The following is a 61,294-nucleotide window of genomic DNA, read 5'->3' on the forward strand; positions in this document are numbered from 1 at the left end:
CACACACACACAGACACACACACGTTCCCTCATCACCACGAACACACACACATGTTCCCTCATCGCCACAAATACACACAGACACACACATGTTCCCTCATCACCACGAACACACACGTGTTCCCTCATCACCACGAACACACACACATGTTCCCTCATCACCACGAACACACACGTGTTCCCTCATCACCACGAACACACACACATGTTCCCTCATCACCACGAACACACACCCACACACACACACACACACACACACGTACACACACACAGACACACACATGTTCCCTCATCACCACGAACACACACACACACACACACACACACACACACACGGACACACACACAGACACACACACACGTTCCCTCATTACCACGAACACACACATGTTCCCTCATCACCACAAACACACACACAATATCCGCACTTCGAGCTCCAAAATACCAAGACGGAGACGCAGGAAATGCTGGACTTGAGGCTCATGTTTTGGGGTAATTTCTTCTTTCCTTGCTCGTTGGCTTCTCTCGCTCAGGTTTCAAAGGGTTAACTCTGAAAATAAAGCTTCATGTACACCTGAAGGGCACACTCCAGCCGGCTGAACAGGCCGAGCGTCTCCTCAGCTCAATTTGTGATCAGTTTGTGGCGCTCGAGTTTCACCGACTGCAGACGCAGTGAAAACACGCTGAGATGCTTCATCACCAGCTCAGAGATGGAAATCGTTCGTCTCGTGTGCAAATGTAAAACACTCCACGGACAGTAATGCCGCTGAAGGACGAGTGGACGAGTGCTGCTCGTGTTTTATTGACGCGCTGAGAGTGCTCACGCACACACACACCTGTGGACTGCAGGTGTGTCAGGCCGGACTCATGACCAAACGCTCAGCCATGTGTTGATGAGTTTGATGTTTGTGTCAGGAGACACTTTATTTTTAGTTTGGAAAAAGTGAGACGAAACCTCACTGATCCTGAAACGGAGCGTCTCCGTCATCGGAAAGAAGAACCGTGAGAGAGAAAAGACGACATCTGAAGAAGCTCTGCAGAGATCTTTTCTGTCACATTTTGCTGAGTGTAACATCGACCGTCTCTTCCTGTTCTTGTCTTAATGAATATTCATCAAAAATTATTTCTGAAATGAACGACAACTTCGACGCTTTATTATTTCAATCTTGGAAGCGTTTCCAGGCGCGTTCGTTTTTTGTTCCCTCTCTAAGAAACTCCACAGATCTCATTTCCTTTGGTGTGCTGAACTTCCTGCTGTGTCTAATATTAATCTGACTGTGAGGAATGAAGCGGCACGCGCTGATGTCAGCGCGCTGTGTAATCCTCTGGGACATTCACTTCTGTCCACATGCTCCCGAGTCTTTTCTGGGACAAACTGCAGTTTCATCTACGCACGTCGGATTAAAGGTGGACCTGTTACGTGTGATCTGGCGTTTCATGGATCCGTCTCTGGACCGCACGGCTTCCTGTGAGAGATGTTTCCACAGATTCTCTCTTGCTCACTGGTCTTTTTCCATGTTTCCGAAAGAAATAGTTTGCTCAGGACTCAAAGGGTTAAATGCTTGTGTTAAGTGATGTGGATCCGTGTTTCAAAGGGTTAACGGTGGAGGATTTGTGCTGTTTTGTGGGTATGATGTCTCTTTATGTGGCGTTTTGTCTTTGCTGACGTTCGTCTGAGAGTCTCGCCGTGTGTTTATCGATGCTGTGATTTTATGTGAGGCTCGTGAGTGTGAATGCTTCATTTTAGGCAATAAAGTTTTTTAAATCTTGAATCAGAACCAAAAATTAGACAGCTGATCTTTTCCTTTCGCTGTCTCTGGTAGTTTTCTCTGCTGTCCAATCAACACCTGTCCTCCGTCCATTCGCACCTGCTGCTCTGGTCTGATCTGTTTGCAGTCACTCTGAGTTTTTCTCTGACGCTCAGGTGACTGTGCAGCTGTGTCTCTGTCCCTCTGTCCCTCTGTCCTCTGTCCCTCTGTTCCTCTGTCTCTCCGTCTCGTCGTCTCTCTGGCTCTGCTCTTCCTGGAATCTGCCCTGGCACTCGGACAAATGAAGCCTGTCTCTCGGTACGGCTCTGTGTCCATCTCTGGGCTTTCATCATGCGTCCCCTCATTCTGTCTTTTGATTTGCGGTCCCTCTTTGAAGAAAAGATGGACTGTGATTGGCTGCGTCTTAGCTGAGGAGGTGCAGAGCTTTTCTTCTGCTCCTTTATCCTCGAGATCTGCGGGTGTTTCTGTGATTGCTCTCTGCATCTTTCTGAGAGATCGTTACGTGACTCCCTCACTCTGGACCTCACGTCTTTATTTTCTGCTTCTCTTTGGGGACGTCTGTCACATTTTGCCATCGCTGCCAGCTGCTTTGACTCAACCGTTCTCAGGAAGGATTTGGATGAACACAAAGCAGAGCAGACTGTACTTTTGTCCAAAGATACTTTGACTGAATCCAAAATCATCAGTTTGCAGAAACGTGTCACTTGTCTTCTGCCTGTCTGCTTTTATTAAAGGAACTTTGTTCTAAAACAGTAAATCACCATTTTAATTACATTATTATGATGTGAAAGTTCTGAAGTGTGTGAAGTGTTTCTCAGGTGCCATTGTTCAGAAAGCTCTTTATTTTGAAGCCCTGATAGTCCCAAAAATCCCCATTGGACTGAAAGGCCATTTGTTCAAATGCTCAGTAATCTGAAACTCATCAGAAATAAAAACTCTGCATCATCATTAATGAGCCTTCTCCTTTGGATCTGCAGCACGGCGTCTCTCACATCATGACGTCAGCGTCTCCGTCACCATGGTAACTGGTGAAAGCACTGCAGGGTGTGTGTGCATCACAGGAAAGCAGGTGTGTTAAAGCACAATGGAGCAGAGTGGCTCCATTAACCATTTCCTGTTCACACTGTCTCATTCATACATGTTGACATGACGGCAGTCGATGGAAAGGTGAGAAAACTATTAAACACACACGAAAGAGCTCACAGTGTTTTCAGTCTGCAATAACTCTGATGTTTCTTTTTTTAAATCCCTTTTTTTTTCTATTTTCAACGTGTAAATAATCATCATCTCTTTAAAAAGTTGTCTTTATTTTTAGTTAATTTGTTGTTTTCTATGTATTTTCTCACTGTTAGTGTGCACGCAGAATTTATTTTAGATTTCAGAGAAACATTTCACAGAAATTCAAAGAAACATACACTAACATACATGTTATGCTCTAGGTATCTGCCATAATTGTTATTGTTGTCCTCCTACTCGCACTCGTTGAATCCCCATATTTTACCCTCCGTGACCTTTGACCCTGAGCTATCAGCCTACCTGCACACTACACCTCACACACCACAATGGACTGAAACCTGTGCAGTTTAAATATCACAACGTGGAATTGATCATAATATGCAATTTATCACAATGTATAATTGGTGTCAGTTGCACAGTTGTGCTGTAGTTATGAAAATTTCCCTGTTGTTGGACTAATAAAGGATTATCTTATCTTACTTGATCTTATCTTAATCACACTTTGCTAACGGACAGATCTGACCTCGGACAGATCTGTTCAAACCCACCTGGACCTCCACACATATTATCTCAGTGCAAACTCTGATATTCTGTAGCAGCTCATTTTCAGTAAATTTCAGCCTATTTTTCCCTAAAACTCTGCAGCTGCACGTTCAGTTTGATCAGACTGAAAGCAGAGTGTTGGGCCATATCGGAGGCGTCCTCGCTGCCTCCATCTGTCCTGTGGTGTTGAGTGTTTCAGGAAATGAGGCAGAGACCATTAAAATCCTCTTCAGAGGAGGGAGTGTTTTTGGGCATCAGAGTTCACTGGCCAGTTCAGCTATTAGCTACAGTACGAGAAGACGAGTCACACAGGAAAAAACGCAAACTTTAACACACACACACACACACACACACAAACCAGGCTGCTCTTAAAACCTGTTTTTCCTCCGAAAAGTAATGCACCAAAATTTGTTCATATTCATGAAATCACCAGCCTGTAATCCATGCAGAACCAGTTTATTTTGGGAGGCTGCGATCACGAAACAGCGCACTGATGCGAGGACAGTCCACAGGGAAGTGGCCCTGAGCAGTTTGTAGAGAGGCCGGTCAGGATGGATCACAAAACCATAGACTTTCACACAGAGGCGTATCTTTGGAACCGTGTGAACTTTGAGTCCTTTTAAGATTCGTCCTTGCCATGTTTCTTTTCCTAAAGCTGGCCAGAGTGCCTTTATGTTAATTACGTAACTTTACATTAAGGATGTAAAGTCATTTGTGAAGGGCGAGGAAACTTTGCACAAACCAGCCCGTTATCATTCAGAAGTTGTCAAAGTTGTCTGCTTTTGCAGAGATTACAGAGTAAGATCCCAACACACCATGGCTGGTCAGAACTGTTCATGGTGTTATTCTCCCTCTAATCCGAACTATCCGCACCCGCACCAGCATACGTGTTTGCTGACATACCGGCATTGGTTGCCATGTGCTATTGTTGACAGTAACAGCATCCTGGAATGTCAACAGCAAACTCAGAAGGGTACCTAAAACGTAATATGTAGACGCAGGAGGATACCTAGAGCGTAATATGCAGACACAGAAAGATACCTAGAGCGTAACATGTAGACGCAGAGGTCCACTGACAAGGAAGCAACATGTATGGATGAGAATGTTTTGATGTGTTGTCGTTAATGGAAAAAGTAATGTTATTACTAGAAAGCATTAATACCCAACACAAATTTCACTGTTTAAGTTTCCATGAATTTATGGATGCAGAAATTCTTACCAGCCTGGTGAGAGCGAGCACAAGAGACGTGGGGGCAAGTTTCAGCAAGGAGCAGCGATGACTCAATTCAACAACTAAAAAACCACCAAAACATACGGTGAAGGAGCACACACTCACGTACACATGCACGCTCACACACACGCACGCACGCACGCACGCACGCACGCACGCACGCACGCACACACACACACACACACACACATACACACACACACACACACACACACAGAGGAGTGACCTAGAGGCCAGATGAGAGCTGTGAAGGAAGAACTGGTGCTGTGTTGCATTAACCTGTAACACCCTGTCAAAGCAGGCCAGTCAAACTGTCAGTGATATCACACTCACACACACACACACACACACACACACACACACACAGAGTGGTGTGTCAGTGTGATTAAGCCTTGACTTGTAATCAGTTTAATTAGGCGTCTGAAAAGGCCAGTGTGAGGTTTACTGGTCAGATAACGGAGCAGGAAAGGCTGGCTGTTGTCTGCTCATTTAAACCAAACACAGATACATTCAGATTTAAACGCTGCAGGAGAACAATTACGGAGTCCAGTGTGATGGCTCCGGCTCAGCAGTCGCTCCTGGATTCAGACTCAATCAAACATAACGAGCCCAGAAGATACAGATCCAAAACGTCTCTGTCTCTTCCTGGCAGTAAACCTGCTGAGTGTCTTTTTATTAAAGACACTATGTGGAGTTTGCTGATAAACATTCATGGTTTCCCACCAACATCATCATGCTGAAAACTTTTAACACTCCATCCACACAGGAGGCGAACTCCAGACTCCTGCACGAAAGTCAGTTGTTTGTGGGACCTATCTTCCCCACCTGCCCTACAAGTAGAGCATTTTTACCTGATGCTGTCCCTCAGCCTTTCATGCACACACAACCGGTTCTGCCCAACCACATTCTCAAGTGACGCCGCCCATGCCCACTGACCATCAACCAGCCTATAATAACACCATCAGTTCTGTCCGAACCAGTTCCCACCTGACATTGTTCAACCGCATTATGGTTGGATGCAGGTGGCTTTTGGCGTCACGCTCTTACGCTGAAATTTAAATGAAGAGTTCAGGATGAGATCAGGCTGACATACTACCAAACACCCACATTTACTTTTTTACAATTCTGGCATCGGTTGCCATGTGCTGTTGTTGTCTAAACATAACCACGTGTGCGGCGGCATCCCACCATGCGCTTGTACTGACATCATGGTAGCAGCATCAAAAGGCAACAGCAGACACAGAAGGATACCTAGAGCGTAACATGTAGGCGCAGAAGGATACCTAGAGCGTAACATGTAGGCGCAGAAGGATACCTAGAGCGTAACATGTAGACGCAGAAGGATACCTAGAGCATAACATGTAGACGGGGGATTTTCATCTGAGTGCACAACAGCAAAAGACAAGGGCTTTGTTTTGTTTTTTGGGATGTTCCTTTTATACATTGCTTCGTGGTCACAGAGTCACACACACACACACACACCCTCCGCCTATTCAGCCACACACACACACACACACACACAAACTATGTTCACACCACTGGACATTTTATTCATATTCAGTGCGCCAAAAAGCTTCTTCAAACAGAAGTGAGTTGATCTGCAGTCACATTAGCTAGACTCGTAATTTCACAAACCCTTTGTGTCTCTGCGTGGACAAAGACACACACACACACACACACACAAACACACACACATACAGAGCACACAAACACACACACACACATGCACACACACACACACACACACACACACACACACACACACACACACATAATTTCCCAAATCCATGCCCAACTGATTCTGTGTGATTTTTTTCACCATTGACATGCTAATTTATTCATAACTGTCTCATTACAATTGGAGCCTCTAATGGGAGCCCTGTGAAATAGGTGTGTGTGTGTGTGTGTGTGTGTGTGTGTGTGTGTGATGGGTCCAGGTCAGTGGAGATGATTGAGGTTTGAGTTTGATTGAATATGAGTTGTGGGCTTATCTCCTCGACATTCTGTTTGCTGCATCTTTAGAAGAAAAGAGCAGCTCTGTCTGGGCTGCTGAGTGTGTGTGAAGTGGCTGATCAGGGTGTGTGTGACTAAAAGAAGGAAAAAAAGCCCTCCAGCAGATGATTATCATTAGGAAAATAATAACAGGCCAATAACACAGCAATCAGCAGTAGATCAGGCAGGCGTGGCTCTCAAAGAGCTGCAGCGAACATATAAACCATAAAAAACAATCGGAGGCGGCAGTGACACGCTGGAGAAACCGAAGCATTATTGAATATAACAGGTTTTCAACAGAGAGGTGACTGAAGGAGGTTCCAGCCTGCTCTCCTTCTGTGGGCCTCACAAACTGTCACTTTTAAGATCCCATCGCTGCCTTTCATGACTGTATGATAATCCACTGGGCGGCTTCAGATGAGAACGTGTTGAACATTTATACCATCAGACAAATATAATATTTCTTTTTAAAATAATGCATAAACAATTTCTTTGGACGCCGTCATCCGCCCGGCTCTGAGGGCGGGATCTGTCATCAGGTGGAAGCTGTCATCATGGCGATAATAGGCATCATCAGGCTGGGGAGCATGTGGCCCCCTGAGGGGGCGGGACTTCTGGTGGGCGGACAGAAACCTCATTTACAAAAATAGACCTCTCTGTGTCCTGAAAGCGAACCACAACGATTATTTTCATTTTCCTCTCACCTGCTCACTTTCATGTCAGAAAATTCGTCAACAATCTAACACCCAAATATATTTAGTGTACATCAATAAATGACAAAGAAATATTCATTTATAAGAATATGAAGACAATATGGCTAAAGCAAACAATGTCCTGTATTTTATTAAAGTTAGTGCTTATATGTGCTTATATATAGTGCTTTTGTATGATGTTTTTTTATAAAGGTAATCATTTTTATGCTCTCTCAAACCTAATCACCAGGAAAAATGATTGGCACTGTCAGCCGGTTCTTTTCGGAGGTCGTCTTAAAGAGCCACTCGATCGGTGATTTCACCATCAGACACCAACATCAAAGGCCTCCTTTCCTAAGATACGCCGATGGGTGGCGAAGGGAACCTTTCATGTTATGTTAGCCATCGGTTGGGCGGATGGCACCTGCTGTGGGTGCCATCGTCAGGTTAACATTATACCGGTTACGACACACGAGGTTCCTTGTAGGTTGAGTGGGAGGGGCGTTAGATGGATCCAACAAACCCCAGACTTTCCCCCAGGAGCCTGGTGTTGCCTTCCTGTATGGATGAAGAGCCAAACTATTATGTTTTTTTTAACCTCTGCATGTGCTTTTGTTTACATCCTTGTGTTGGCTGGAGCATCCCTGAAGGTCGGCAGCAGATGCAGGTGGATACCTGGAGTGTAACATGTGGACACGGAGGTCCTTCCACAGAGCGCCGATATGTGACGACATGAAAACATGTTGGCACTGTATGTTTCTGCAAACCATGACTACATTACATTAATAAATCATTATGTGAAGCAGACAGATAATTGACTTCTGATGGTTTCTAATTGAAAACCGCTCAACACAACAGAGGAGCTGAAATGTGTCAGTCACACCTGTTTGTCATCACATACTGAATGTGCCCACTGTTCATTCTTACTGAGAGTGTGCCACAGGGATCACTTCTGGGCTCTTTGCCATTTGTAATGGCAAATTAGTCATTTATTTTGTAATTTAGTTAAGAGAGAATGAAGCAGGTAAACGATGACCTCAAATAGTCAGTAATTCAATTCTAAATATCATCAGAGGTGAATATTTGAGGCTGACTAAAATAGGAAACGGTCTGACAGAGTGACCATATCACTGCAGATAAATCCGCCTGTCTCATGCTCCGTTTTACCCTCAGCGAGAACGAGACCCCGAGATACTTGAAATCCTTCACTTAAGGCAGTCCATCATTTTCCAGCAAAAAATCATGGCCTCAGATTTAAAGGTGCCGACTCTCATCCTGACCGCTCACACTCAGCAGCAAACCTCCCCAGTGCATGCTGGAGCTTCACGGTGCGATGAAGCAACAGAATCACATCATCCGCAAAAAGTTGAGATGCAATTCTGAGATCCCCAAATCAGACCAAATGGAAACCTGGGAGCATTTTGTCCTCTGCAAGAAGTGTCAGGGATGAAGGGCTCCCATTCCCCAGATACTCACAGACAGATTTAGGAGGTCTCGTGTCACCGCAGCACAGAGATTTTGAATAAGCACTGCTGACTAACACTGCTGTGCTGATTTTACTCTCACTGTGATTGTTTCCTAGTTATTGTCACTGTGGTTTTGAATTTGTTGCTTGTATTTTTACTGATGGCTGTAGAAAATATGCCACATTGCTGAGGGTGGCAGAGCAGATGTTACACATTGCATAACTGCACATCTTTGATAGTCTAATTTATTTATTGTTTTATCGTTTTTTTAATGTATTATTTTCTTGTTCTTTTATTTTCGGAGGCAGTTGTACTGATACGTTTTAGCATGTTTCTCCTGTTGTAGTGGTGGTCTGTTGCGCTCCCTCGCTGTCTCTGCCTGCTGCTTTATTTATTGTTGTATGTTGTACTGTGTTTGTCTCATGTCTTGTTGTTGTATGTTGACCATGGCAGCAAATGAGTTTCCCCTTTGGGGATTAATAAAGTTAATCCGATCCTTCCTCCCTCTGATTCTGTGAGGTATGAGATACAACATATAAACTTTGTCAAATGTGGACATGTATTGTACCACTCATCTGGAGAACCATGTCTGAAAAAATCAATGTATGGAATACTTCAGGGAGACGTGCAGTGACTATGCCATAAGTCTGCGAATAAAGAGACGGAAATTCACACAAAAGCAGCTTAAGTGTGCACACAATGTGATTTTCATCCTCAGTATGTTGTCCTGCATGACAACAGGCCATCTAAATTACACCAAGAGATGAAGAAATCAGTAATCTATAAGGTATGGGAGAAGACAAGGAGAGCACGATGGACGTGGACAGACAGAAACAGTAATCATGTGTCTTTGAGCCGAGTGTAGTGAAACTGGACAGGTGATTTCAGTACCATTCTGCCTCATCAAGGCTGCTGAAGGATCGATAAGGCTTTCCCCTGGGATGTAATGAACATCATCTTCGAGCCAGTGATTCTGAAATGTCTCATCAGAGCAGTGCTGACTCACAGGCAGGTCGTATCGCTCTAAATCTGAAGCAGGAAATGGTTTGCCACCCACAGACTCACTTAGCTTCAACAGATGAAAGCCTGAGCAGTCAGTCCAAGTTCGTTTTGTACATCAGCACCCCTTTTTCCCACATTTTTCCATTAATGCATTTCACTTAAGTCTTTGTCTCCCTCTGGTTTCTGCCCAACCAACCATGAGTCACTGAGAAGCAGCTACACAGGTTCAATCAGTGAAATCAGCTGTTTAGTGCTTTGTTTAAATAGAAATCTTACACAAGATTCTCACAGAGCTGCTCACTGGACACTTCTGAGACACCACGAGAGGAGCTGCACCGAGACCGTCCCAGAAGAGGGAACTGTCTGATTTTTGAGCCCTCCAGTTTGTTTGGTTGTGCCTTGTTTGCTCCATTCTCAAAGGTTCATGTAACTGATGGGTGGGACTGTCCACTTGGTCATATTTTCTCCGTCTCTACATAAACTGCCACTTCATTCGTCTCAGGGAACTCTCTCCATACGCTTTGGTTGGTTCCTCTAACATATTTTCCACCGTATATTAGTTAATTAAACTGAACTGTTGTTATCTCCGTCTTAATTTGCCATGATACTCCATGCCTGTCATGACTTTTAATCCGTCTTTTTGTCTATCAAATAAAGTCTGTCGTGCCAGCATGGCTGTCTGCTAAAGCTCAGCAACCTGACGCAAACCGTTGTTTACTTGTGTGAAGTCTCAGGCTTGGGTGAAGCTCTGGTTGAGGTGGAATTCGCAGTTTGCAGGATGAAGGTGGAGGTGCACTGCATTAGTGAAAAAAACATTCTTAAATGATTACGTTTACATGCACAAAATATTTCCTTTTTTGCCCTTATTCTGAAAAAATATTGATACTAAGCTGTTTACATGGTTAATGAAAATACATTTTCCACCAACATTACCTTTGACATACATCTCTGCATACTCTAAAAACATGTCGCGCCCTAACATGTTTATCACAACCAAATATGAAAAAGTGGAGCATCTAGCGTCAACCGAAATTCTTTAAAAACAAAGTGACTGCATGGCGTTTGTTTCCTCCTCTTTAGAAGCCCAGGCGGGTGGAGTTTAAGGTTTGGACAGTTAGTGACTTTTGAACTTGTTGTGTTCTGCCTCACGCGGGGCACCAAAGTGTTGTGTTAACATGTTAATCAGGGAGCTTTGAAGATGCTGGAAAGTTGATTTCGTTACCTTTGGACAAACCAGAGCAGCTCTTTTCCTCCTTTTTCTAGTATTTATGCTAAAATGAGCTAACCAGCTTCATTTGCTGGCTGTAGGTTCATATTTACCGAAAGACATGAGAGTGGCTGTTAAATCCTGGCCGCCGTCCGCTAAATGAATCTGGTTCAGTAACAAGGTAAATGGGCTCTATTCCTGTACGTCCTCAGTGAAACAGGATTTGTTTCTGAGGTTTCCCTTGCTGATCGCTCACCTTGGCTCGTCTCCATTTCAACACAAATCACAAACCCTCACAGGTACGCCATTGACAGACACATTATTTGTGTGATGTATTTGCATATAAATAGACCATCTGTCTCCTTATCTCAGCTCTTTAGAAGTGCTGATCATGAGGAGTTAAACAGAACGTAGCCTTGTGTGACTTCTGTGATAAATACACGGCAGACAGTTTAAATAGGCCATATCGATCAGAAAAAGACCACGAAGGCTTACAAACTGAAATCTATTACCAAAGTGTGCCAGTTCTCCACTCTCCCTGAGGTCCGCCCCTCTCCTGTTTTACACAGCAGATCAATAATGTTGATTAGTGCTTTTAAAAGTTTATGCTGCAACATGTTTTATTTGCAGCGAGCGTTTAGTGGAGCTTATTTTGGAGCTCATCTCATCCTGTATGTTTGCACCACCAGAGGGAATGTATTGATGCATCTTTTTTTAATGCAGTTATGTGTTCATTCATTAACTCCCATATATTCAACTTTTAAGAGTCCTCTTTCAGGGAACTGTCAGCTGTAGAGTTTTGTTACAGCTTAACTTTGCACAGTGTGAATTTGCTCATTTAATTCTCCTTCTCTACCACACTGCATTCTCAAAACCAAACTTCTACCTATTTGCACACTTGTTTTTGTGTAGACAGTACCTTATGTATTTGTGTATTTAAATACATTTTAGCATTTAGTATTTCATTTTAGTATATCTTAAGTTCTTACATGTTGAAAACACAATGGTCAAAGCATCAAAATACACAAATCTCACAGTGAAGCCAAACAAAGACTTACAAAAACTTGATTCGGGCAGAACTATTCAAGCAAAACTCACACATTTTAACAGTTTTACATGCAAGATATAACAAAACAAAGCAGATCAATGCATATTACACTGTAAACCCAAATGTTCAAAGTACTTAAATAAATTAAGTTATGCATACTCAAAGTTTAAAAAAAAGTTCTATTAACTTAATTATGTCAAGTTCATTTAACATGTTGTTCCGTTTTGAGTAATTTTAACTAATATGTTTTGATGAGTAACTTAAAAACATAGCTTACATACAACTTAATACACTGTACTGTAAATCCGAATGCTCAAAATAATTAATTGGTATTAGTATAGTTAACTTAAAATTTTCTCAAAAGTTCTACTTATAAATGTTGATTGCCAGTAGCATTGTCCGTCTTTTCAGTTTATTAAACTTGTAATTTTTGATGAATATGAACTTTTTGCAGATTTGTGTAACCTACTTAAAATAATTAACTCATAGTTACTTATAAGCATATCTGTTTTTATTTTTTTTTGTTCTTGGTAGGACCTGTTTCAGTTCCGTTTTTCTCCTTTTTTTTTGGTTGTACATTTACACTCATATTGTACGGCTTGTATCTGTTGTGATATTGTTTGTAATAAGAAAACCAATAAAAAGAGAATTCCAAAAAAATAAAAGCGTATCTATTAAACATGAATAAATCAAACCAAGAATCAATTAAGAATAAATCCGTTGCATCAGATAGATTTGTACTGTGTAGGTTACACACGCGCACCTTCCACCGGAAGTGTTCACACGATTTTATTTTGTAGTATTTGCGTGCACTTCCTCTTCAGACAGCGAGGCGGAGGACTCAGGAGGAGAGCGGGATCAACAGACCAGCCAACCAGGCGGCAACATTAGCACTCAGCTCTGCGCCATTGGATTAAATGTAAGTAGTCGACATAAAACTCGCTTTAATGTTTGTTTCAGACGGTTCAACGTGTTTTTAAAACGGACTAAGTGACTCACGTTAGCCATGTAAAATTGTTAACCGGTTAGCAGCAAGCTGACATGCAAAGTCATCTGGTCAGTTAACGTTAGCTGTGTTGCATGGCGAAGGTTCTGTAGTTGTAAAGACTGGTGATGCCAAACATGCAGTGACTGCTCATAATTAAAACTCTTCATCTTCGTTGAAGCTGCGTCAGTGTGTGAAAGCAGAAAGCTAACTCTAGCACCATGTGCTGTGTCTAGCTAAAAGTTAAAAAAGTTAAATTAGCTGGTTAAATAAAATTGTCTTTTTTCTATGTGTTTACTAAGATTAGAATTCATGAATGTTACCAGCCACATTTTCTGCAGTTCAAATGAGTGGTTTTGGTTCACTGCACAGATAGGTGATACGTTTTTTTTTTGTTTGTTTTTTTTTTTTACCTGTTGGCAAATTCTGGTTCAACTGCCAGGCTGTGTGCGTGTGTGGTAATCTGTATTGAAGCTGCATCAGTGTGTGAAAGCAGAAAGCTAGCTCACCATGTGTTGTGTCTAGCTAAAAGTTATTCTCTGCAGCAGAAAACTGTAGCACCACGTGTTGTGTTTAGCTAAAAGTTCAATTAGCTGGTTAAATAAAATTGTTTTTTTCTTTGTGGTTAGTACAGATAGACTATTGTGACGTCCAGCCCACCAGTCAAAGAGCTCATGGAGCTCTGGCCTGCTCTTCGTATGCAGTCTGAGGTAATGTTGATTAACTCATTCATCTGTTTTCATCTGTACCAGACAGTACTGTATATCACATTGTGTGCAGTGTTATCCATGCATTCATCCTAGATTAAATAATGTCTTTCCTCTTTCTTTCTGCTTTCTGTACTGTCCTTTCCACAATGCAGGTGTATTTCAACGCATTACTAACCAGAACCTTCCCAATACTTTCTATGCCGAACTTGATCTTCACACTCCTCGTTTAATGGCCTTGTTTAGGCAGAAAGCTTTCAGAACGGGCAAAACTGCAGACGCGTTGGCTGACATTTTTAAAGTCCATGATACACAGGTGATTATACATTTCACAGGTGCAGTCTTTGTGTAATGTTGAGAATTTAAAGGTTTAAATAAGTGTTTGAATTTGACAAATGCATCAGATAAGTCAGCAGGTTATTAGTGGAAGATATTATTGTGGTAGCTAATAAAATGCGTTGACTGGTATTGGGTTTGATTAGTAAACTTGTCACAGTATTTACACTATTTTAATCTTCTTAGGAAGTACATGATGTCCACACAAGGCGTATCACTATTCTCCATGCCCTTCCTGTGTATCTGCGTGAGGAAGTGTCAGGATTTTTCAGAACATGTGTGGTAAGTCCCGGTTAAGAAATATCAAGCCTATTGTACTGTAAATTAACCTACTCATATTTTCATTTCATTTACTTATGTATAAGGAAAACACACATTAACATTTATGTAAATGGTCCAGTGTTCAAACTGCAAACATTTGGCAAGATGTTTAGAAACCTTAACCCTCTTTCAAAATCCATCCTTTGAGAACCTTGAGGACATTTTGTCCACTCAAAACAACTGCTCTAAAAATGTATGAGATAGATTTTTTTTTTTCACAGCTCTTTCAGTCAACCTCTGTTCTTTCCAAAAATACTAAATATTATATTTTTTCTTTGGTTTTTAATATTTTTATTGTCCCTTTCATTTTTTCAGGATGCTATGGATGAGCCAGACCTGGGGGATGCGTCAGTGGTCCTCCTTACAACCGTGAGTGACGATGCCACAAGCCCAGTTCACTACCACCCAGCGAAAATCTCCGTCATCCTAGAGGGTGATGTGGTGGTCGACCTCCCCAGGCTCGCTGATGCCTTTCTGGTAATGTTCGGCCTGATTTATGCTCTACATCTCGCCTATCCGAAGGGACTGACCAACACGTTTGAGTTCACACAGAAAATCTTGCTTGGTCTGGATAACTCTAAACTGTCACCAAAGCTACAGACTCTCAAAAATGACCTCATGTTACATGTGTAACTCTAGATCTGAAAAGGAGTTGTGGATTCTGAGGGCTCACCCTGTTGGAGCATAGTCCACAACAAGAATATTTCATGGTCCACGGTGACTATTTTTCAACTGTTGATGTTCAAGTTGCTGCTCCACAGTGTTCAACTGGTTTTCAGCCAAATGGCTGGCACAAGTTATTAATGTAATTTACATTTTATTGTTGTTGAACCGATATGCTAAGTGTTTACAATATGAAATTTTGTTTTTACAAGGTGTAGTTTGGGGAATGGTTTTGTAAACTGTCAACATTGCTGCACTGCAAGTTTACAACCAGATGGCCCAAATTGTGCCTTTGTAATTGTGTCTTTCAAATATTATGTTTCATTTTATGCTACAAGGCACAGATGTGGATAAATAATTCTTCTAAACTCAAAGGGTAATGTTTGTATTAACAGTTTCCTGATTTTGAATATTTTCCACTACTACTTTTAAGTTAATAGTACTTAATATGTTTAAGGCAATCAGTTGCCACAAATAATTTAAGTGTGAAAGTAAATGATTTCGAGTTTAAGCAAGTCAATGTTTTTGAGTCATGTGTAATCAGAAAATTGAAAGAAAAAACTAATAAATGTTAAGTTCATTGAACATGAAATCCTGAGTTTTCATACTTGAAATTATTAAGTTATCTTGAGTTATTGCAATGAGAAAGATGAATGAATTATTTGAGTACCATTTACTGACAATTTTTGAGTTGGCCTAATCAGTAATTACAATTTATGAGTAATTTAAAAGTATATGTAATATCAACTCCAAATATTTAAGCTCTGATATACTCAAATGTTTGAGTTTGTGAACTCAAAAAAAATGTGGCAACTGATTGCCTCACTTTTTTTGAGTTCTGCTAACTTATTCGGGTTTACAGTGTATCATGTGACAAGTTCACTTCTCTTTTGTTTATTTCTCTTCTGTCATTGTACAGGTTGGTGGGTTCATTCATTTTATTTCAAAGTGAAACCTTTTTCTTGTTAACTGTGCATTTAAAATAAACTTCACTCAACCAGCATCAAGATGTTTTCTGAGTGGTATTTTTTTTTCTCATGCAAGTTTCGTCCATGACATTTCCTCAGCGTACAATGTCTCAGTTTGGACTGAAGGAGTTGAAGACAAAATTATCACAGGTCACCTTTTACTTATTGAAGTTTGCTTCTTTAAGACTTTTTCTGGGAGGAACCCAAAACTTGTGATCCTCTGATCTCTGCTAATTAAAGTCTTTAAAGTGTCAGTGGCGTGTTGGTCCCCTTGGCCCCAGGCCCGGATCTGCATCCCTGCCGTCCCCTGTCCAAACACAGCAGGCACAGTGATGTAAAGTAAAGTCTTCCTCCATCCACTGATGATCGAAGCTCAACATCCCAGTTTGCATGTCTGGCTGTGATTGGATGAGCAGTTAACAGGGCTGACAGTCATTTTCTTAATCTTATTTGTTCAGGGAATATTGGCTCCTGTTTCACTCCACAAAGAGCTCCTCATTTATTAGACAGCTCAGCCTCTGGAGGTGTGATGGCTTTAATTAAACCATTCAGTGATGAGACCATCTGAAAGTCCCAGGTGACACCATTTAATCTGATTCATCTGCTCTCATTTTCAACTACCGTCAGATAATATTACTCTTATACATGACGTTAACTTTGAGCTTATACTCGACTGGATGATGTTGTGGTCTGTTGTTGCTGTGTGGTACCTGCTCTTCAGTCCAGTCGCCAGTCACATCACTGCACACCTCAAATATCTTGCTTTTATACATTTCATACATGTCATATTAACATTTGTAATGTAAGGCAGTATGTGAGCGGACGCAGTCACAGTGAGGTGGCGAGATGGCTGCTTAGCTGCAGACCACTGTTCAACACCAGCAAAACAGTAGTTTTTAGGCAAATCACGGCTGATTTTTCAGCCACCAAACAGGAGTGTGTTTCAGTGACATATTACTGTTTTTTATGTGGGGATTGTGCCCCCCAAAGTAGGTATTTTTTTCTGATCATAACACAAAGTGATTTTGTAGATAAACCTATACTGCACAAGCTGTGGTCTGCAGAAACGCACCAACATGCATCAGCCTGTTTTCATTTCAAAGTCATCAAATGCTGCCACTTTTTTCAGTGCTTCTGGGGTAAGATCCTGAAACAAAAAAGCCACCTTTCACGGCTGTATGATACGCCTCTAGAACAACACGTTCTCATCCCGACTCGTCACATGGTGCTGCTCTGTCAGTGACCTTCTGCGGCTACTTATGGCGTTTTAGGTATCCTCCTGCATCAGCTGTTTACGCAAATGCACATGGTGGGACGAAGCAGCGCCTCATGTTTACACATGAACACAAGGCAAGCAACGCCGACCGTCACCACTCGGATTAGGCAACAAAGTCACGGACAGATATGTTTAGGCAAAAGAGGCACATGGTGAGGTTTAGAAAAAATAACAAAACACTAACACATCCACACTAGACAACCAAAATATCAAGACAGACGGAGAAAACAGACGGATGGATGGGGACATCAGGCTGCAGACGCACACAGTAAATACATCTATTCAGTGTTGGTTTGAGTCTTTTCATGGGATTTTTTGAAAGTAAGAAAAATCAAGAATATCACAAGACCAGTAAATGACTTTTTCCGACTGAATAAACTTTGAAAATTGCTTTTATTTACGGGATTTTTCTCTGTGAAATTGTTGAAATTAATTAGCATAATTATCTTTATTATTTCCCCCACATTGATGTCATTTCTTCTCTCTGCAGTTGGAAACTGGACTAATATTCCTTTCACCAAATTTAGATGTGTTTGTGAAACAGTGTGAGAAAAATAGCAAGAATCTGAATTAAAATGAATATCATTATTTGTTCTGCTCTGTCCGTTGCAGCGCAGCAGCGTGGGGTAAATGCTTCACGAGGACCCAGCAGGAACAGCTCAATGCATTCAAACACATTATTAAAGGGAGCGACGGGGGGGCAGACTGAGAGGCTGCAGGTGGAGATAAAGAGGAGACGGACGAGAGTCCAGGACACAAAGAACAAAAGCGAGTTACAGAAAACACCAAAAATAAAGACATGCAAGCAGAGACAGAGCTCGCTGCCTGTTGATGCTCAGAGCGTTTCTCATGCCTGAATCGATCCAGGTTACTTTCAGCGGCGTATCATGCTGCCGCAGCAGGTGGCATCTGTTGGCGTATTATAAGACTTTGAAGGGTTCTGTCCAACCACGATCTCAGCTGACGATGTCCAGCGGTGTATCATGCAGACATGACAGGTGGGTTTTGGTGTCGCTATCCTACACCAGAATCTAAAAAGCATTCAACCAACAACTTTGGTTTGCAGAGAGGGGAAACAGATGTGCATGTGTATTTGTCCCTGCTGGTAAAAATAATTTGAAACCTGGATCAGCATCACTTTTCTTGTGCTGCGGCCAGACACCCTTCACAAGTATTTGAACCTTTGAAACATGAACAAATTGGTTTGATTTCTTTCAAAAACACTTTCAGACAACCTGAAAACAGACTTAAAAATAGAGAGAAAGAAAAGATAAATGGACAATTATCAAGCAATTTGGGAAAAATATTAAGAAACCTATTTTTATAATTATAAGTTTAAAAGTGGCCTTCAGAAAAACATATATTTTTTATAATTATTTTTAGTTTTGAATGTTTCGCTTTTTTTGGCAAATTTCAGGTAATTTTCTTATAACTTTTTAAAATTATTATTTTCTCACCAATTTTTGAGTAATTTCAGAGTTTCAGAGTTTTAAATTAGCAGAGGATTTTTTTTATTATCTTTTATTTTGATGAACTGCATACTCATAGACCTATAGAGCGATGCATCAGGAGACCCAGAGAGATCCAAATCCAGGTCCCAGGTGTCCTTGCTCATCAGGAGCAGCTGCAGTTCTTGCTCAGCTGCTGCTGATCAGCCTGCTGGAGGCTTTTTAGGGAGGCTGCTTTCCTGCTCAGTTGATGGTGTGTCTCCAGAGAGTCGACACCTTCAGTCGGCTCTCTATGGGTTTTGTTTTTGAAATTCTGAGTTGAGTGTGTGCTGGAAGTGTAATTCTTCTTTTGGCGAGTCATTTAGTTTCCCCCTTTCAGTGACTCCTACGTTAGTTTTGGGACCAGGTCTTTGCTTTGTGGATCATTTTAGAGTCTGTGGGTGGCTGTGGGGAGTTTTTGGATTTTGCTTTCACCCTCTTCTACATGTGCAATGTTAGTTTCCTAAAGTTTGACCCACATCTTTCAGGTTTTACATAACAAAAGGAAGAGCTATGCATGACTGAAACAGGAGCTGGTGTCTAAAAATTCACCCGATGAGAGAAAATGAAGTGTTTAACGTTCATAATGTTTTGGGGGGGGGGCACAGTCGAGTTTGCCCCCCCAAATGTTGACTCATAAACTTGACTCTGTGTTGTCCTTATTTTGCTGCTGACCACAGTCAGACAGTCAGATGGGTTTGGTGTGACCGGCTGAGCGGGAGGCAGCCGTTATCAGAGAGTGAATTAGCATTTTTAACTTAACAGTCACTCAGCTAATTCTCTGCTCGGCTGATCAAACTGAAAAGTTGTTGTTTGTGATTTAACGACATGTATGCACAGCGGTCCCCACTCTGTCCCAAATCTATCTGACAGTTTGAATCTGTGGATGCAGTCACACATCACTGCGAGCCTCCCACGATCCATCCAGCTGCAATAAAACATCATCAATGAAGCTGAGCTGATCAATATCAAATTGAGCATAGCGTTAGTTCAGGCAGGCCACGGAGTCAAGCACTGTTACTGTTGATATCAGCTGATATCGTGAAATCCCTGATCAGCTGATTCGTCTCTAAGCATTTCACTTAACTCACTCACACCGCCTTATTTAAGCTGCCACTCGCTGCCTGCTCTTCACTGTTCCCTCTGCATGCCGCCTTTGCATGCTCCTCCTCCCCGCCTCCTCCTCTGTGCCCTTCTGACTGCTTCAGTGTCGTAGTTGTCATTGATGCCTGCTCTGTGGGGGTTTTTGTTTTTGTTTTGCTGCTGCTCTCCCTAACTCAGGCTTTCCTCGTATGCACAGGAAGGGCAGGAATGCATGCGGTTCCTGCTTAACGCTTTCCACGTAAGCACGCGGAAGGGCAGGGGGACCCCAGCTCAGACCCATACCGCAAAATATCAATAACTGCAAAATTATAAATATCTCTAATTGCGAATAAAGCTAAATGTAAAAGCTGCTAAGAAGTGTGTTTCTTGACTAAGTGGTCCTGACTGAACTTAAATTTGTCCACATAATCAAACTTTGAAAGTTATGTTGCTCCAAAAACATTTTTTAAATGGATCTGGAGAAACACAAACATAACAAGCAACGTGGCAGGAAATGCACTGCAAACTCCAAAAGTATTAGCAAAGTATTATTAAAGGGTACAAAGAAATGATCTGAAAATTAACTGGGGGCAATTTAAAAAAACAAAATGGCCAGAAAACAAGATTTAGACCTCTCATAATTAAATATTTAAAATTACGTTGCAAAAAAAACTCACTCTCTTGAGTTTTTCTTTTTTTTTTGTGTATTGTTTTTGTTTGGCTTTTTAAAATTGTTGTTTTTTTTAAAGTAATTTTCTTGTAACTTTTTACATTTTTTTACTTCTCATTTCTAGAATTGCCAAAAATACCAGAAATGTCCAAAAATCTTGAAAAAAATTTTGAAAAAAGCCAAAGCTATATACTGCACGTCTCTGCACTGCACGGCTCTATACTGCACGGCTCTATACTGCATGTCTCTGCACTGCACAGCTCTATACTGCACGGCTCTATACTGCATGTCTCTGCACTGCACAGCTCTATACTGCACGGCTCTATACTGCATGTCTCTGCACTGCACGGCTCTATACTGCACAGCTCTATACTGCAGTGCTCTATACTGCACGTCTCTGCACTGCACGGCTCTATACTGCACTGCTCTATACTGCACGGCTCTATACTGCACGGCTCTTACTGCACTGCTCTATACTGCGCTGCTCTATACCACTCGGCTCTATACCGCGCTGCTCTATACCGCACGGCTCTATACCGCACGGCTCTATACCGCACGGCTCTATACTGCACTGCTCTATACTGCACGGCTCTGCACTGCTCTGCAGGCACACTAACAGCCTGAGCAGGTGCATTCAGATGCTGTGACACCTGCTCATTTACTGTCATTTCACTTCCACTTCCAGCTGACCGTGTGTTTTCAGAGCTCAGAGTGGCAACCAGCAGTTAGTGTCTGAAACGTGCTGCTCTCAGCCTCTAATGTTGCTGTTTAAAACAACATTTATTTTTATTTAAGAAGGAGGCAAATTGCTGCAGTCTGGGACTGGATGTGTGCGCCTGTATGGGAACATTTATTAAGTGTCTTTATGAGATTCAATCAGAATTTTCCAACACAGAAACATGAAACATGCCTGGCACTGAAAACACATTAAACACTTAAAAAAAGAAAAAAAAAACACTTCAAAATATTCGCACGTCACATGATCATCTTTCACTGTAAATGGTTGTTTTTGAATATACAGCACGTCGAGGTGCACACCGCACACACACAAACACACTTCACTAGCTGTCAGTTCACGCCAAAGCGGCAACAAGAAGCACCAACACGGATCATAATTTACACGCCTCTGATCGCCTGTGCATCCACCAGCAAACAGCAGCTGCTTCAGTGACTCATTCTTTAAAGGACAGAAAGTGTTTGTGGCGTTGGAAGGAGGTTTTGATCACTCACAGCAGCAGATGTCAGCGCAGCGGCGCTCTCTGCGAGAGCAGTCAGATCAAACACACGACGCTGTGGTCGAAACTGAACCTGAAACTCTCCTCTGATGGAAAAACAACCTGTTCTCACCCCCAACCGGTCAAACGGCGACTCTTGCTGATTGGCCCTCGACGTCACACACTGATGTATAGAGGCGCCCATTGGCAGCGCTATGAGACGCACTGGACAGTGGCAAATATTCGAACTTTTAACCCTTTAAATGCCAGCTTTTCGTCATGAAACCACTATGTTTTTAGATGGAAAAAACATCATAAGTATTATTTTCAACATGCTAAGTAGATTATTTTTTGCTGCTGACAGTCTGGGATATGTCAGTGATCAGCAGCAACATTGATTGTTACAGGTATAGCATGTATTTTCTCCATATGCCAAATATGGTAAGAACTGGTCATGAACACAGTCGAAATGATCAAAAAATGAAGAATGAAAATCGGGTAAAAAGCACCAAACTGTCCCTCAGGGTTAAGAATCAGCACAGGGCCAAAGTGGAGCTGGATGGGTTAAATAAACTCCAAAAACTGACATTACTAATTTAATTTCATAACATGAAGTGTTGGAAGTTGGAATGTGCAGCATACTTGGCTCATGGCGTGGCGTGACGTGAGTAGTTAAGCCCATCCACGCTGTTTAAGTAACAGAGATGGTAACAGAGATGTGAGTGCTCTCGGGGTGGATGCCCCCCTGGAGGAAATTTCTTAAAATATCATTTTTGAACATGGATTAACATAATCTTACTGCTACAAAAGTCCTGTATGTAGGACATTAAGTGTTTTTTGCTCTTTTTTAAAATATGTTAATGTTATTTGACATGCTCTAAAACTAAAAGGAAAACTGTCACTGTCAGTTCGATTTAAATCCCGCTCTCGCTGTTTCAGTGAGCTCAGTTACGACATCACAGGTAACTCAGGTCCATTCAGATAACTGTCAGCATCTTTTCACTTTTATTAGTGATGCACAAACTGTGGGATTCTGGGCTGACAGGCCTTCCAAAATTTAAAATAAAAATTAAGCCGGTAGTAATTTAGCAGGTAGCCAGTTTTTTGTGATTTATTCTCGTATTTGTGTCAGTAAAATCATCTTTGCTGCTGAGGCCTTTTTACTGTATATTAAATAACGTACGACATCTATTTTATGTTTCTGTGAAAGCATTCAGGTTTTCTCTCTGAAACAAGTCCAGTTTCTCCTTTAAGGCCAGAAATAGACGGCAGGTCGCTGCTACGTTGTTGCCTGCTCTGGATTACAGTGATCTGCTGTACATTAATGCATCTGCACATGTTGCAAATTACGGCAACTGAGCAATCCTCAATTTTCAGGCGGCGCACCAGATTCAGACTCCTGCAGCTGCATCTCACTGCAGTGAAGCCGTCGTCGTCTGCCAGGAGCGTGGCGAGGCAGGACCCTGACCCCGAGCCCAACACCCACCCAGAACACGGCTGACCTCCTGCTCACAACATGGACACGACTCGTTTTATCTTTTCAAGGACCAGAAGCAAAACTCAAGCCAACTTTTTTCAGAGGAACTCATGTCCTCTGAAATGAGAAACTTTAGGAGCACAAACTCTGATTGGTGAATTGTAGAAATGTCGTTTTTGAACTGTCACTTTCTGATGGTAGGTTGTAATTTTTAATCACACTGTGCTCAGTTCACGCATAGATCTAATTTAGGTAAAGAAATACTCCCACCAGACAACACGCTCTCAACCAAACTCATCAGCAGCTGCCGCTTTGTCAGTGGACCCAATCTGATGCATTCAGGACCCTCCTGTGTCACTTTTAGACATTTGGAGATGACATGCCAATTGATGCACTCTACATGCGTGTTCAAAATAAAATGCAGTTCTCACAGGAAATGTGCAGTTTCTGTTTTTTCCATGCATACACTCTTTTTCAAGGTTAGGTTTATTTCCTGAAGTTTGGGCCACAGCAGTCAGTGGGTTTTTTTTTTGTTTGTTTTTTTTTAAATTGTTTGGCTGAACGTTACTGGTTACCTCTGTGTTGGATGCCAAGATCAGCTGACAAACGGCAGTTTTTGGAAGGTTGGGAGTGAGAACAGGTGCACCAGAAGTAGCTCATGGACGTACTAAAAGACCTGGATACAGCATGGAGACGGGCCCCCGTTTTTTCCTTTGAGAGCTGCTCAGTAGCACATGAAGCAAAAAAAAGGATTGTATTTGGGCCGTATGAAGGTCCCTGGATCTCCTGTTTTTTTAGGCCCATCAGGCGGCAAAGACGGCCGTTAATTCTGCCAGCTGAACGTCTCACCTCCAGCTGAGGACTGGATGGCAGCTGACTCCTTCAGTTTAATAGCAATAAAAACAAGGTTTTTGATGACTGGTCCAGAACATCTCAACCCTTCAGATATAGTCCACCCTCAGTCCGCGTACCAACAACCATAAATCTGTGCCAAGAGTTTGACAGCCAGCTAGTCTTTGGACAACATGCTCAAAAACAGTCAGAGCCTGTTTTATCAGTTACATAACATCTCTGAGAGGACACAACTTTACCGAGACTGTAAGACTCTTACATGCTTTTCTATCATCACATGACTGTAATTCACTTTTTACCCGTAAACTTCACAATTACAACTTATACAGAACTCAGTAGCCAAATTATTCACCAAATCCAGAAAGTTCAGTCACATCAGTCTGATTTCAGCAGCGCTACACTTTACAACACATTTCAAAATAAAAAAGCCTACCCTTAATATTATTATGTGATGGTGTTTTATTGTAGACTGACTGTCATTATATTTTATAGTGGAGTGGAGTTTGATCTTTTATTGTTGTCCTACCTCTTTTCTATGAGATCATCTCCTTTATTAGCGTCTTATTTTATTTCTCTAAAAGTGCAATATAAATATAGATTATCACTATCATTACTATTATTATTATCATTATTGTATTCTATGCTCAAAAAGTACATCAACTGATTTACGGATGTCTCTTTCCCAAAATAAGACAATGGGAAAAAGTCTCTCTGGGCCCCATGGCATCACGTGATAAACCTTGGGTTTAATTCCACTTTTGGTCAAAATGTAAAGATTGCTGCCAGGGGCTCGGAGTCACCTCTGAACCCTTAAACCAACGAAACACGTGTGGACTGAACGGGCAGACGGACACTGGAGCTACAGACAAGAATGAAACCTGGTGAACGCAGAGATCAACAGACAAACATTTAGCAAACAGCTCCTCGTCCTCACAGGGACATATTTTGGCTCACGAGGCTTTGAGTCATTTTTCAGCTAAAATTGCATCCGTTCATCTCCAGAAGAGTCGGAGCGGTTCAGACGGGGACGTCCCATTCCTGGAGAGTCAAACCCCTCGGCACCAAGCATCCTCCGAAATGTTCTCTGATAAGACATTTGTATCTCTGGGGACATTGCGCCTCCTTATCAAGAGGCGGCAGACAAAAAGACGAGCATAATTCGTCCTCTCTCCGTGGATCGATACCTGTCACCACAAAGACGAAAGATCGATGGATGATGAGCATTCCAGCAGCAGAGAAAGAAGCGCTCACAGCGGACATGCGAGTGAGGGACACATGCTGTCAACAAGACACTCTGTCCTCTCAGGGACGTGGTTATTAAAGCTTTCCTCTGCGGTTTAACTTCCTCCAACACCTCAGCTAAGCTCTATACTGTGAGCAAACACTGAGGCACTGTTGTTTGCCAGGTTGAGGAAGATGGACTCCGGAGTGACGGGAGCGTCTGGGACAATCATTCAGCTGGAGCGACGCTGCAGTGTCCTCTCTCTATCCACACAAAGGACGTGTCCCGGCCTCAGAGCTGCAGCAGTCCCAGCATTTGCAGACCTCCCAGGAAGAGGTGGAGCTGTACATCACACAGCGTCCCTCCTCACAGAGCCACTTCCTGTCTGTTGGAGCTGCCGTTGGCTGCCGGAGCGATGACGGCGGCGGTGGGCGTGGTCTTCTTAATGGAGGTGAGGCGGATGTGGGAGGTGCTGTGCAGGTAGCTGGCCTGGCGCTCCGGGCGGGGACCTCTGCCACATCGCAGCTGACTGAGGAGGAGAAGAACAAGTTCACTAAGCTTGACACGTTTGAAAGTCATTACACATTTTACAGCAACGATTTTTCTGCATCTGGTTACAGAGAGACAAAGAACACGAGATGCACCGTCTGCATTACACACTTTAGCAAAGTAGAATTAAAACAGTTGTTGCACACAGAGATGAACGGTGCGGAACAAACTTACTTTTTCATCTCTTCATTCATTCAGAAACAGAAACTAAAACTTTTTATTTCAATAGTTTGACAGCCTGTTCTGAGATCACGGCGCAAAACGACACCTTTCGCATCTGCATGATACGCCACCGGGCAACACCAGGTATGAATGCAGACATGTAGATGCAGAAGGATACCGAGAGCGTAACATGTAGACGCAGAAGTCGACTGACGTATGATGCAGTATAAGCACCATATTGCATGTGGCTGATGGAAGAAATACAAAGAAGGAGGAGCAGGAGGAGGAGCCATGGTCATATGAGCAGCCTTCCGGCAGGATGTGACCACGCTGACCTTCTGTATTACTGATAACTCGTCACAGTCTCCGCCCTCTGCTGAGCTGTACCGCCACAATAAAAGTCCCCCGTTGAGTTTTCTTTATGACAAAAGGATTTTTACAGCCGGTGTTTCAAACCACAACAACTCCTGCAGATCTTTGGGACCGGAGTGCGGAAGGCTTTTCCCTCCTCATAAAACATTTACGATTCCTTCTTTGTAAAGATTTGAAGTGTCTGCAGGGTCCCTTTAATCTGACGGCCACTGCACGAGGTCACCACGACAAAACAAGAGTTTAAAAGTATCCAAACATATACAGCTCACGGCGATTCTGGAACAATGGTTGACTTTTTTCTAATTCTTTTATTTAATTATTATTTTAATAATTGAATAAATAAGAGTATACCTTATGTTTTTACAGTCTGCTCTCCTTTACTGAGATATCAGAGCCGGCAGCAGAATTACATCCAGTGTGTCAGGTTTCGGGTGATTTCGTGGCACCTGGTAGTCAGGACTGCAACCAGCTGAAACTCTGCTGGCTAGAGTTCCTTCAGTGTTCATTGTTCGGAGGGTTTACTGGGAGCTGAATTATCCACAGAGGCCTCTTCCTCTCCAAAACAAACTGACCAGCTGATCAGAACCGGGAGAAATGCTGGATAAAGCATTTTCACGTTAAAATATGTGTTTTTTTGACACTGGACACTGTAGAGGGGCTGCTAACTACAGCGGCCGACACAAAAACCCGATTTTCCTGATCTGGACTCGGTGTTCGGTTTGTCCGTTCTGGGCTGAAGGTCTGTGTGAAAAGTAAAGTTAAAGAATTACTGAACAAAATGGCACAAATAGAAATTCAGCTGTCACCTACATTAATAATTTCTTGTTTTGTGTCATTTCATAAATGATAAATCACAGGTTTCAGTGTTGAAGATTTGACAGTTCTTCGAGTCTTTTATGAAAGCAAACTGAATACTTGTTAATTTTGGATTGTTGGTCTGTCAAGGAGGACATTTAAAGACACCACCTGGAAAGAGTTTGACAGACATTTTTCACCATTTTCTCATAAACTAGACAAAGCAATTAGCCAAATTAACTGAAAACATAATCTGAAGATTACTTTATAATGAAAATGACCGTTTTTTGCAGCCCTGATGGAGAGCAGAGTCGGCATCACGGCAGCTCTCAATGATGTTAAAAACTGAATCTAGTAGTGTGTGTGTGTGTGTGTGTGTGCGTGTGGACTGATCTGGTTTTTCCCATGGATCCAGGGATAAATGATAGTTAAGCAGCTCCCCGGGTACAGAAGGTGAAGGTTTAACATTCCTGTGCTCATTGGAAACCCTCACACGTGGATTTATAACAGTTGAGTTTAAAATTTCTGTAGAGAAATGAGAAATAAATCCAAAGGCAGGTGAATGATGGCGCCCGCTTCATGCTGCAGCCCCGTTATAATTGCTTCCCGAAGGCACATCCTATTTTTCCTGCCGATTCGGTGCTGCCTCGGAGGTGTCAGGATTTACCTGCAAATCTGAGCCAAATGAAAGCACGCGGCCGTCCCTGAGTTACCGCTGCTCTCGCTCTTTGGGAGGATTGTGCCAGAGTTTAGAGGAGGTTTCCATCTTGCCAAGGTAGAATAATGATGTTTAGTGGAAGTGGGAGCGCTCAAAAAGAGATTTAGAAAATGACAAAACCATGATTACTCCATATTGTGTCCAGGTTAAAGAGTCAGTTTACGTAGAAAATCAAAGAATTCTCTCGTCTGCTTTTTTTTCTCCTAAATCTATTTCTGAGATGCACAAACGTTCAGCCTGCTGAAGTTTTGATTCATCTACAATTTACCACGATCTGCACGCAGGCAGCAAAACATCAGCAGCCTCCTGCCAACACTGAGCAGCAGCTCGTCTGCAGGAGAGCGCTTTGATTTCTGTGTCTGTTTATTTGCATTTTATAGAAACAAAGAAATAAAGGACTGTGATCATTTTCTGTGTGTTTTTCAGCGTTTTCACAGTAAGAGCAGTTAATATGAGCTATGACACAATGTTGAGCTGCATGCTGAAATACGGATGCTGCTCAGTAAGAAAATCAAAATATTCGAGCGATTTAAACTGGCAGTATTTAAAAATGTGGGATAATATTCAATATTCTGCCTCAATGGTGAAAATACATAGGAGATTCCAATTTTTTCATTTGTTCCCTAGCTTTTTTTAAAAAGGTTTTCTAAATCTACCAATTTCTTGTAATTTGTCATTTTTTCCTTATTTCTGGAAGAAACTGCACCAATGTGCTGAGTGTTTAAAAGGTCTGAAAACTTGTGAAAGGCGTCTGAAAACTGGAGCAACATCATTTTCTCGTGCTGCTTGTGCCGACCTGTTGAAGTGTCTGCGGAAGCTCTCGCTCAGCAGGTAGAGGGCGAAGGGGTTAACGCAGGATGAAGAGAAGCTGAGGACTCGGGCCAGCAGGGTGATGACGAGGTGAGCCAGCGACAGGTCCATCTGGTGGTAGTGGAAGGAGCGGTACATGTAGAGCACGTGGTTTGGGAACCAGCACAGAGCGAAGAGCCCCACGAACACCAACACGATCTTTGCCAGACGCTTTCTCGTCTCCATCTAAAGGAGCGCAAAAAAAAAAAGAGAAACAATCAGCTGGGATGGAGGACAGACAGAGAAAGAGAGAATCTGCAGCTGTGACTGAGAGCTCAGCTGCATCACTCCAGGTCCTGATACTGGGGGGGGGCACTGGGAGCCGCTCACACCAGTACTGACGCCAGTAATGAGAGCAGCTGATGTGCTGCTATTCATCTGCATAATAAACTGCACGCACACAACATGAAAGGTCTGGTGGTCATTAGTGGGAGAAAAAAGCCATTTAGTTGGTAATGTGATTTATTTTAATGAATGGATAAATGAATATTTAATCCTTCTCAGTTGTTCTCAGTATAAACAGAGCACGGGTTGGTTCTTCAGAGCAGACCTTTTCTTCACACTGTTGGTGTGAACGTGCATGTCCTGCACGTGCTGAAGGTTAAAACCCTCTGAGTCCAGAGTCATTTCTGACCATTTCTAGTCCTGCCTGGATTTGTTGTCTGATAAAGCTCATATAACATTAACCCTGTAACGCACAGTCAGGCTGTAAACCTGACTGTTTTCAGGACAGCTGAGCTCTCAGCAGAAAGAGTCAGTGTCTCCTCTCCGAGCTCTTTCAGATGTCGGAGCTGCTCACTCGATCTCTGAAGGCTTTCGTACCATGACTCAGTTTTTCTTGTATGAAATTGCGGCATGTCACAATGTTGTCAAATGACCATGGATTTTTATTTTTCAAAGGAAAGCCTTTTCCGTTTCCAGTAGGTCTGTTCTCGTCCAAACGCGGCCTTAGATGCAGCAAACCCGCTCAGAGAGGATGTGGCAGTGAACGAAAGTTCAGCCGTGGTAGAAATCATGCAGGCACAAATCATTCAACACTAAAACGATGAGCTACTAACAGCTTTTTTTTCTTCACTGCAGCTTTAAAAGCATCACACACGATGTGGACAGAGTAACTGCTGCAAACACTAATGAACATGCTGCTTAAAAGCATCATTTGACAGTCGCTCCTTTGGGTGGGAAAATGTAATAATGCCTGAGAGGACACAAGTTTGATCCCACTGGGAGCTGGACGCTAAAAGCTTCCTGATGATGAAATGGAGGGAAACAGTGACCGAGACGCTCACGGGAAGAAAATGGATCTGGAATCATGTTTAAACATCCGACACATTACGTATAGAGCAATGTACACGGAGTTTGACCTTGTCAGACGGATGCTCCGAGATTGCCAGAGACATCTGAAAAAGGTCAATTATGTCACTCACATGCACTCTGCACCGGTGGCACTTGGATTCAGCTCAACAACAAAAATGTCAGCGGCGTTTTTCAGAGTGCTTCTCCGTGTTCTGCCTCCAGACCTCCTGACCTTCTGACGCTGGACTGGACCAGAGTTTCCAGCTCACCAAGAACAGAAGACAAAATAATGTTTTCCACTTTGCTCTTGTCTTTGACCATAACTCTAAATCTGCGAGAGTTGCATAAGATAAACCCTGAGGGGCTATTTAGACCTTCTCACCCCAAACTCAGAGAGAAATACAGCAGTGCATCAGCCGCTCTCCCTCAGGTGCACGCAGGTTTTTCCTTTCGACTCTCAGCTGCGTCTCTTTGCTGTTTCTGTGAACAGCTGAACTCCACATCGCCGCAGTGAACTGCTGGGAATGCAAAAGTTTGTCGGTCGCTTTCAGCAGGTGCAGCGTGACTTTGGTGTCGAGGACGATGGGGATCTGTGTCTGCACTGCACTGCACGAAATCAACGACGCACACCAGTTCATCATATTCTGTGCTGTTTTGGGTCTCTGAAGACTCCCATTAACTGCTTTTACACCTCCAAGTTAAAATCTAATTCATCCTCAACCGTGAAGCAAATTCATACGCACATCAAAAACAAAGGCTGTTCCAGTAACATCGATCCCCAGCTTCTGTGTTCATGCCAAAAGACAGATGAAGATCAGGAAGAACCAACGATCTCCCTCTCATCTCGTCACGTACTGACACTCGGTCAGCGGCCAGACACCTCAAACTACGACTCTGGGTACCCCTCAGAGTCAGTTTTGGAAGCTCCGGTACGGCGTATCAATCTATGCTGCTCACAAGCATCGTGTCAGCCTGTTCTCTTTCTGAACTGGTCAAATAGCGCCGCTCTATCAATGCTCTCGGCGTACGAGCGTGACGCTAAAGGCCAACTTCCAACCTCGACATTGCACCGCTCTGTCATTTTACAGAAGTTCATCCCGACCAGAGCGGGGTGAGTCCCACTGATCCACAGTCAGATTTTGTGCTGCTGGGTAGAGATGTGGAGTTTGACCCTCAGAGCGCTCACCTGAGGTGCCGCCATTGAAACATAATTTGCACAAAAGATTAGCAGAGTCTGATGACGGAGAATTAGATCTGCTGGAGCTTCCCCTCCACAATCAACACACGGTTCACTAATTAGACTGAGCTGAGTGAAGACCAGGTCTGGGCTCCAGCTCGTAATCGTACGGTTAAAGACCACTCGGCGGCGTCTCACCCTGCCTGACTCGCCCCGCCTGGCTTGCTCCGCGTGGCTCGCCCCGCCTGACTCGCCCTGCCTGACTCGCCCCGCCTGGCTTGCTCCGCGTGGCTCGCCCCGCCTGACTCGCCCCGCCTGGCTCGCCCCGCGTGGCTCGCCCCGCCTGACTCGCCCCGCGTGACTCGCCCCTCAAAGACCACTGATAATAAATAAAAAGTTAGCCAGAAGCAGACTGTGCTGATGGCTGAGCGGGATCATCTCTGCTCTCCTGTCTGGCTGCGGCTGATTTGTGTTTGCTCTGATTCGCTGCCAGCAGTCAGGCAGAGTTTGGCGTTTTTCCCAAGATCCTCTCAGGCACCTGCAGCTCGGGGCCACAACTCACCTGGAGGGGACGATTATGTGAATGTGTGCGTAGAAATGTGCACGTATTGTCAGAGGGATGAACAGACTTTTGCATTCGGATTATGTGTATATGCAACTTTGTGTGTGAATGTGTGTGTGTGTGTGTGTGTGTGTGCGAACCTGTGCATGTGTGTATTCAGTCCACACACACACACACACACACACGCAGAGCTGCAGCTGGTTGTTGTGTGTGTATTCAGATCTCTGTAACAGAGTTTCCCCTCAGCTCCCTGATGATAAATCTTCAGTAGTTTCCAGCAGAGCCGCTAACCACCGCCTTTGTCTCCGGGAAGGAAACTGCAAAGCCACCTGGGAGTTGCGTGCTGCCAGCTGCCATTAGAGGCCCGTCTGAGACAGATCGACACCTGAGGTGACTGCTGTGCAGCGAGCCGTCAACCTGTCATATTTCCATTACACTTCAAGTGCTGAAAAATGCTGAAATCCATAGCCAACGTTTCCTCATGGGTGCTCTTGTTATCCTGTCAGCCCTGCGGAGGATGAAATCTCCCATCATGCACTGCCACTGAACATTTTTCTGCATCTCTCGTGCAAGTAAAATGTCTTTGTCATCCATTTATTTGAACTTTTCCAGGACGTTTACATCTATGACTACATCTGTTATCTGTCTCCTCCGGCTGCACAGACCGATTTTATGTCTTTACGTCTGTAAACCAATCACAGTGGACTGCAGTGGAGCCACGCCCCCTTTTTTAACAAACATGGCCGACCCCAACAGGATGAGGACACAGGTCTCACTCAGAATGGGAAAGGACAAAATTTGTCCTCAAACATGAGCTGTTATATTACTGACACATGTCAAAAAGTCATATGACAAATTTAAAGCTTTTATTTTGAATGTCACCAAAAAATGAACCAGGGAAATACCACTCTGATTTGATTTCTTTCAAATTTAATGATCTCCTTAAAATCAAATATTATTGATTATTTTTTCAACATACTGTTTTCAGAAGATACTTTTGAGTTTTAGGATATTTTGAGTCCTGATGACAAATACAATGCAATATATGTATGTATATATATGTACATATATCTACATAAACAGTGCAAATCTGTAATGGCAGCCTGCCTTATGATAGAGTAGACAGTGAAGGGAGTTCATGCTCTTCCAGGTTGCTGTGTGTCGTCCCGTCTGAATATTTTGGCGCTCCAGGACTGAATCATGAGGAGGATAATGATGCACAGCTGGCGAAGTGATCAAAAACAACATATTGTCTCATTTGTCTGTCTGAAGATGAGCAGAAACTTCCCTGAAGGTGACGGAGCTGCAGCTCCTCAGCAGTCTTTGATGTTTGAGGATAAACGCTCTGATCGACATCTGAAGGCAGCGTCTGCAGCGTGAGGAGCAGCAGGTGACAGGAGCTGCTTCCTGAATAAACACTGTGCTGCTTCTACCAAAAATAAAGCAAATCTGGAGATAAAACAAGATGAAAGACTGGATCAGTTCATCAAGGTACTTGGTCATAAACTTAAGTTCAGGACGCATTCAGATGATGGCGTGAAATCAATAAAGTTATTCCAGGTCATCCTGCGGGGAACACGAGCGACGAGCCACGTTTCATCACAGTCCATCCAACAGTTTGTGAGGGAATGAGCGTAAAGAAGAAAACAGACCCGAAGCATAACGAACAGGCTACACTGGGAACCGTTCCCCGACACCACCATCAGTTCCAACATATGCATGAGACTGTTATCATCTCTATCAACATCATCATAGAGAGCAATTACTAATTCCACACCTAATATGACATGCATCTGTTTCTATTATTGCTGTGCCCCCCCCACCCTCTCTCCCCCTCTCTCTCTCTATTTCCTTTTTTGCCATGATTGTATTTCATTTGCTATTTACGACATCTATTGCTTGTCTGTCCGTCCTGGAAGAGGGATCCCTCACTATCCTCTACCGCTCTTCCTGAGGTTTCTTCCTCTTTTTTTTTTCCCCGTTACAGGGGTTCTTTTTGGGGAGTTTTTCCTCGGGTGATGTGAGGGTCTGAGGGCAGAGGGATGTCGTACACTGTAAAGCCCTCTGAGGCAAACCATGTTTTGTGATAATGGGCTCTATAAATAAAACTGACTTGACTTGACTTGACTTCCTCCACAACGTCATGCTAAACTGTCCAAACCCCCATCAGCCCCAGCTGCTCCTTTTTCTGATTTGTTTTGTTTTTTTTTACCACAAATCAGGCAGCAAACACCGAGGCTGAAGAATGAAGCAAAACCTGCAGTTCCTCTGAAGTCCTCTCGAGGCCGGCTCAGAGAGCAAGCCAGTCACACCTTCACGTTCAAACTTTACGCGTTACGAGTCTCCGTAGCTAATCTCAGATTCCTGACAGCTGAACGTGGGAGATCTTTTATGTAACTCATGCAGTTAATTCGGGGCCGGGCAGCTTCGGCGAGAGTCCGTCTGCTGGTCGTTGAACTCGTTCTCATCTCGAGGTGGTCACATGATCGGACGACAGCTGCAGTGTTTCTCAGATGATGAGCGGTCATGTTCCGAGTGTCCGTTGATTAGTTTCACACTAAATGTTGAAGAGCAAATCCAGCAGCTGCGCTCAGTGAGAGGAAATGACGAGTGGCGAGATGTTTCCTCTGCGTCCCAGCAAACAACCTCGCAATGAAAACACCTCACAGGTGCAGGACGGACTCGACGAACCGCCGCAACACCTGAGACAGATTTATTTGCACAAACCTGTGATGGAAACCCACCTGGTGACTGTCGTTTCCCAAAGTTTCAACTCTTTGAGAAAAATGAAAAATGAACAGAGAAACTGAACTGTTCCTTCTGTTGATTCATCTTATTGATGCGAGTAGAAATACTCCAAATACTGCTCCGTATTTACTACAGCATGTACTGTTCTGAGTGGAAAGGAGGGAAACTAGAGCACACACACACACACACACACACATACACACACACACACACACACGATGAATAACCGTGAGCTCTGGTCATCGTTTGTCTATCAGCCGCAGACAGACAAGAACGCGGGAGTCGAGTTTTTCACGTAGCTTTTGTTGTCGTTGTTGCTCAACACGATGCACGTTTTAATGTCGACCGTTTGTGTTCAGGCGCAGAGGCTGATGGGAGACGGTGTGTTACATCTCAGACTCTCAGTTCATGGTTATTTCTTGTTTACTGAAGTTAGCTCAGATAGTCAAAGCGACTTGGCCCAGCACTGGCCCAAACTGAGCAAACCAGAAGAAATAAGTCGGGGCGTGTCCACTTATCTGACTCGGCTGAGACTCGGGATGAATGAGATGCCAAATAAACCAGTAAATCGATTCCGGCGGCCGTTTCTCGGACGAGACAGGTCCCGGTCTACAACGCCCGACAGGTCCCAGGTTTGGTCACCATCAGCGGGTCAGAACACGGCTGCGTCCCACACAGAGGAGGCCGTGTCTGAAACGGCCAAATCTGGGCCAGATTTGGCAGAAGTAGACGGGCTAAAGCCGGCTCAGGTTTGGCCCTATGGGGCAGAAACACAACAACAACATTGAGTTTTTATTTTTTAACCAACATTCATCCTATAAAATATTCATTCATTGTCAGAATTTTAAACCTTTAAATACCAGGTTTTTGTCATGAGGCCATTATGGTTTTAGATAATAAAAAAACAAAAAAAAAAAAACAAAAACACAAACAGAGAATGATGTTGAGTCTCCTCCTCAGTGTGTGAGTGTAGCTGAGTGTGTGAGTGTAGCTGCTGACATTGACAGTCTGGGATATGTCAGTGTGTGAGTGTAGCTGCTGACAGTCTGGGATATGTCAGTGTGTGAGTGTAGCTGCTGACAGTCTGGGATATGTCAATGTGTGAGTGTAGCTGCTGACAGTCTGGGATATGTCAGTGTGTGAGTGTAGCTGCTGACAGTCTGGGATATGTCAATGTGTGAGTGTAGCTGCTGACAGTCTGGGATATGTCAGTGTGTGAGTGTAGCTGCTGACAGTCTGGGATATGTCAGTGATCAGCAGCTACATTGACTGTGACAGGTCACCTCGTGGAAATAGCATGTATTTCCTCCATCTGCCAAATATGGTCAAAATGACCTCATCAGGTGGAAAATAGTCAAAATGACAAATTCAGAGTCAAAAGCCCAGAATGACACCCAGAAATAATACAAGTCCTGTTTTTCTGGTCTGATGGCTGTGGGATCAAAAATGTCAGTTTGAATGGGTTTCAATGTAGCATTTTTGGACCTGAACAGTCTGAATGTAACTATTTAGTTTCCACAGTGTATTTTAGACTTATTGTAGGAGCTGAGCTGCAAATTCACTGATTACACTCAGATACACAATCTGGACTACATTTAGGACACATGCATCAACACCCCTGCAACAGCACCCCACAGGGTTAAAAAGATCGACACAGTCACTAATATATATTCTGCTGCAAAAATTACCAGAAATGAGCAGTGAGCGTGTTTTTCATCCGTTGTAAAACACACAAAAACACAAACACACACTGAAAGTGTGCTTGTAAATGTGGCGGCGGTGAGCTCGGCGTGCGGTGCAGCAACAGAACGGTAAAGTGGGAACAAAGCTGAGCTTCAAGCTCTGCTGTCGGGACTCTTCAGCTCACAGAGTCCGAGCTGCTTCCTCAAATGGTCTCACAGAAACTGAACTGTTAAATTCAAACAACTGCCAGTGCAGCTCTGAGGAAAAGGTCAGAGCTTTAAAATGTGCAGTTGATGTCATTTGCACACTTGGATAATGTCAGGAGCTGGCAGTTGTTTGTGAGTGGCCCTCGGCGGACAGATTCTGAGGCTGCGGCAGCGTCATTAAAGATGATGCAGTGAGCTGTTAGAGGTGCGGTGACATATTCACCTGCAGGAGGATGATGTCAGTAAACTGTCACGCCATTGATGTTTTCATAATGAAGGACGCCGCGGGGACGGGACGAGACAAAGATGCAATATCTAAGACGCTCGGGGGACAGATCATTCAGTCTCAAAGAAGTTAAGAGCTGGTGAAGCAGTCTGTTACAGCCTCGGGCCACCACTGTCCCCGACTCAGGACTCAACTTTTCCGCTATCGTTCAAGAAAATGTGCGTTGAAAAATAAAACTCGGCGATCCCGGAGCTGCAGGCATATTTATGACTGTGTCTCAGGTCATTTATCAAGTCGAGTCTGATTTTTTTTATAAATGTTGACCAAAGAACTTAAATATCTCCACAAAGTCAACACACAAAAAATTCACTTATCCTTTTGCTTTTATTGGTCTTTTTTGCAGACTGACAATCATATTTCTGTTTCCTTTTTTCTTTGTCGGTTTTTAAGGAATGTACCAAGTGAGCGATTTATTACAGAAAACTGTGACAGAGCTGCAGGCGAGATCTGGACCTGGACCTTTTTTTTTTCTTTTTCATCAAAAACAAAAATCTGTTTGTGAAGTATGATTGAGATCAGGGGTGGAGCTCCAGACACTCCTACGTCGTCAAACACTGACGCTTTTACAGGCATGAGATCCCGACACCAAAAGCCACGTTTCACGGCTGTATGACACGCCGTCGGCAGAGTCCGTTGAGAACGCAAAGCTGCAAAGAGAAAGAGAACACTGTTCATTCTTAAAAGACGAGTGAGTTTCATCCTTCAGGCTTTTCAAAGTAGTCGCAGTGAACCTCGTTTTTTTTTACCTCATCTTATACTTATGCATTCAAAATCAAGACATCTAAGTCCAACTACAGTGTTTATATACAATTCATTCTCATATTTTTAAGTATTTAGCAGCCTATAAAGAGGTTTTTGTGTCATATCAGCTCGTGTGTTAAATGATGAGTCTGCCGGTTGTTATTGATATTCATCAATAATATTTTTAAAAGCTTGATTTTTAAATAATATTGATAATCCATAATTAAACTACTGAGCACTTTGAAGAATCTAAAAACATAGTAGCATCATGACAAAAAAGGGTTAAAATTCTGAGAGTTCATGAATATTTGATCATTATGATGAGGACTGTCGTCATCAGCAGGTCTTGTGTTGCAGCTGTCGTCCCTCCTCCTGCAGCTCAGCCCAGGTGTGCTGCATCACCTGACGAGGAGCACCGGGTCTGTGCAGGAGGTGCATAAAGCTGCAGAGCACAGAGGCCCCAGATGAAGCCTGCTGCTCCTGCTGCTCCTGCTGCTCCTGCAGGGTAGAGGGCTGCCCACAGGGTGGAGTGTCAGCTTGAATTCATCTCCAGTCACGAAAAAGCCCAAAGCCATAGCAGTTGGTGTGTGCGTGAAGGCTGTGCAGGTGTGAGGTGTCCCGTCTTTGTGCAGCCTCCATCAGCAGAGGACGTGCACAATGTTGGCAGTGATGAAGATGATGATATGAGCTGGCAGGTGAAGCAGCGGAGTGTCGCAGCCCATTGAGCTGGTGTGTTTGGTCCGAGAAGAGAGAGGAGTGTGTGAGCAGCCTGAGAGTCCACACTGATCCGCAGGATCATCAATCACACAGCAGCACGGTGCAGGCTGAACACATTTCATATTATGAGGGGACCTGAACCCTCTGAAGGGAAAGTGTGACCCAGCAAAGTGTTAAAGTGACCCAAAGTTTTCTCTGCTGAGAGCTGACGCACCTCTGAAACCTGCCCAGTACAAACACTCACCTATGGGCCACATGAACCCCCCGTCCAAATACTTCAGTCCACTTTGTCCCACCTGCTATGGATCAGAACAGCAGTCGGAGCAGAGGCTGCACCGTGAGGCCAGATCCACAGAGCTGGGCTCTCTCTGACCATGTGCCGCCTAATTCTGCCCTCAAACAATATTAGAAACTGTTAAAGAGTCAATTTGTTTCTTCAAATCAGGCCAGAAATGATGATGAAAAAATGATGGCTGTTACTAATCATTCTCTGCTAGTTATTTTTCTATATTTCTTTTCTTATTCTTCATTTGGTTTTTACTTGATTTTTATACCTCATTAACCCTTCGGGCCGCTATGACATTAGATCACTCTGCACGCAAAAATCTGGACGGGATGCAGACAGCTAACCTAACTGCGCGGCTTCATTCTGTAATGCTGCGACATTTCTCAGATTTCCCAATCTGAGAAATGTCTTATAATCTGAGAAATGTCCTAAAATGCGAGAAACATCCTGAAATGTGAGGAAGGTGAAGCTAATGAGAGTTTTGCGTGTCCTCGGTCAGGAGGCGCGTCCTGTCTGCAGCTGCATGGACTCATCAGTCTGTTTGGCTCTTGTGTTGAAAAGCTCTGGGCGCTCACGCGCTGACTCACATCAAATCAGCTGCACTTCTGCCTCCCTGTTTTTCACTGTCGGTTGTGTTTTTCTGTTTGTTGGAGTTATTTTTGTTTGGACGACGCTGCGGCTCTTATTGGATTCCTGTAATGAGCTCTTGATTGATTTTAAACTCACGGACGATGATGGTTTTTATGTGTTCTTCTGTCAGACTCGGTGAATCGGTGACTCGGCAGCAACGCACCGACTAAACTGTCGAGTTGTTCATTTTGTGCAGCAGAATTTCTGGAGGAAAGTTTTACACTGTAGGATCGTCCATCTCATTTGTCTTTGTGTGAATCTTCAATCTTTTCTCCTGAATAAAATGAAAAAGACTAAATTATTTTTAGTCAACTTACTGCAAGGATTGTAACCTTCCACTTCCATTTTTCCCAATTTACTCAAGTGATTCCTGAAATTCTTGAATTTACTGCAAAGAGGTACAGCAGCTTTTAAAAATAATGACATGCAGGGCAAATTCCCCCACAGCAGCCCTCAACGTCAGAGGATGTTTTAGACCAAAGAAGCGCCAAAAAAAAAAGTGACTGTGAAGCCCGTTAAAGTGATGGAGTGATCGCGCGGCCGCGTGCTTCAGACAGACGGACGCCCTGAAGCGTAATGAGATGAGTCACGTGACAGGAAGTGATGTTGGAGGTTAAACGCAGCTAAACTAGAGCAGAGATCTTTAACTGAGAGCTCAAACAAACATCTACGCAGCGGATCCTCAGGACGCGTCCACAAAGCAGAGCGCTGACCTGAGCGCAGTTTTAGTGGAGCAGCGGAGGAGCCGAGAGTTTACGACAGTGATCATCAACTGGCGGCCCGCGGGCCAAATCCGGCCCGCCGAACCGTCCAATCCGGCCCGCGACTGGATTCCAAAATTGTGAGGATCGAAGAGAAAATATCACGTGGTCCTCACTGTTAAAGCAACTGAAAACAGCAACAACTGAGACTCTTAACTATCAGTAATCCCCACCGTTTATGACTCTATTTAGGCTACATTCTGAAATGAGGACAGACTCGCTGCACCTTTTAACATTTATGTTTCACACAGTCCTTTTTTTAACAGAACTTTTCCTCAAGCCCTTACTTAACATTTGGTTTTCATTTCAAAGTCTCAGCAACAAGCTTCAAACTAGTAGACTTCTCAGGACAAAAAGGAGGAAAAACCAGCTGGCAAACTTAAAATAGCATGGTAAATAAATACTAACCTGGTACCAGAACAAAAGGTCACATCAAATAAAACGTTAAGTGGGCTATAGCGATTTCAGACCACAAGGCCGAAATGGGCTACTCACACTGCTCAAAGGCTCAAGTTACATTTCCCCTCTGACACCAACTTTTTCACATCAGGCTTGGCCGCTGTCAGACTTCTGCACAAACAGTCCTCCAAAGACTGGTTTGACAGTCGGTTCCTCTCGTGTGTTTTTATCGAGTTCATCTTGGTGTAGGTTGAACCGAACGTGGCGAGCACATACATAGCCAGCGTCTTCAATGTGCCATCGTCCTCGGGACAAGACACCCAAAATGCGCTCCGGCTTTCAGCACCACGGAGAGCAGCCTTCATGCCGCCTGCGGCCTGGATTTCAGCCAGCTCGCTCTGAATGGCCGCCTCGTCCAACGGCATCATTTTCAGCGCGTTTGTGGAGAATTCTCCGCTTCGGCTGATGGTGAACGGGTCAAGCACGAATCCAATGACTGGCAGGCCGCCAGTTGATGATCACTGTTGTAGGACCTCATATGAAGCGTTCTGTGAGAATATGTTCATCAGAGTGTGCACGGCTGTATGAAACAGGAATATTGGTGGAATATTTTTTCCCTCTGCCATATAAATAGCTCCATAGGAATATTGTTTTTATCAGAATGAGGACAAAACATGAATATTGTGTGCATTTAAACACGTTCACTGGTGAAAGAGACGGAACGTTTCTGGATGAGAAGGAGAGACACACACACACACACACACACACACACACACACAGACTGTCAGTCAGAGTGTGTTTCCATGTCTCTCTGAGCGTCCTGATGATGATCCTCCGCTCTCAGCATCAGCAGCTGATTCACTGTTTGTTGGTCAGCGACTCTCCATTAACCCCGAGTATGCCGAGGTCACCTCCTCCCCTCAGACCCGCAGAGCCACGCGGGCTGCAGCAGAGCGCCACTTCCTGTCGCTGGGACCACCGTTAACCTTCACTGTTGATGGGTTTTTAGGATGCAGCCTGCAGTTTGTGACCTCTGCACACAGTCAAATCACAACTACTAAACTCTACCTTCACCTGCTGCAGCCACTCCTGCTGCCATTCCCACCAGTCTGTTCGTGTTTGTCTCTCAAGTCATTTTAAACAAGTTCATTTAAGAGTCATTTTCAATAAGTCCGAGTCAGGTGGCAAAAAAATTACTACTTCTACTTATGAAAGTTACTCGTCATTTCCAGGTCTCAAGTCACAAGCAATGTGAAGCTCTTTTTTTAGTGTTTGTCAACTGACTCATCGTTTCAAACAGGTCAGAATCTTGCGTAACTTGTACCAAGTGGATCTCGAGTCTTACGCCAGCTCGACGTAAGTTTGAGTCGTGAATAAGAAGAAGAGGTGTGAGAAAAAACATCAGCCCTCACCCTCTGTTAAAGGCTTTCATATAAACAAATGAGCGGAAATGTGTTCTCCTCCTTTCGTAGAAGGCTTTCAGTGTGAAAAATCTGCAGTTTGATGTCCCCTAATTTAAACCTTCCAAATCTGTATCGACATCAGATTCTCGAATTACATTTGGACGCATTTACAAGCGCAATTACAAGCATCGAAACGTTTGAAACCTGAGCATATCGGTTTGATTTCTGTTAAAAGCATGTCTACAAAGGCAACGAGCAACTTAACAAGAAAAGTCCCACAAAATCGAAAAATTAACAAGACAATGAATGTAAAAATGATAGAAAATAAATAAATAAATCAATTTATAAAAATAAAAAGGGGACAGAAAAAAAGGACACAGAGAGAGAAATATTAGAAAAGAATTATTCGGAATAAAAATACATAATTGCACAATAATATATTTAAAGATAATTACACTTGCATTAGGCACTTTTTCCAGTTCATCTCCTTGCTGTTTTTTGGCCGTTTTGATTTTTTTGTTGTTTTTTTTTTACCGAAGTCCTTTTATTTTTTGGGGTGCTAATTTGGGGTAATTTCTTGTGAAGTTGCTCATTGCTTTACATGTATTTGTAAGAAATAAAGCCGATGTGTTGAGGTTTCAAAGGGTTAAAAAGCAGCTGACTGAGTAAACAGAGAATAAAAAGGTGGAGCAGCAGTCTGACTGTGGACTGTCTGTTATTCACACCTGATTATGACGGAGGTGATCCCCGCAGCCACAGCAGAAACTCCCAGCTGGGACGCGCCGTCCACCTGATGCTGCTGCCGAGTCTTTAGTGATCCGTCCACCTGATGCTGCTGCCGAGTCTTTAGTGATCCGTCCACCTGATGCTGCTGCCGAGTCTTTAGTGATCCGTCCACCTGATGCTGCTGCCGAGTCTTTAGTGATCCGTCCACCTGATGCTGCTGCCGAGTCTTTAGTGATTCACTCTGACCTCGTCTCGTCTGTGAGGATCGAGCTGCTGGGAGGTGATTACTCCCTCCGGAGCAGCAGAGTGAAGCTGAGGCTGCAGAGAGCTTCACGTCTGAGTCCGTCCACACTAAACCAGAAACTGTTCCAAGAGCCGGAAATCTCAGACAAAACTTTGGTGGTTTCACTTCATCTGTTTCTTACTTATTTTCTGAATTATTGCTTATTCGACATAAAAATCAAGCGTGAATGACAGAACTATGTCACACGTTTGGACGCCGCTCTGTCCACTGAGCCACCAGGCGGCCTGGAAAAGTCTTTAACAAACATTCATGCGTTCATATGATAACACTGTGAGAATGATCCTTGTGTACACGGATCCATAAAAACAACCGAAAAACGCTGTAGTCTGCACTCCAGCCCAGCAGGTGGCGGTGTAACTTTGTAACGGCGCACCATAGAAGAAGACCAGGCGCATAAAGGCGCTCTTCTTCAGAGCGGCGAGTATGAACCTGAGTCAAACAGCAGACCGCTATTTCGAAGTGGCGTCGCCATCCTCACGCGACGCAGTTTCCACGGCGACAAAAGGGGCGACGTTTTCTACAGATTACACTCTGGACCCCGGTTTCAAAAGTTTGTGTTTTCAGGCCCACAAAACGAAAGACCAAACCGCAACAAAAGCTTAACGATTCATGAATGAACCATTGCCATGGAAACGGCTGCTACGGCTACGTTCACATTACACAGCCTAATGCTCAGTCCTAATTATTTTCCCAGATCCAATTTTTCTGCTCACGTTATGTCAGTGACTCACATCTGCAACATTTTCTCACCGAAGTTTGATTTTCTACAAATTAACTGATGTGACCTGATGTGACCTGATGTGACCTGATTTGTGCCGTCACTGACAGCCACTGCTGATTGGCTGGAGTGGAAGCTGCAGAGCGGCACTTTTTCAGGTCATTCATTGCTTCACTCATCGCTTCACTCATTCATTCGTTCATTGGCTCACCTGTCTCTTGGTGTGCTCGCTGACTTCCCCCGGCATGTCATGGGCGCTCCTGATGAGCGTGCGGGCGATGTGGTAATAATACACGGAGATGATGGTCAGAGGGATCAGGAAGTACACCAGGAAGATCATCACAGAGTGGATCTTTGGATGCATCTGATTGGACAGCGGGTACGGTACGCAGTTCACGAAGGTGACGTTAGTGATGTCCCTGTGACCCTGAGAGGAGGAGGAGAGAGGAGGAGAGATTTTAGCACGAGTAAAGGAGAACAAAGTTTTGGGGCCTGAACACAAACTGTTAACCCTAACCCCTAACCCTGGTTCCAGAGTGTAATCTTCAGGAAACGCTGCCCCTTCTGTCGCCATGGAAACCGGCGACGATCCTCTGAGAACGGTGACCTCACGGCCGCACTTCACACAGGGGCGTGGTCTTCTTCTATGGTGTAACAGAGTTACACCGCCACCTGCTGGCCTGGCGTGCAGACTACAGCGAGGATCGAGAGTTTTTTAAAGAACTCGAAGGAGAGACTTTTTAATTTTCGGTTGGGTCGTTCTCGTCTAAACGTGTCCTCAGATGTTTTGAGGTGTCAGTCTTTTTTGTGTGTTAACCCTTTAACACCTGGGTCAGCATGCGTTGTCTGCATTCAGAAGCTTTTCTTGAGGTCATTTTGTTTTTTTCTCTTTTTTTTTTCTTTTGGCTTATTTTCTCATAATTTTCTTGTTACTTTTTTGATGATTTCTTTCTATGTTTTAGGGTCCTTTCTTGTCAGGTTGCTTGTCGCACTCCATCCATGTTATTGAAAGAAATCAAGCCAATTTGCTCAGGCACCCATGGGTTAATTCATTCTTCTGTAAACTTGAAAATAAAGACACAATGTAAGAGTTTTGTGAGAATAAGTCTCATGTTGTAGATATATTTATAGTAGATCTGAAACATTGTCAAGATTCAAAAAGGTTCAACAGAGAAAAAAAATACAGACAAATCACACGAGACAGAAACGTGTGAAGATATGCAGATGACATGACTTTAACTGTTTGGCTCTGAAGGTTCGGATGGATGATCAAAGATCGGGTGTTCCTGTTGCTGAGCTGCAGCGGTGTCTGCTGTGTTCTCGTGTTCTCGTTATTTTTACCTGCATGGAGACGACCTGAGAGAAAATGGCCTCGGGGACAGCCAGCAGGACGGACAGCAGCCAGATGGAGACAGCCTTCAGACACGTCCAGAAGACAGCGCTGGACGTCTGGATGTCCATTGGGTTCACGATAGCCTTGTACCTAAGGAATAAATCACGATCATCATTGTTGTTGAAAACAAACATCCTCAAAAACCACAAACACACACTGTGAGCTGAAACGCCTCGCTGCCGCTCCGGAGGCCACGGCCGCTCCGCCACTGCAGGTCACCTCCCATGGTGCTTTGCTGTGGTTAGCAGCAGTAATATTAACCCTCATCATCTGCTACCTGTGACCTTTGACCTTCAGAGCGCGCAGGACAAATACAAGTCCTGTCCGTGTGATGCGCACGCACCCACACACACACACGCACACACACGAGGATCTGTGAATAAACAGATGAAATTGGACCTGTAAAGGCTGCCACATTAATAACAGAGCAGAAAGCATTATGAAATGAGCCCTCTGAGATTTTCTGGACTGAACACAAACATAAATCATCTCCTAATGATATCAATTTTCTCTGACAGCGTCCGTGGCTGCCGGCTCTTTGTTAGCTAATGAGAAAGTGTGCGGCAGTGGAGCGGAGGACAAAAAGACAAACAATAGCACTCTGTCACTCTCACCGTAATTATTCTTTACGTGTAATCACTGAGCTGCATTTTAACCTCCTCATTAGACAGACGGCGCTGACTCTGGGTTCACTCACACCACACAGCGACAGCCGTCTGCTCGGCCGCTGTTGCTGCACACACGGAGGCTATAAAGAGAAAATCCCACCGGACGTGAGATACCTGAGTTCAGCCAGAAAAATCTGGGCTGTGGAAAGTCGTCTTTCCAGACTTCATATGCCGGGTTTGTTTTATACACGGAGAACAAAACGCTGTACGATGGTCCAACATAAAAAAACACAAAGATCCCTCTGAAATCAGCAGACAATGCTAAATTCACAGTCTTACTAATGTTACATTTTTCCTCCGAACATGATGATATTCTGAATTTGATGCAGGTCATAAACAGCAGGTTCAGTTTGGATGTTCTGAGTTAGTCAGAAATTGCTGCATTCAGAATGAAAAAGTAAGACATGAGATATGCAGCCGTTCTCATCCTGAAGCCTGCATGATACACTGCTGGATAGCATCAGGTTGAAACGCTGCCGGTAATGACGTAATGTGAGAAGCAAGGAGGTCCTTATATGGAGGGAGGGGTGGTGGATGGATCCAGCAAAACTCAGACTTTCATGCAGGAGGCCGCTGTTCTCCTCCTGTCTGAATGTGATGTTTTTTTCTTCACGTTACCATGTGCCTCCCTCCTCTAATCCTAACCAGCGTGTGTGTTCATTGATGTCCCGGCATTGGTTGCCATGTGCTGCTGTTGTTGTCTAAACATAACCACAAGCACCGTCATCCCACCATGTGCTCGTGTTGATGTCACGTTGGCAGTATCCTGGAACGCCAACAGCAAATGCAGAAAGATACCTAGAGAGTAAAATGTAGACACAGAAGGATGCCTAGAGTATAATATGCAGACGCAGAAGTCCACTGGCAGAGAGGCAACATGTGACGAGTTGAGAACGTATTGCCTCACCATGTTTCTTTTTCTAAATATCGTAACTTTGCATTCAGGAAGTAGCATCATCCATGTGGACATTACATGAAGCGTTCTATGGGAATACGTTCATCCGAGTGTGCACAGCTGCATGTAAACGGGAATACTGGTTGATTTTTCTTGGCCATTTAAACAGCTCAGAGGGATATTGTCTTTTTCAGAATGAGGGCAAAAAAGTGAATATTTTGTGCTTGTAAACGTAGTCACTGGTGAAAGAAAGTGGAAGCTGAGCATCAAAATGTGTGCAGATTCAACTGGTTCTTCTTTCACTGTCAAATGCAAAATGATGTCTTTAACAAGCTGGAAATAATGTCAGCAAAGCTCTCCTTCAAACTTGACAACAGAAACAGACGGTAAGTCCCGCTGAACAAACTGCAGACTGACACATGACAATTTAACCCTTTTCAGTCGACCCCGCGGAGCAGACCGCTGAGAGCCGGAAGAGAAGCAAACACGAACACTGTGGAGACGGCAACTAAACGGGACTTTGAATCACTTCATTCTTCTTTGGAAATGTAAAATAATACATTTGCCGTCTGACTGATGCTGTTTTTTTAATCTCGGTCACGGTCGTTGTTTCTGAAGGAGAGACGAGAAACATCAATATCACAGCTGATTACAGAGTTTTGAGCAGTGATGCAAAGAAAAGGTTTGTGCACACGGCAGCGTGCTGTGTGTATCAATGTGACGGTGGATGCTCTTTCATGCTGCTGCAGTTTGTATCAAACTGTCAGGATGTTAAACTGCGTTTATGTAACTCTGACTGTTTCCAGAGCTGGATCTGGTGTTTCCAGCAGGATATCTCCTGTTCTGTCAGATTACATTTGATAACTCGTCCTGAAAATAAAACTTGTCCTGCTCCTCCTGCTGTGTTTTATTTAGAGTCACAAATGAGGTCACAGCGAGTTCGGATCAGTGTTTCATTCAAACTGAGAGTCGAGTGCACCTGGCTCTCTGTCGTTCGCTCCTCACACAGTCTCCTTACATCATCCTGCTGAGCATATTGATTATTTATGTCCTGCAGGAGCTCAGAGTTTTGCGCTTTTGTCCCCATGCTGTAACGTTTGGCACAGAAGGTCCACCCTGACTCAGAGATGCAGTTGTTTTTCAGCTGCTGAGAGCCAAACTGTGACCAGAGTCTGCAGCAACCGTTGCCAGCAGTTTACAGCAGTTTACAGCACGTATGAGCAACAACCGCGTCAACAAGAGTTTATCCGAGCCCGAAATGCCCCCAAACAAATCAGCATGCACACAGTGACAATACAACACTGAGCAGAGGTTTATAAAAAGCTGCACCGCTGTTCCAGGCCAGCGTCGTCCGTCTGTGTCCGTCCAAACACTCAGAGAAACGTTCTCTGCAGACCAAACTGCTGCTTCGCTTCTTCTGTTTGCAGCGTTCTCAGAAACGCAGCAGCACTGAATGTACTCAGTGATCATTCTTCAGGGTTCATACATATTTTAACAAGACTTTTCCAGGACTTTGAGGCAAATTTCAAAGACCATACCGTGAATGTAGAGCAGGATTAGAACTGATTATTCAAATATAACTAAGGGACTGTTTGTTATCTATGAGAGGTGCAAAGAGGGGGAGACTTGTCAAATCATTTTTGAAGCACTGGGGAGGGACTGATGTTTTTTTGTGGGGGTTGGCCTTAGGAAAGGGGAATAGAACTTTAAATGGTTGTATTTTGTATTTATTTACTGCCAGTTTTTAAAGAAGTGAAACATGCCTTCCAAAGATAGGAAGGCATTTTCTTCTTTAATTTTCTTTCATTTTAAAGAAAGAAATGGCCTTTTAAATTTTTTTTAAAGGTACGAAAGGCATGTTTTCTTCAAAAATTACAAAAAAAGACACCATTTATCACAGCCAAAAACAAAACTTATAGTTGAATTTTCAAACTGCTGATGGTCTTTGAACACGTGTTACAATACAGGTTTGTTAACCAAAATTTCATGAGTTTGCCAAAACTTTTCATGATCATACGAAGCCTGATTGTTCGTGGGAACGGTCGTCTCACTCCTCTTCTTAATAAATGAATAACTTTAATAACTTTGTGTTGGTTGATGTTTTATGTGAGATTGTGAGTTAAAGTAGAAGAGCATCTTCAGCTCTCTGGAAGAAAAGCCGATGATGAAAAAAACCCTCCAGGACGCCGTCTCACCTACTGCTGGAATATAAATAGAAGAAGTTTCAATCTGCGTTCATTAAAGTTTGCCTCCCTCCAAAAACATGTCATACATTCGAGGATACCTAGAGCGTAACATGTAGATGCAGAAGGATACCCAGAGCGTAACATGTAGACGCAGAAGGATACCCAGAGCGTAACATGTAGACGTGAAAGGATACCTAGAGTGTGTAGACATGTAGATGCAGAAGTCCACTGGCAGAGAGGCAACATTTGACTCGTTGGGATGTAAAGGAGCTGTGTGAGCTGTGATGATAACGAATTCATGGGGACTTTTGTGTTGCTGCGTGTGTGTTTGTTGCATGTTTGGTGGAAACAAAGATCTTCTCAGTCTAATGAGGAATAAAAGTTGGAGGACACTTGACGTGTAATAAATATAAGCTTTCAGGCCGCGGTGCTTTTCAGTCACCTCCTGACCTCTTTTTCACAGAAAGGCTCAAGGTTTGGACTTTGTGTTTCTGTGCTGCATTCACTGTCGGCCTGAATCACACTGTACAATGCAGATGTCGACACTGAGTGTATGAGTACACACGCACACGCTGAAGGCCGTTTCACCTGCACACACTTTACTTTCCGACATTGTTTCTGTGCAGTCTGAACACAAAGAGCAAATGAGCTGCTCATTAGTCTATTTCCTGCTTTAACATCAACTGAAAGGATTGAAGGTCGAATCTGCGATCCTAAAAAACTGTGAAGACTTCACAGAATGGATTGCAACCGCTGACAGCACCATGAATGTGCATCACGTGTCAGCGCTATCTGCCTCATCCCAAGGTCCAACTCACAAAAGCTTTAGAGCTAATGACTCCAACGCCCAAACGCAACCGGAGAGATCCAGCTCAGTGCACTGGCCCTTTGTGCGTAGCCTCGACAGATTTGTGCTAAACTTGAGTGATATTTAGTAAATGTGATAAAACTCAACGTGGAGCTGACTGTGTTTCCACTGAATGATGTCATGTGACTCCTCCTCTGGTGATAACATCCCAGTAACCATGGCGATGGACATTCAAAACATCAGCAGCTTTATTTCTATTGCAGCCACCGCACTAGCCGTCATTATTTCCAATCCAAGTAACTGTTTGCATTTGATAAACTGCACGTTTGAGTAACTGCACGTTTGAGTAACTGCACGTTTGAGTAACTGCACGTTTGATATTGATATTCACACACACACACACACACACACACACACACCTCAGAGGTGGGACAGACTGATTCTGTGAGCACAAACAGACAGTGAGGACAAAAATCCCTCAGCTTTCTCATGTCTGCAGCAGGTTAGTGAGTTTTTATCGTCTGACTCTGAGCCGCCGTCCCCGGCAGCGTCCGCTCGTGTTTATATTCTGCTAAACTGTGTTTGTGAGCACCATCCTGACAGGAAGTGATCCAGTGACCACTCCGGTGCTAATGAGCCATCAGGCTGTTGTGCTCGTCACGGACCTTCAGGCCCGTTAGGATCTGTTAAGAGCTCGTTAGGGGCTCATCAGGGACCATCAGGGTCGGACACAGCCAGACCGCCGCCCGCAGCTCTGCGATCAGGAAATGAATCTAAATCTAACTCGGGACTGGCCGATAGAACAGGACTGGAGACACAGGGGACAGAAGACACAGAGGACAGGAGACACAGAGGACAGGAGACACAGGAGGCACAGGGGACAGGAGACACAGAGAGACAGGAGACACAGGGGACAGAAGACACAGAGGACAGGAGATACAGAGGACAGGGGAGACACAGCAGCACCTCGCAGCTTCGTCTCACATCAGTCTGCAGAGTTTGTAGATTAAAGCGTCTTATTTAGCCCTCTGACTGTCTCTCTGTCTCTCAGAGACTGTCCTCCAGCAGAAGTCATTTCTTTATGTTCGGGTGACAAGAGAGGAAACATTGAGACGTCAAGTCAAACCTCCACAGAGGGAGGACATCTTTGACACGGAGCTGAGTGCCGCATGATCACAGTCCATGACGGTCTTCTGGAGCCGTGACCGTGACCTTTGAACCCAGTAGACCTGCACCTGATTATCGTTATAAGACTATATAAGACCTGGCTATTGTTATAACAAGATTATATAAGACCTGACTATTGTTATAACAAGATTATATAAGACCTGACTATTGTTATAACAAGATTATATAAGACCTGACTATTGTTATAACAAGATTATATAAGACCTGACTATTGTTATAACATAATTATATAAGACCTGACTATTGTTATGACATAATTATATAAGACCTGACTATTGTTACAACAAGATTATATAAGACCTGACTATTGTTATAACAAGATTATATAAGACCTGACTAGTGTTATAACAAGATTATATAAGACCTGACTATTGTTATAACAAGATTATATAAGACCTGACTATTGTTATAACATAATTATATAAGACCTGACTATTGTTATAACATGATTATATAAGACCTGACTATTGTTATAACAAGATTATATAAGACCTGACTATTGTTATAACAAATTATATAAGACCTGACTAGTGTTATAACAAGATTATATAAGACCTGACTATTGTTATAACAAGATTATATAAGACCTGACTATTGTTATAACATAATTATATAAGACCTGATTATCGTTGTAAGATTATGTGTACTGTACTGTAGGCCAACAGCCACCACAGTAACCATGCAGCAGTACTTCAGCAGTACACCAGAGTACTTCAACAGTATTTCAGCAGTACTTCAACAGTACTTCAGCAGTATTTCAGCAGTACTTCAGCAGTACTTCGAAGCACTTCAGCAGTGCTACAGCAGTACTTCAGCAGTACTTCTCAGCCACTCTCTCTCTCTCTCTCTCTCTCTCTGGCTTATTTTAATAGTCTCTCGCTCTGCAGCTGCTCGAGTCTCTTCATCTCTGATCTGCTGGAGTGAAAACTGCAGCGATTTCTCTGAAACTGTCCTCTGCTGTGGAGTCAAAGCAGCTGCATCCACACACACACACACCTCGTCCTGGCATCAGTGTCAGCTGACTTCCTGTTGAGACATTAGGAGTCGGGGCGCTGCTCACCTCCTCCGTGACAGTGGATCTCCTCATTCAGCAGAGAGGAAACACACATCAGTAAACATCTCTTTCTCTCTCACACACACACACACACACACACACACACACACACAGAGTGGACCTCTGCGCTGCTCATCATGTTGAAAAACCAAACCAGAAGGCTTCATTCATGTTCAGGAGGCGTGGCGCATCGATCAGCCCTAATGGCAGCATCAGAGCCGTAACGATCACGACTCTGCTGTTATCGAAACTCATTCACAGCCTCCGAGCTGAAGCACGTGGACGCCTGTCCGTGTACCTCACTGTACCTCTGGTGCTTCTACACGTCAAGTATCCGTCTGCGTCTGATGTTCCAGGATGCTGCGACCGACGGCGGGACGCCAACAAACACACGTGCACAGATGGTTAGGATGAGGCACAGAGGCTCATGGGAAGGTGTAGAAACTAACACGACATTCAGACGGGAAGCAAACACCGGACCCTGAGATCACGCCGTTACCGGCAGCGTTACAACCTGACGCCGTCCATCCGTGCATCATGCTGCTGCAGAGGGTGTGGTCGTGCGGAGGTGCCATCCTGCATATTCATCACTGCTTCTGTCCGGGAAGGAGTTTTTGGCGTTACACTGAAATCATTGCAAAAGTGTCAGTATTTGAGGACTTCAGGGTGTGAAGGGGCTGTCTGTCCCCGGTCTGTTTGTCTTTGTCCAACTCTGAGCTCCCATGGAGGGAAATCTTCATGTTTCACCGGCTGCAGCAGTTTGTGTCCCTTTCCTGTTAAACGTTACGATGGCCTCCTGTGCCGCCGAGTCCTAACAAGAGCACCAAATTCAAAGACAAAACGTGGCTGTTTCTTTTGTAACCACCGCCCAGAATCACACGTGTAAGCATTTTCTGTTTGGATGTCTTTTAGCGGGACAACAGAAGAAACTGTCCAGCCTGTTGTCCTTTCAAAGATGCTCCTGCAGTGATTTTGGAGTAAGATCGCCCAACAGTCTTATTTCTGTAAGGGCTGTGTGATTCGCTGCCGGGCGGCGTCAGCTGACAATGCGGCAGGACAAAACCATTCGCGGTCTCATTATACCCTAGACACATTAAACACAATATTCTTCTTCCTATTATTATTATTATTAAAAGCATAAATGAACCAAAAATTATTAGTAAATTTATTAGTAAAAAGTACAAAAAATACCTTGATAAAAGTTTTTAGAAAAGAAAAAAATCTTAGGAAATCGAAAAAAATGTCTTAAAAACTGTCCTGGAAAAAATTGCTTAAAAATTCTAATAATTCTGTAACATAATTTTAAATATTTAATTGTGATAATTACTTATAAAAATAGTTTTCCCTAGCTTTTTATTTTTACCAGACATTTCCCCCCAAGTTCTGAATCCCCTAATTTCTTGCAATTTGAGCATTTGTTGCCAAAGTCCTCTCTGCCTCTTTTCTTCTGTGTTTGAATGAAGCTGCGTGAACGAGCTCAAAGGGTTCAGAGCTTTGAATCATTGTGAAAGGTGTCTGAAAGCAGCAAAACAAGTGATGTCGCTCCAGGTGTGAAAGGGTTAATAGACCAAAGCGTGACTGATCAGTCGATTACGAATTGATCCGATGGATCCATAACAAAGGAACAGTTATCTACAGCTCCTAGAGAAACCAAACCTCTCCTCAGAAACAGCATTTTGCTGGTTTTATGAAGCAAATATGACGTTTCGACCTCATTCAGAGCTTTATTTGAAAACGCACATTTGCAGCTCGCCCTCGGCGTTGCGTGTGTATTATGGGATGTTACAGCGCTTTATGTTGTTTGCAAACCGAGCGAGCGAGCAAATCGAATTTCACCTCAGCAGCCCGTTAGTCCACCAGCCGCCCTGAGGGAGATCCGGCTGTCAGCTCCGCTTCACGTCCCAAAAACACCGCCACACTGCAGCCTTTTCTTCTCTCTTCGCTTTGTGTCCTGCGCCTGATTTACCCACAACCCCCTGCTTCATGCGGACTAGCAGAGGGCCGAGCACAGAGCGGTGAAGGGATGACCAAGTTAGCACCGCACTGGTTCCCTCGTCAAAAACCTTACGGGATTTTTGAATGTGATTTTCGGTTATCACCAGAAATAAGCTCTGTGGCGAACACGAGTTTATGAGACTGACATGTTTTGTTCAGCGTGATGATCTTCACAGATGAACTCCACTTTTGTGTGTTTTCGAAACGTAAATGAAATCGCCAGAAGCAAAAAGCTGTTAGGCTATACAGGAACTACATCGCGGTCTCACGTATTAAGCGTCACCACTACAAACACTGTAAAACACGATCGAAAAATATTATAAACAGATAAATGTACAAGTCTGAGTGCGGCTCTGTAAAGCTGTGGAGGCGTAAGAGTGTGTTCGATGAGTTTCTGTGTCCGCTGTGAGGACGTCTAACGTCCCCGACACACTCTGTAGTCCAGTTTAGCCACTTGTTAGCAACCCCCTTTTTTAAGACGAGTGAAACCATAAAAGTTCAAAAATCGGCTTTAAGCGGACGTATTTTACGTTGCAGAACAAAACGTGTAAATATCTTCAGCCTGTGTTAACCACAGACCTCATTTAAGGCATTTTACTGAAAACCCACAAACCCAGAGACTCAAGTGTTCTGACATCAGTCGGAGCCGGCAGCGCAGGCCAAAATGCTAAATCGCAAACACGTTTGGAGGACTCGTGGGACGCAGCTGCACGCGGTGGACACGAGACGATTTACGCCACGCGTCTTTCCGATTCAGTGTGTGTGATCGCGTCATCATCACACACACACACACAAAGGTTTGAGGACAGTTAATAACTGCGCTCGCCGCTCGCGGGAAATGATAAACCCGCGCTACATCTCAATGTTCTGAGCATCAGTCGCTGCCTCGCAGGCCACTCGCTGCGTAAATCCAAACGCCGTGGAGCCGTGGGACGCAGCTGACCTGTCCGGTGGACACGAGACGATTTACACCACACACGCGTCACCTCCGATCTCAGAGTTTATCGCGTCTTGATGAGACACACACCTCCACTGAAAGGTTTGAGGACAGTATAATAACACCCTCCCCAGAGATCCATCGACTCTAACCCAAAACAACTGTCAAATTCGTCTCAACCCTAGCTCTTCCTCTCAACGCCACACCACTCTCCCCCCCACACAGACAGGACACACACACACACAACACACACACACACACACACACACACACACTCACACACACATATACACACACACACACACACACATACACACATACACACACACACACACCAAAAAACCCTAACCCTAACACTAACCCAACAACAAATACAATACTACACAAAACACGCGCACACACACACACGCACACACACACACACACCAAAAAACCCTAACCCTAACACTAACCCAACAACAAATACAATACTAAACAACACGCGCACACACACACGCACACACACGCACACACACACACACAGACACACACACACAAACAACACACACGTGCACACACACACACACACACACACACACACATACACACACACAAACACACACACGTGCACACACACCGGCCCTGCAGCAAGACTCCATCCACACACACTGATCATTGTAACCCTTTGAAAGCTGAGCAATGAGCAACATAAGATGTGACCCGAAACTCAGCAAGACATAAAAATACAGAAAAAAAAAAAAAAAGAAATTTAAAAAAAGAGTAAAAAGGAAAAAGTACAAGAAAATTACCTGAAAGTGTGTAATTTTTTTTTTTTTAAATGGAAATGCTCTGGAAAAAGTGCTTAATCAATTAGAATAATTTGGTGACATGTGTGTTTAATATGTAATTATGATATATATATTTTTTGCTCTAGCTTTGTTTTTTTTTCCAAATACATTTTCTCTTATTCTTATTTTCAACTGATTATAAACTAAAAACAGCAGACTGATTTCTACTATAATATACTCTAAATCCTACAGACCGGAGCTGTAAAAAACACTCCTGTTCATGTGAAATAGCACTGATCAACTTCTTCATTTATTCATTCATTTTGGTTTTATTTATGGCTGAGGTTGTTATTTTGTGCTGTTAAATGTCTTTGAGCATTGTGAAAAGTGCTGTATGAATGAAAATGTATTATTATCATTATTATGATTATTATTATCAACTTTAGGAAATTTTATTCTGCAGTATATTTTTAGTATAATTGTGTCATTTTGGAGGCATCTGTATAATAACTTTCTCTTTTCACGTTTTCTATCTCGCTCTGCTTCTTTCAATCACTTTCAATTTCCCAATTTAAATTTCATCATTCTGTCATCATAATCATTTCATCTCTTTCTCATCCCGCCTGCTGTGTGTCTGTCCTTCACACACACACACAAACACACACACACACACTGGGCTGGAAGCTGGACAGAGGTCTTTAAACATGACAGAGATGACGAATAATTTCATGTTGAGGGACATGAGAGAGACGCTCAGGAACCAGCTGATGTATTTCTATTCCTGAGAGGACATTGTCATCGTCATGGGAAACCAGTCAATCTAAAGGTCATTATAACATCATCTATAAAACCTACATCAATAAAATGTCACAACTCTCCCAAAAATGTGTCTTAAAGGTTTCATTCATTTCCTAAACGTGACCTAACTTCTAATAAATGCCCTGACTTTCCAAAAATGTTCCAACTTTGCAAAAATGTCCTCACTTTTCAAAAGATGTCCTAACTTTGAAAAAATCCACATTTTTGTCTTTACTTTTCAAAATGACCTCACATGCTGAAACAGAAATGTCTTCTCTCACAACAATGTCCTCATGTCTTCATGTTCAAAACATGCCTACTTTCCAAATATGTCCTTAATATCTAAAACGTTCTGACTTTGCAAAAATGTTCAGCTTAAAAAAAAAATCTGCACTTTAAAAAACAAAGTCTTGACTTTCCAAAATGACCTCAGGTTACAGAAATGTCCTCTCTTGTGTTAATGTGTCAAACACACACTACTTTCCAAAACTGCTCTTTTCTGCTTTACGTCGTGCTCCACTGTCCTCTCTCTTCATGTCTCTTCGTCTTGGTCTCGTCGTTACCTGACATGAGTCGACGCTGCGCCTCAGAGCAGCTTCAGCAGCTGTAGTTTGTAGTTTTGCTGCAGCTCTGAGTGAATCACACATTCATCAGACTTCATCAGTCTGTCCAAACCCAATCTCAGCTCTGTGAGGACTCTGTCTCTTCTGTCTCTGTCGCTGCAGCAACAGAAACTCCCCCGCTGAAGTCCCAGAGACACTCTTTAAATACCAGCTATACTCACTGACAGCTGTGGAGAAGTACTCAGACCTCTAACTGAAGTACCACAAAGAGTCAGCACTCAAAAGTACGTGAGTAAAATGACCAACTGAAGAGGAGACACGACACGCATCAAACTAAGTTTCCTCCCACAAACAGTTTCTTCTTGTGATGAAATGTGAGGAAAATTCTCCTGATGTTTTCCCCTTAAAGTGAAGAGTTGAGACAACTCGGTCCTGGTGAAAATAATTAGTTATTTAAAAACTAACAATATTTCAGTAAATAAATAGTTATTCCGTAAGTGTCTGAGCCCTGAAGGAGCTCCACAGCTAAATAAAAAGTATTAAAGTTAGTGTTGGGGCTGCCTGAAGTTTTTAAGTTAACACAGGGGACATTAACCGTAAATGGGAGGACGGAGGAGGTGTTTTTAGGAGGCTGAGGAGTTTCTGAAACAGACGAGAGTACGGCTCAGAGACAAAGATGTAGAAAAAACTGAACTCAGATGATGCTGGGAAAATGTTTGTTCGCATTGAATTCAAATCTTCCACCGAACGCAACAACGCTGTGACGGCAGAAATAAATTACGACTCTGAGAAATTTTTCAGCTGGAAAATACAACTGAGCAGAATCACACAAACTTTCCCAGTCTGACATGGTGACATGTCTTCATTTCCGCCAGCTGTCCACACCTCGCAGGCTCACAAAAGAGCATGTCTGTGACAACCAATCACACCTGTTAAAAGAATGTGTCATACCTCACAACAAGGGCTGGGATAAATCCAGTACACGCCATGTATAAAAAGGACTTTATCAAGAATATCGAGTTTGAATTGTCTGGTTGTTATTTTAGCCACCAGCCCGAGACTCTCGTCAGCTTTTGTTTTTTCCCGCTCTCTCGTCAGACTCTCTGCCTCTCTCTCTCTCTCTCTCTCTCTCTCACGACACAACACACACACACACACACACACAGCCGCACACCGTCATGGTTCAGTCGCTCTGCAGAGACCTGCAGATACTCTGAATGTGTCGACCTGAGAGCTGTTAGTTAGTCATGCTTTAAACTTCCTGCTAACGTCCAACTGTTGACAGGAAGCTTCCAGTGCAAAAATGTCAACACTTCAAAATAAAAGCACCATGGGTCCCACTCTGATTTATTTAATTATAACATTTTTTTATTTTATTTAACGTTACTATAGCAGTGCTTTATGTAACTTTATACTTTAACATTGTGACAGTATTTTATTGTATATATATATATATAGTGTATAAAAACAGTGGTGGATGAAGTAGGGTCTTTTTTTAAATTTAATTTTTACTTTGTAAAACAACAAAAAGTCCTGCACTTATTCAGTATAACCACCAGAATTTAATGTTTCACAAACTTTAAACTGCTTTTAAAAATCATCACCAAACTTTTTTCAGCTGATTACTTACATTACGTTTTCTGAAACTGTATGTTAATATATGCAAATGAGACATGATCTTATTAAATATATGTGGCTTTTGCATAAATGTACAGAACAGAAATCTGAACTAAAATAAACACCTTAATGTAGTGTATTTCAGACATTTTCTGTCCACTTGTCTCAAAGAAGAAGATGTGTTATGGAAGCAAAAAAAATGTCCTGACTAACGGGGGTCATATATTCACACACACACACACACACACACACACACACACACACACACACACACACACACTGAGAGCAACGAATTCAGCCAAAAAACATCAGCCGGCTCATGAGTGATTTCGGAAACCTCAGTGAGGAGGTGTGGCTCACGGGTTGTTGGGTGTGATGCAGTCGTTTATCAGTATGATTGGTTGTCACAGAGAGATGTGGACAGCCCGTAGAGAAATGAAATAAACTGCGTCACAATGTGAGACTGTGAGAGAGCTGTTCCTGTGATCACACCGCCGTGCTGCTGCCCGAAACCTCTGCGTGCTGAGATCACTTTATTCTTGGTGTTAACGCGTTGGGTGGGAACTAATGACATCAAACGCAAACATTTTCCCTGCATCATCTAACCTGTCGTGATTCATTAAGGTTTTGAAACTCGAGCAAATTAGCTTAATTTCTTTCAAAAACATGGAGAGTAGGCGATGAGCTTTAAAGATCTAGAAAAAAAATACCTGAAATTAGCACAACAAAAAAAAATAATTGCTTTTTAAAAAAGTAGTAAATGAAAAACAATAAAAATAAATATTAATATAAAATATCAATATTTATATGACCAATAAAGTTAGAATTATAATATCATGAATATAATTTTCTTGATATTCTTTCTAATTATTTGAGAATTTGTTAAGATAATTTCATGTCATTTGTTTCCCCCTTCTTTAAATTTTTTTTTTTTTTTAAAGAAATCAAACCAATTTTGTCCCACTATTCAAAGGTTTAAATGCTTGTGAAAAATGTCTGAAAACAGCACGAGATAACTGATCTCGATCCTGGTTTTGGAGGTTAACTGACTGTAATCCAGCGTTTTTGGAGAATATTTCTCCTGCCTGTCATTTTCTCCTCTGCTTCAGAAACACTTTGTGAATAACCAAGTCTTAACTTTAAGGGTAAGTTCTTGAATAAATGTCTTAATTCTGAGGATTTTTCTTAGAATTTTGTTCATCAGGAGCAGCTCTTTCCTGCTGTTTTAGTGACTGCGCAGACTAAACACACACACACACACACACACACACACACACACACACATACACCTAAAATCCTGTCGCTTTCTGAGTACAGACATATAGTTTTTTAGAATTAGATCATTATAATTAGTATATGATCAGAATGGATGAGCGAACAGCAGACTCCCTCTCAGCAGGTTTTACTTGTTACTGGGACAGACTGTCATAAGAAGCGCGTCAGAGTCACTGATGATTGGGATGATTTGGAAACATTCGGGATAAAGAAAATGAAGATCTGGTCCGTCCTACCTGTCCGCGCTGAGCGCCGTGAGCGTGAACACGGACACGCCGACCGAGGTGAGCTGGATGACGGGGATGAGCTTGCACGCCGCCTCGCCGAACACCCACTCCTCGGAGAGAAGTAGCGAAAGGCGTCCACGGGCACGCAAGTGACGAGTAGCAGCAGGTCTCCCGCCGCCAGGCTGGAGATGAAGATGTTGGGCACGCTGCGCATGGCGCTGTTGGTGATGAAGATCTTGACCAGCGTGATGTTTCCCAGCAGCCCCACGGTGATAATCACGATGTACACCGAGGTCATGACGCAGCGCACGGCCAGGTGCACCGTCTCCCCGCCGTCAGAGGACGCCCACCAGCCCGGCCTCCTCCTCGGAGGAGTTGGGGCTCAGAGCCGCGGAGTCTCCGGCCAGGGACGGTGGCAGCTGGGAGAGCGACTCGTCGTCCATCGCCCGCGGCGGGAAAATATCCGGAGAGACGCGCGCAACGAGAGGACTTCGCGCGTAAATACGCGGTGACAGCCGGGATTTTTTTTCTTTACTCCGAAAGAACCTGATGAGATGGAAAAACTTTCTCTAACAGCTGACTGACATCTGCTCCTCTCACCGACTGAGAGGAGACTGAGAGGAGAGGAGGGAGAGAGGAGGGAGAAGAGGAGGGGGGAGAGGAGAGGAGGAGAGAGAGGTGGGGCGAGAGGAAGGAGAGGGAGGAGGAGAGTGACTGAGAGGAGAGGAGAGAGGAGAGGAGAGGAGGGAGAGGGCGGAGACTGAGAGGAGGGGAGAGGAGAGGAGAGGAGGGAGAGAGGAGACTGAGAGGAGGAGGGAGATGTGGGAGAGGAGAGAGAGGGAGAGAAGGAGACTGAGAGGAGGGAGAGAGGAGAGGAGAGGAGGGAGAGAGGAGACTGAGAGGAGGGGGATGAGGAGAGGAGAGGAGTGTGAGAGAGGAGACTGAGAGTGAGGGAGAGAGGGAGTGAGGAGGACTGAGGAGGAGGAGGGATGAGAGGAGGGAGGAGGGAGAGGAGAGGATGAGGAGGAGGGAGAGGAGACTGAGAGGAGGGAGATGCCGGGAGGAGAGGAGAGGAGAGGAGGGAGAGGAGACTGAGAGGAGGGAGAGCGAGAGGAGACTGAGAGAGGGAGGAGGAGGGGAGGAGAGGAGACTGAGAGGAGGGAGAGAGGAGAGGAGAGGAGGGGGAGAGAGAGACTGAGAGGAGAGGACGGCTGGGGAGAGAGGAGAGGAGGGAGACTGAGGGAGGGAGAGAGGAGAGGAGAGGAGAGGAGGAGAGAGGAGAGGAGGCTTGTTGGGAGTGAGGAGACTTGAGAGGAGAGGAGACTGAGAGGAGGGAGGAGAGAGGAGACTGAGAGGAGAGGAGACATGAGAAGGAGGGAGAGAGAGACTGA

The 61,294-nt window shown here is 43.7% G+C and overlaps 1 protein-coding gene across 1 annotated transcript; it reads right to left on the reverse strand.

The window, feature by feature from the left end:
• Positions 1–25,813: 25,813 nt before the first annotated feature.
• On the reverse strand, positions 25,814–60,346 carry nmbr (neuromedin B receptor). Its single transcript, XM_042503976.1, is given in 7 exon segments — positions 25,814–25,976; positions 28,840–29,078; positions 43,744–43,959; positions 44,874–45,015; positions 59,913–60,019; positions 60,022–60,261; positions 60,263–60,346. Coding segments are annotated over 7 exon segments (1,191 nt in total).
• Positions 60,347–61,294: the final 948 nt, after the last annotated feature.

The sequence above is a fragment of the Plectropomus leopardus genome, chromosome 16 (assembly GCF_008729295.1).
Source record: "Plectropomus leopardus isolate mb chromosome 16, YSFRI_Pleo_2.0, whole genome shotgun sequence".
In the NCBI taxonomy this organism is placed as follows: domain Eukaryota; kingdom Metazoa; phylum Chordata; class Actinopteri; order Perciformes; family Serranidae; genus Plectropomus; species Plectropomus leopardus.